The sequence below is a fragment of the Xenopus laevis genome, chromosome 9_10S (assembly GCF_017654675.1).
Source record: "Xenopus laevis strain J_2021 chromosome 9_10S, Xenopus_laevis_v10.1, whole genome shotgun sequence".
NCBI lineage: Eukaryota > Metazoa > Chordata > Amphibia > Anura > Pipidae > Xenopus > Xenopus laevis.
Genome location: NC_054388.1, coordinates 115,334,860 through 115,399,204, shown reverse-complemented (window position 1 = coordinate 115,399,204; position 64,345 = coordinate 115,334,860). Strand labels below are relative to the sequence as shown.

Genomic DNA, 64,345 nt, shown 5'->3' with positions numbered 1-64,345 from the left:
CACACTGACGACCAAGCTCCGCCCCATATCCCGCCCACATCGCAGTTAAAAGACCACACAGACATCAGCGCTAAAAAAGTAACCCCCCCCCACACAAGTTGTAAAAAGCTATTGATGGTCAGGGCCCCCTTATAAAAAAAATTGGGGCCCCAAAAAAAAAAAATTAAAATTTTTTTTTTTAAAAACATTGGTGGCAGGGGCCCCCTGTTAAAAAAAACTTGGGGCCCCAACAAAAAAAAATGTAAAAAAAACTAAAAAATAAACAAACATTGGTGGCAGGGGCCCCCTTCTAAGTTAAAAACAAATTGGGGCCCCAAAAAAAAATTTGAAAAAAAATTAATTTTTTTTGAAAAAAAAAAAAAACATTGGCGGCAGGGGCCCCCTTATAAGTTAAAAACAAATTGGGGCCCCAAAAAAAAATTTGAAAAAAAATTAATTTTTTTTTGAAAAAAAAAAAAACATTGGCGGCAGGGGCCCCCTTATAAGTTAAAAACAAATTGGGGCCCCAAAAAAAAAATTTGGAGAAAAAAAATTTTTTTTGAAAAAAAAAAAAAAATGGTGGCAGGGGCCCCCTTACAAGTTAAAAACAAATTGGGGCCCCAAAAAAAATTTAAAAAAAAAACAATTTTTTTTTGAAAAAAAAAAAAAACTGGTGGCAGGGGCCCCCTTACAAGTTAAAAAAATTTGGGGCCACCAAAAAGAAAATTAATTTTTTTTTTTAAAAAAAAAAAACCCAAAAAAAAACAATGGTGGCAAGGGGCCCCTTACGAGTTAAAAAAAAAATTGGGGCCCCAAAAACAAAAGTTTTAAAAAAAAGATTGGTGGCAGGGGCCTATAGAATATTAAAATAATACATTGGTGGCCAGGGGATTAAAAAAAAAAAAAAACACAAACTGGTGTTCAGTAGAATTGAACTCATGGCTTCAGGACTTCGGCTTCGGCTGTTTTCGTGACTTCGGGTCTTTGCGCTGCTTCAGGACTTCGGCTTCGGCTGTTTTCGTGACTTCGGGTCTTTTCGGCGCTTCGTGACTTCGGCTTTTTCCGTGACTTCGGGTCTTTTCGTCGCATCGGCTTCGGCTTTTCGGCACTTCCGCATTCGGCACTGAAGAGGCAAGACGTACGGCTCGGGCGCTCGTAAGGGGGGCCCGGATCTTCAAAAAAATGCAGCGCTGCCGGGCCCCCCTTCATGCCCGGGCCCGGTACGCTTGTCCCCCCTGTCCCCCCCTGATGGCGGCCCTGACCATACACACCAGTCAGTTGAACTGAAGAAGCTGCTCGGATGAGTAGTGAAAAGTCTTCATTGATTACTCAGCAAGTCCAGTTGTTTTAGATTTACCTATACTAGATATACCATATAAGTCATAAACTAGAAGTGCATAAAATGACACACTCTTTAGTTAATTAAAGCTGTTTCTATTCTCGTTAACACTATCACTTTAATAAGGGTTATGGGATATAGCCCTGAGCACAGGCGTGGCTATCAATCACTAATTATCTGCAATTAACCTGCACTGAGGGGTAGTTCTCCCTTAAATCTCTCATGTGTTTTCCACCTTATTCCAAGGATAATTTTCTAGAAATTACAACTCAGCTGCTTCCCAAAGAATTCTGTTGTATTGAGGTTTTCTAGGGTAGGTTGCAGGTATTCACCCAAACGGCATTTCATACATAATGCTGGAACTAATCTGTGAATTCTTAAAACAGACACACATCCAACAGGTTCAACCTATAACTCAAATAGCTCATCCTAACTTCTATCTGCCAACTAAGCTCCATAGTTTCAGGGAGCTTTATATTTAGTGGAGAGTAGTCAGGGGTGAACCTAGAAGTTCCTTGGCTCCAACCCCAGATAGCTGGATACCATTTATAGAGCAACAAGCATGTACTACCTTCTGTATTCTTCCGAAATGTCCAATTGAAATTAATCTTTAACCCAAAATGTTAATAAACTTTGTCTCTGTGACTCTATTCCCTTACAATAGTTTTTGGACAGCTCAGTGGTCTTCGGTGCCAGTTAGCCATTCATTTTTTCACACTGTAGTTAGGAGGGAGAGCCATAAAGTGAGGGAGTAAGAATGTGTTTGTACGAGGTCTCCCAACCAATTTGATTGCACTTGGAGAGGCATTTAGGATCTGTTTAGCAACTTCACTGGGTCGAATTTGGGTTTGGAGAATTTCACAATTTGAAATTGTTATAAAACCAGCAAATAAGGGAGGAGGTATCGTAATTATGGACAGAGAAAATTATGGGGGGGAAATAAACAGACAATTAAAAGATCTAAATACATATGATAAATTAAAAGTTAACCCTCCAACTAAGTACCAGAAAGAATTGAAAGGAATTTTACAAAAGTCTAAAGACAAAGAAATTTAAAAAAAAAAAGAATTTGAATAATTTAATATTAAACATCCAAAAATGCCAGTAATATATATTTTTACCTAAATACCTATATTTTACCCAATAATATCAGGTATAGGCTCTATAAGTAGTAACCTATCAGAATACATAGATATTTTCTTACAGACACATGTGACAAAATTACCATCAGATTTAAAAGATACCATTGAAACGATCAATTATTTGGATACCATACAGTGGAAAGAGACTTACGTCATAGGAACATGTGATGTAAATTCTCTCTACACTGTGATCACACATGATTTTGGCATAAAAGCCATTAAAAGTTAACTCGGGGAAGATAATAATATCCCAAAGAGCCAAGTAGATTTCTTGATTGAAAGCATCAATTTTATAGTATCCCTATTATTTCTGGTTTGAGGGGTCATTATTTACAGACAACAGGGAACGGAATGGGCACGCGGTTCGCACTGAGTTACGCTAATTTATTTATGGGGTACTGGGAATCAGAAGTAATCAAGCCGTTATTGATAAATGGTAAAAATCTGATATCATGGAGATATATCGACGATTTTATTTTTATCGGTAATGGATCAATAGAGGAACTAGACCAGTTCCTACTACCGATAAATACAAATAATTACAACTTAAAGTTTAGTAGCACATATAGCAAAACAGGAGTTAACTTTTTGGATCTTGCAATAACGATTGAAAATGGTAAATTGCAAACGAGTGTTTAGCACAAACCAACAGATTGTAATGGGTATATATTGAGGTCTAGTGGACTCTATCGAAAATGGTTAGATAATATCCCTGCAAGTCAATTTGGAAGGATAAAAGGAAATTGTAGTACGGTGGTTGACATTTAGTGCCAAGTTGCCTAATAAAGAAAAATTAGGAACAAAGAGATTGGTTAAATGAAAAAGTGTCTCCGGTTTCTCCGGTTGGAAGTGTTGTTTATCATGTAAAACATGTAGAAATGTAAACGGGAAAGTTTTTGCTTTTAAATCTGAAAAAAAATTTACTAAATGTCAATCGGACATAAAAGCCTAAAAGAGGCAGCACCGAGGCAGGAAATATATTTGCATACGTATTTCAATAAAACAATGGCATTTTAAGCATGTGACCCTTAAGTTTTACTCTGTAATTCAATAAAACAATGGCATTGTAACTATGTCAAACAATAAAACATTGGAAAATTCAGTGTGTAGTCCTTAAAACCATGAAAGATTTACTGTGGCACAGCAGCCTGTAACACTTTGTGGCCAAACACGGCTGAAGGGTGGTCTGGCATGTAGAACTCCTTGTAAAAAACTTTGTATGGTGGAGTCTTCCGCCCACCTAACGTTTGACAGTGCCAAGAGGGCCCGAGATCTGCGACTTTAGTGTGTTGAGTGCAAGGCCTCTAGTAAAACCATCTGTAAGGAATTCTGCAATTACCTGTGTCGCGCTGTCTGTCCATACCAATTGTCTGGCTGAACACCAGGTAAGAAAGGTACACCATACCTTGTGGTATGCTTTTGTTGTGGATGGAGTCCTAGCTTGTAATAGTATCTTTACTGTTGATGATGAGAAACCCCTTTGTAGCAGTAACTGGGTTTCAAGATCCAGGCCGTCAAACTAAGCATGGGTAAGTTGTGGTGTCGGGCTGGACCCTGGGTGAAGAGGTCGTCACCACGATTTGGACGCTGACATGTTGACTAAGTCCGTGTACCATAGTCTGTTCGGCCAATCAGGTGCGATGAGAATGGTAGTGTCTTGTTCCTGCTTTATCTTGGCAATTACTCTGGGGAGGATTGCTAGAGGTGGGAACGCATACACCATGTTGAAGGACCATGGAATTACCAGTGCATTTGTGAACACCGCTCCCAGATCCTTGGTCCTGAAGCAGTAGCAGGGAAGCTTGAAATTGTGTCTGGACACCAAGATATCTATGTCTGGTACACCCCGTGTTTGCACCAGTTGTGAGAATACCTCATTGTGCAGGGCCCATTCCCATTGGTCTATTGTCTGTCTGCTGAGTTCAGGACTCCGGGGATGAATACTGTTGAGATCACTGGGATAGTCTTTTCTGTCCATGTCATCACTTTTGTGACCTCCTGCATAGCTAGACTGCTCCATGTGCCTCCGTGCTTGTTGATGTTGGCTACCACCGTGGCATTATCCGATTGTACTCGGACAGGGCGGCCCTGGAGTCTGTCTGACCAGCCTTGCAGCACTAGGACTATCGCAGTTCCAGGATGTTTATTGGGAGTTGTAATTCCTGATGTTCCCAACGCCCTTGCAGAGTGAGTGATCGGTTTACCATGCACTATCCAAACTTGCTGGCGTTGGTTGTAATCATTTTCCAGAGCTGGTCGTGCCCAGCTTCTGACTGAGGACAAATGGGTCTTGGACTGTCCACCAGGACAAGCTGTCTCTGGTTGTAGGGCACATGGGAATGATCTGTTGAAGATCCTGGTCATTTTTGTTCCAATGTTGGAGAAAGTTGTGTTGCAGGGGTCACATGTGCATTGCTTCTAGTGCTGCTACCATGAAATCTAGTAGCCGGAGACAATCTGCTGCTGATGCCCTTTCCTTGTAGAGGAAGGACTGAGTGCTGGCGACCAATGTTTGTACCTTGTCATCTGTGAGCTGGACTGTGTCACATTTGGAGTAGAACATCAGGCCCAGGAATTGGATTCTCTGTGATGGAATTAAGGATCTCTTATGCCGGTTTATTAGCCAGCCGTGTTGTTGCAGGACTTGTATACAGATCACTGTGTCCACTGTCGTCTGCGTTACGCTTTGAGCTCTCAAGAGTAGATCGTCTAGGTAGGGTAGGATGTAATTCCTATGTGTCGCAGGTCTGCCGTGATGGGTGCTAGGACCTGTGATAACTCACCCTGGTGGTCTAGTGGGAGGAGGTCTGTAGGGACACCTGCAGCCTCCTCTGAGGGGACGCCCACCACACTGCCGCTCCTCTGGGCCACAAAAGAGTAATGAGTTAGGGCGTGCGTGGTGCGCCACTTCCTGGTTTGTTTGCGAATGCGCGCTGGCGTGTGCTTGGCATTTGTTCTGGTTTTGGGTGCCGACCGTGACAGGACCTTTGTGAAGACTCTTGTGAAGGAGTCGTGCAGAGGCCAAAGGGTAAGGTTGTAAACTGGAAGTGCTGGTCTCTGACCGCAAACCTGGAGAAATGGTTGTGATTTTGGATGGATTGGTATGTGCAAATAAGCGTCTTGCAGGTCGATTGATGTCATGAAATTGTTGGACTCCATGAAAGCTATGGTGGAGCGCACCGACTACTTTTTGAACTTGGTGGTTGGAATTGAATGTGTTCAACTTTTTTAGGTTGAGTACTTGGCTGAAGCAGCCAGTGTATTTATATTTTGTCACCAAAAATAGGGTGGAATAGAAGCTGCAGAATTTTTGAAGCTCTGGAACTGGTGCAATGACTTCTGCCTGTACTAAGTAGGAGATTACTTGATCTAAGGCCTTCCTTTTTGGTGGGGGGACTACTGATAGAAAAAATCTTGTTTGGGAGGGGGCTGAGAAAGGAATTTTGTATCCAAACTGGATGATTTTCAGGACCCATTGATCTGTGACATGTGTCCCAGCAGGGGTGGAAGTGACTTAACCGGCCTCCTTACTTGAGACTCTGGGTCTTGATGTGGGCAGTCATGAAGATATTGCCTTTTGGGAGGGAGGCTTCCTAGGCTGTCTAGCTGGGTACTGCCATTGTGGTCAGGTCTTCCGTGTCTCTTGGGCTGAATTAGTACTTCGGAAGGAGGCAGATCGCAGTCTTTTTTTGGAAAATCTATGTGGCTGTTCTAGCCGACCTTTCTTTGCCATTAGAAGAAGGTACTGTTTACACCTGTAACATCCGTAATTATCTGCTTCAACTCTGGTCCGAACAGAGAATCTCCTGAGTGTTTGAGATGGAGCGGTTTGCTTTTGGATGCTGTGTCATCTGACCAGTGACGTAGCCATAGTGCTCTTCTGGCAACCACTGTACTAGCTGTTGATTTTGCTGCTAGTTGCAAAGATGAATCCGCTATGAATGCTAGGGTAGTGTGTAGCTTATCCACCTCTGCATACCTGTCTATCAGTATACTCAGATGTGCTCCGCTTATCTATATGTCTATTGTACTCCATATACGTATTTCTATAACAAACAAGGGAAAGTTGTACTCTCCACTAATTTTTAAAACCATTAGGCGGGGTGCAATGAGGGTGTGACCACAAAATACATATAGACAAATACAAGAGTCCTCTGCACTCAACCCATTATCAATATATTTAAGACAGAGACGTTTTGTGCTACTGCTACTAAAAAATGCCTTACCCTTTAAACAAAACAGGGATTGTTTGTCCATATATTGCAATATATTTAAGCTGAACAACTACGTCACACTCATCCCATATCTGGCCAGTCCTACACTCAATTTTCATCTGATTCATTAAGAATTCTATTGCTTCATTATACATTTTACACAGGGACTAAGTTTTACCTGCAACTTACTTGCTGCTTTCAAAGTAAAACTCCCAAACTTGGCTGCCCTTTTATTAGACACCAGTGGGATCACCTGACTATAGCTGGGAAGGGTGGGAGCTACAACATGGAGCTGGTCACTGCTCCTGTATAACTATAACAAACAAGGGAAACTTGTGCTCAATTATCAGAACAGAATACAGACTCCAACCTACATACCTTATATGGTGGTACAACCAAGCTTTATTTGGTTCCACAACGAGTGATGTATTTATGCACCACCCTAGGGTTGCCACAGGCCAGTAATTCACTACCCTAGCTGGTAAATTTGTACTAACTTGTCCTCTGTCTCCAACTTCATTTTACGTTCTGGTCTGGAGACGAGTGATTTATTCGAAAAACCCAGGAGTGCGCTGCCTCTACACCACTAATTCTGTCTCCAACTTGCCTCCTATTCCCTCTCCCAACTCTCCCTCTAAGCTCTACTCACTGTTTCCCCATGTATTTGGTCCAGGACGTTGCGCCTCTGCCTCAGTAACATCACAGCCCCGCCCCCTGTCATGAATCCGCCCACTCATGGAGCCACCCCTACTCTGGCCAGTAAGAACATAGCCAAAAGGAGGCAACCCTACCCTAGGCCTAAGCATGTAAACAAGTTGCACAAGTGGAGTCACACAAATATCTGCACATGGCGTAAATTCTGTTTACGTGTGACATCACTTCCGCCGCGCTACAATACTGGGGTTGCCATTGCCACCGGCCCAGTTCTGACATGTACAGCCTGACCAAATTAGGAAAGCTGGGCAGGACTACCCTAGATCGATTCCTTGATTGTCACTTCATAGTCCCACCCCCACATAGGGTTGGCGCCTTTTCTGGAAAAAAATGTCGGCCTTCCTATATTCTTGCCATTTTTTCCTATTAATAACATTGGCATCAAGCGTCATTTCCAGGAGCCAGGTGGCAACCCTCCCCCACATCACCCATATAAAGGCAGCAAGGGTTAACTACACGTCTCCTACGCGGGCACTCGAGGGTCGCTCCCTAAAGCCGCTGCCCTGGGTACAAGCCCTCACCTGCCTCTATAGATCAATAGGGCCCAGTCTATAACCTCAAAGCAGCTCAAGCCTTCGGCGCCATCTTTAGAAAGATACAAACACTAAAAAATACTTTTTAAAATATCAATGTTCATTAAACGCTGTCTATTGATCTTGTTGGAGACGTTGTGAGGCGAATGAAGAGGAATATGCTTCACGCCACTTATAGAGGAGCAGAAAACTGAGTGACACAAACGCAGCCTTTGGCTTCTCTGAACTTCAATACTAAGTAGGCTATTTCCGCTCATTGTTTTTCGAACTGGTGCCGCGCAGGAAGCCGTTATGCCCTAACCAACATGGCGACTCAAAGCTTCCAAACGTATCCCTCAGCCACCCATGTCATCATTATGGTCTTGACACGTTGCACGTCGGGAAACGTCGCCTTGTTTTCATCGCGTTGCATGCTGGGGGCTGTAGTTCGCCAGGCTGAGCGCATCCGGTTGATCCCGAGGGAAATAAAAGCAATGCGAACTACAGTTCCCGGGCCCGGCGGCACAGAGGGGGATTGGCACTAAAGAGAAAAGAGCCGGCTCTGATCTGGCTGATAGAGGTGCAACATGTCTGCGAAAGTGAAGGTGCGAGCGGCGGCCAATGCCGAGTCCATGTCTGGGGCCGTGTCTGTCAATGAGCGGATCCTGCGGGACTGTCACTCCTTATACAGCGACCCCGAGACCGGTGAGAGGCAGGAACCCTCCCCCAGTGTTTGTATTGTGCCCCTCCCCCATGTGTATTTTATCATTAGAGACTGTAATACTGTATCATTATACACTAGAGACTGTAATACTGTATCATTATACACTAGAGACTGTAATACTGTATCATTATACACTAGAGACTGTAATACTGTATCATTATACAGCTAGAGACTTGATAATACTGTTATCATTATAGCACCATAGAACTGTAATACTGTATCATTAACACTAGAGACTGCTAATACTGTATCATTATACACCAGAGACTGTAATACTGTATCATTATACACTAGAGACTGTAATACTGTATCATTATACACTAGAGACTGTAATACTGTATCATTATACACTAGAGACTGTAATACTGTATCATTATACACCAGAGACTGTAATACTGTATCATTATACACTAGAGACTGTAATACTGTATCATTATACACTAGAGACTGTAATACTGTATCATTATACACTAGAGACTGTAATACTGTATCATTATACACTAGAGACTGTAATACTGTATCATTATACACTAGAGACTGTAATACTGTATCATTATACACTAGAGACTGTAATACTGTATCATTATACACCAGAGACTGTAATACTGTATCATTATACACTAGAGACTGTAATACTGTATCATTATACACCACAGACTGTAATACTGTATCATTATACACTAGAGACTGTAATACTGTATCATTATACACCAGACTGTAATACTGTATCATTATACACTAGAGACTGTAATACTGTATCATTATACACTAGAGACTGTAATACTGTATCATTATACACTAGAGACTGTAATACTGTATCATTATACACTAGGGACTGTAATACTGTATCATTATACACCAGAGACTGTAATACTGTATCATTATACACCAGAGACTGTAATACTGTATCATTATACACTAGGGACTGTAATACTGTATCATTATACACCAGAGACTGTAATACTGTATCATTATACACCAGACTGTAATACTGTATCATTATACACCAGAGACTGTAATACTGTATCATTATACACCAGAGACTGTAATACTGTATCATTATACACCAGAGACTGTAATACTGTATCATTATACACCAGAGACTGTAATACTGTATCATTATACACTAGAGACTGTAATACTGTATCATTATACACCAGACTGTAATACTGTATCATTATACACCAGAGACTGTAATACTTATCCATTATTACACCAGAGACTGTAATACTGTATCATTATACACTAGAGACTGTAATACTGTATCATTATACACTAGGGACTGTAATACTGTATCATTATACACTAGGGACTGTAATACTGTATCATTATACACCAGAGACTGTAATACTGTATCATTATACACCAGAGACTGTAATACTGTATCATTATACACTAGAGACTGTAATACTGTATCATTATACACTAGGGACTGTAATACTGTATCATTATACACTAGGGACTGTAATACTGTATCATTATACACCAGGGACTGTAATACTGTATCATTATACACCAGAGACTGTAATACTGTATCATTATACACCAGAGACTGTAATACTGTATCATTATACACCAGGGACTGTAATACTGTATCATTATACACCAGAGACTGTAATACTGTATCATTATACACTAGAGACTGTAATACTGTATCATTATACACCAGAGACTGTAATACTGTATCATTATACACTAGAGACTGTAATACTGTATCATTATACACTAGAGACTGTAATACTGTATCATTATACACCACAGACTGTAATACTGTATCATTATACACTAGAGACTGTAATACTGTTATTATACACCAGACTGTAATACTGTATCATTATACACTAGAGACTGTAATACTGTATCATTATACACCAGACTGTAATACTGTATCATTATACACAGAGACTGTAATACTGTATCATTATACACCAGGACTGTAATACTGTATCATTATACACCAGAGACTGTAATACTGTATCATTATACACCAGAGACTGTAATACTGTATCATTATACACTAGGACTGATAATACGTATCATTATACACCAGGACTGTAATACTGTATCATTATACACCAGACTGTAATACTGTATCATTATACACCAGAGACTGTAATACTGTATCATTATACACCAGGACTGTAATACTGTATCATTATACACAGAGACTGTAATACTGTATCATTATACACCAGGACTGTAATACTGTATCATTATACACTAGAGACTGTAATACTGTATCATTATACACCAGGACTGTAATACTGTATCATTATACACAGAGACTGTAATACTGTATCATTATACACCAGAGACTGTAATACTGTATCATTATACACTAGAGACTGTAATACTGTATCATATACACAGGACTGTAATACTGTATCATTATACACAGGACTGTAATACTGTATCATTATACACCAGACTGTAATACTGTATCATTATACACCAGAGACTGTATACTGTATCATTATACACTAGAGACTGTAATACTGTATCATTATACACAGGACGTAATACTGTATCATTATACACAAGACTGTAATACTGTATCATTATACACAGGACTGTAATACTGTATCATTATACACAGGACTGTAATACTGTATCATTATACACAGAGACTGTAATACTGTATCATTATACACCAGGACTGTAATACTGTATCATTAACCCAGAGACTGTAATACTGTATCATATACACTAGGACTGTAATACTGTATCATTATACACCAGAGACTGTAATACTGTATCATTAACACAAGACTGTAATACTGTATCATTATACACCAGAGACTGTAATACTGTATCATTATACACCAAGACTGTATACTGTATCATTATACACAGAGACTGTAATACTGTATCATTATACACAGACTGTAATACTGTATCATTATACACTAGGACTGTAATACTGTATCATTATACACAGACTGTAATACTGTATCATTATACACCAGGACTGTAATACTGTATCATTATACACCAGAGACTGTAATACTGTATCATTATACACCAGAGACTGTAATACTGTATCATTATACACAGAGACTGTAATACTGTATCATTATACACTAGGACTGTAATACTGTTCATTATACACAGAGACTGTAATACTGTATCATTATACACAGACTGTAATACTGTATCATTATACACAGAGACTGTAATACTGTTCATTATACACAGGACTGTAATACGTACATTATACACAGGACTGTATACTGTATCATTATACACAGGACTGTAATACTGTATCATTATACACAGAGACTGTAATACTGTATCATTAACACAGGACTGTAATACTGTATCATTATACAAGGACTGTAATACTGTATCATTATACACAGAGACTGTAATACTGTATCATTATACACTAGAGACTGTAATACTGTATCATTATACACAGAGACTGTAATACTGTATCATTATACACTAGAGACTGTAATACTGTATCATTATACACAGAGACTGTAATACTGTACATTATACACAAGACTGTAATACTGTATCATTATACACAGAGACTGTAATACTGTATCATTATACACAAGACTGTATACTGTATCATTATACACAGAGACTGTATACTGTATCATTATACACAGATGTATACTGTTCTTTCCAAGATGAATACTGTATCATTATACACCAGACTGTAATACTGTATCATTATACACCAGAGATGTAATACTGTATCATTAACACAGAGACTGTAATACTGTATCATTTAACTAGGCTGTAATACTGTATCATTATACACTAGGGACTGTAATACTGTATATTATACACCAGGACTGTATACTGTATCATTAACACCAGAGACTGTAATACTGTATCATATACACTAGAGACTGTATACTGTATCATTATACACAGAGACTGTAATACTGTATCATTATACACCAGACTGTAATACTGTATCATTATACACAGGACTAAACTGTATATTATACACCAAGACTGTATACTGTATCATTATAACCAGAGACTGTAATACTGTATCATATACACCAAGACTTAATACTGTATTTACACAGAGACTTATACTTATATTATACACAGACTGTATATGTATCATTATACACCAGAGACTGTATACTGTATCATTAACACCAGAGACTGTATACTGTATCATTATACACTAGAGACTGTAATACTGTATCATTATACACAGGACTGTAATACTGTATCATTATACACTAGGACTGTAATACTGATCATTATACACCAGAGACTGTAATACTGTATCATTATACACCAGAGACTGTAATACTGTATCATTATACACCAGAGACTGTAATACTGTATCATTATACACAGGACTGTAATACTGTATCATTATACACTAGGACTGTAATACTGTATCATTATACACCAGGACTGTAATACTGTATCATTATACACCAGAGACTGTAATACTGTATCATTATACACCAGAACTGTAATACTGTATCATTATACACCAGAGACTGTAATACTGTATCATTATACACCAGAGACTGTAATACTGTATCATTATACACTAGAACTGTAATACTGTATCATTATACACCAGGGACTGTAATACTGTATCATTATACACTAGACTGTAATACTGTATCATTATACACTAGAGACTGTAATACTGTATCATTATACACCAGAGACTGTAATACTGTATCATTATACACTAGAGACTGTAATACTGTATCATTATACACAGAGACTGTAATACTGTATCATTATACAACTAAGACTGTAATACTGTTCATTATACACCAGAGACTGTAATACTGTATCATATACACAGAGACTGTAATACTGTATCATTATACACCAGGACTGTAATACTGTATCATTATACACAGAGACTGTAATACTGTATCATTATACACTAGAGACTGTAATACTGTATCATTATACACTAGGACGTAATACTGTATCATTATACACTAGGACTGTAATACTGTATCATTATACACAGAGACGTAATACTGTATCATTAACACCAGAGACTGTAATACTGTATCATTATACACTAGGACTGTAATACTGTATCATTATACACAGAGACTGTAATACTGTATCATTATACACAGGACTGTAATACTGTATCATTATACACAGAGACTGTAATACTGTATCATTATACACCAGAGACTGTAATACTGTATCATTATACACCAGAGACTGTAATACTGTATCATTATACACAGAGACTGTAATACTGTATCATTATACACTAGAGACTGTAATACTGTATCATTATACACCAGACTGTAATACTGTATCATTATACACCAGAGACTGTAATACTGTATCATTATACACCAGAGACTGTAATACTGTATCATTATACACTAGAGACGTATACTGTATCATTAACACTAGGACTGTAATACTGTATCATATACCTAGGACTGTAATACTGTATCATTACCCAGAGACTGTAATTGTATCATATACACCAGAGACTGTATACTGTATCATTATACACAAGACTGTAATACTGTATCATATACACTAGGACTGTAATACTGTATCATTATACACTAGGACTGTAATACTGTATCATTATACACCAGGGACTGTAATACTGTATCATATACACCAGACTGTAATACTGTATCATTATACCAGAGACTGTAATACTGTATCTTTACACCAGACTGTATACTGTATCATTATACACAGAGACTGTAATACTGTATCATTATACACTAGAGACTGTAATACTGTATCATTATACACCAGAGACTGTAATACTGTATCATTATACACTAGAGACTGTAATACTGTATCATTATACACAGAGACTGTAATACTGTATCATTATACACCAGGACTGTAATACTGTATCATTATACACTAGAGACTGTAATACTGTATCATTATACACCAGAGACTGTAATACTGTATCATTATACACTAGAGACTGTAATACTGTATCATTATACACCAGACTGTAATACTGTATCATTATACACCAGAGACTGTAATACTGTATCATTATACACCAGAGACTGTAATACTGTATCATTATACACCAGAGACTGTAATACTGTATCATTATACACTAGGGACTGTAATACTGTATCATTATACACTAGAGACTGTAATACTGTATCATTATACACTAGGGAACTGTAATACTGTATCATTATACACTAGGACTGTAATACTGTATCATTATACACAGAGACTGTAATACTGTATCATTATACACCAGAGACTGTAATACTGTATCATTATACACTAGAGACTGTAATACTGTATCATTATACACAGAGACTGTAATACTGTATCATTATACACCAGAGACTGTAATACTGTATCATTATACACCAGGACTGTAATACTGTATCATTATACACCAGAGACTGTAATACTGTATCATTATACACCAGAGACTGTAATACTGTATCATTATACACCCAGAGACTGTAATACTGTATCATTATACACTAGAGACTGTAATACTGTATCATTATACACTAGAGACTGTAATACTGTATCATTATACACAGGACTGTAATACTGTATCATTATACACTAGAGACTGTAATACTGTTATCATTTATACACTAGAGACTGTAATACTGTATCATTATACACTAGAGACTGTAATACTGTATCATTATACACTAGAGACTGTAATACTGTATCATTATACACCAGAGACTGTAATACTGTATCATTATACACCAGAGACTGTAATACTGTATCATTATACACCAGAGACTGTAATACTGTATCATTATACACTAGAGACTGTAATACTGTATCATTATACACCAGAGACTGTAATACTGTATCATTATACACTTGAGTCATGACTATCCCACACCTTGTGTCTTTTTCCCTTTAGATTGAAAGCTCTTTTTCACAGGACCCTCCTCTCCTTTTGTACCGGTATTGGCTGTGATGTAACTCCATGTGTTCCATGTATGTAATTCATATAACACAACAAAGTGTTTGTATAATCCTAATGTCTCAATTGTACCCTAACCTTTAGTTTGTAAACTCTAATCTCTAGGTCCTTCTAACCCTATTGTACTCTGTAATCCTTGTTTGTTATCCACCATTTATTCCCTGTTTGCTATAACTGCAGTAAAGCACTGCGTATCTTGACAGCGCTATATAAATAAACGATGATTTACTTTACATCACTGCACAGTATGTTGGCGCTATAGAAATACATGTTAATAACAATCCTGTAAATTATTTAGTGAATAAAGTACCCCCTCTAGTAAAATATAAGGATATTAAAAATTACCAAGGAGTTTCATGACCATATATAAGTAAGAGACCGAAGGCCGAGTGTTTTTATACAGGTCATGGAACTCCAATGTAACTTCTAATATCCTCATATTTTGCAACGGGGGGTACTTTATATATTATAATACACAAGTTTTAGTAAATCATGTGACCGAAATGACAACATAACACCGTTTATAACCGATGACATCAGAACTCACCGTTTATAAGGATATCATTTCCAAGATATTTAAGGCTTTTGTGTATTATATCTTTATATTTTACAATACTATTCACTATATATTGTGGCCTACAGTAGAGTCTGACTGTTTTGGGGCCCCTAGTTGTGTCTCATCACTGTATTGGGGTCCCTTGTAGTATTTAGTTAATTTGGGACCCCTATACTTATAATTGAGTGTGACCATTTCCCGTAGGTCTCATCTCTCTCGCCTCCCACCTGGGAATCTCTTTCCTGCCCCCCCGCAAGAAGATATTTGTGATGCTGATGGGGAATCACTCGGCCGGGAAGAGCAGCTTCATTAACTGGTAAGTGACTGGCCTCTGTTATTATTATTGTATTATTGTGTTACACTGAGTGCAAGGCATGATGGGACGCCATCTCCCACAATCCCACAGGTATATCGAGGAACACATACAGAGGACGGGAGTTGCCATTGAGACCCAGGGATTTGCCTTTATAACCAGCGGCCGCAAGAGGGAATCCCTGACGGTGAGTGTGCAACTGCCAGTCTGTGGCCTAGTGAGTGTCTCCTGATATCTGGGCTTTAATGGACCTTGGCAGTGTCTCTAACATACTGAGTGAGTGCTCTATGAGTGTGAGTGCTCTATGAGTGTGAGTGATGACTTTCTCTTTGCTCATGTTTCAGGGTGATGCCACACTACACTTGTACCCGCACTTCAAGCCTTTACAGTCGTTTGAGGGTGAGTAATGCTGATACTGTGTGAGGCCTATGGAGATATATATGTTGGGCACAATAACGTGAGTGCTCACTCAGCTCCTGCCCCTACAGGTGTGTCCGAATACCTCTCTACGGAAATCTCCACCTCCCGCCAGAAGAAGTTCAGTTTGGTGACATTCGTGGATACCCCGGGCCTGGTGGACGGGGACATGAAATATCCCTTTGATGTCAACAAAGCCCTTCTGTGGCTCGGTGAGTGGGACTTTAGCTGATTGGCCTGTTTTGTTGGGCATTCCTGTGCCAGCCAATCACAGCAGCCCTAGTGCAATGCTCTCTATTGTGTGTGTGTGACAGGGGAGCTGTGTGACCTGGTTCTGGTCTTCTTTGACCCAATGGGCCAGGCCCTCTGCAAACGAACACTGGATATAGTGGAGAAGATTAACGAGCATCACGGGGAGAAGCTCCGATTCTATCTGAGTAAAGCAGACGAGGCCGGGGGAGAGAGTGACCGACAGGTAAAGAGGGCGGGGCTGAGATGTGATTTAAGGCAACAATAACCTTAGCCTTGGATGGGGCTGCCGTATACTGTAGCGCAGGGGGCATACATCTCATATCTGCATTCTTTATTACAGAGAGTCCTCATGCAGATCGTTCAGGAGTTGTGCAAACGGCCCGGACTGAACAAGTGCGGCTTTGATATGCCAACTATCTATATACCCAACCCCAACAAGGTAAGGACTGCTATAGACTAATATAGTTTTAGTGCCCCCCAGATACAGACCTGCAGTAATACTCTGTACCCCCAGCCCAGCCGCTGTGTCAATCAGATAGAAGAGGTGTGCCAGGCCATAGAGAAGACCATCACCCAGACAGTCCAGAGCACCCTCAACACCCTGGGGAGAGACTGCCAGAGACTGACTGACAGCATCCAGGCCAAGCTACAGGAAGATGAGTGAGTGTCTCTGGGTGTCTGATCTCTGGGGGGTCTGATCTCGGGGGGGTCTGATCTTGGGGTAGTGACGCCTCCGAGTCTCTCATTCTCTTTTTGTCTCGTATCAGTGAAACCATCAGCAGGAACCGGCGTGCCCGACTTCGAGGCTGTATGTTTGGCCTGATGGGATTGATGATTCCGCTTTTCCTCTTGGCCTCGGCCCTATTTGGCACCATCCCTGAGGAGATCTGGCACTCCATGCTGGGGAGGGATGGAGCCGAGGCTCTGGCACTCTATCTGGTAAGGACCAATTCCCTGCCCTGAGACTTGGATGCAAATAAGTATTGACTAATAATAAGTATTAACTGGTAATAGGTACAAGTGTGGTGTCTTTTTCCTTTCAGTCCCCTCTGCAGTCCGTGTGGTCGGTGCTCCCTGAGGGTTACGTGGCCCATGTGTTTGTGACATTGGCCATCTTGTCTGTGGTGTTTGTGCTAGTGGCCCAGAGGTGTTTCAGGTAATTTGGGGGTGGGGGGTACCTCAGTGGAGGACAATACACAAGGGCCTAGTGTTCACATGTTCTTATGCCCCACAGGACCCGTGAGACTCTGAGTAAGAAGCAGCGCCGGTACCTGCTGGATCGCCAGGCCTACGTCACTGATGTGGTGTCACATAAAAAGGTGAGGCAATTGCATGCGGCAATGCTCAACTATAACTCACCGCTTGTTGTAGCATCAGGTGCAAGCTGCCCACGTATAACTCCAAGAAACACATACTGCAAGCCCAGCTTGAGAAAGGACGTTGCCCTGAAACGTTGCCTAGTTTGTTGGCACAATAAACCACTTCATAGGATTCCGAGTCCTGCAGCGAGTGTTTCTTGGAATAAAAAGAAGAGGCAGTGATTGAGGAGGGCTACTGGCCACAACTGTATAGTCCTTGTACCCAGTTTGTCATTTCATCCCTCTTACCCCCAACATCCAATCACTGTACTGCTGACTCCCTGTGCCCCATACTCAACTCTTTTATTTACTTTCTGGTTTTGCAGAAGCAACTCTATGAGGATTACCTGAAGCAGAGTGTGGGGGAGCACGACATGAGCTGATCAGCACTGGAGCCACCCGCAGAAACAAAACCAACTCTTTTTCTCATACCTCAACCTGAGAGCCAGCGTGGCATCTATGCTCTGATTTACTCATCAAAGTAACATGTTACAAATGCCCCTACTCTCTATGTTCCCACTGCAACCAGTGCTACTGGGCCTGCATCTGACATTTTTTAAACTGGACTTCAGTTGGGTAACCCATGTCTACTCTATCCCCTCGACCTACAGACTGACCTTCAGTTGGGTAACCCACGTCTATTGTATCCCCTCGACCTACAAACTGGACTTCAGTTGGGTAACCCACGTCTACTCAATTCCCTCGACCTACAAACTAGACTTCAGTTGGATAATCCACGTCTACTCTATCCCCTCGTCCTACAGACTGGACTTCAGTTGGGTAACCCACGTCTACTCTATCCCCTCGTCCTACAGACTGGACTTCAGTTGGGTAACCCACGTCTACTCTATCCCCTCGTCCTACAGACTGGACTTCAGTTGGGTAACCCACGTCTACTCTATTCCCTTGACCTACAAACTGGACTTCAGTTGGGTAACCCACGTCTACTCTATTCCCTTGACCTACAAACTGGACTTCAGTTGGGTAACCCACGTCTACTCAATTCCCTCGACCTACAAACTAGACTTCAGTTGGATAATCCACGTCTACTCTATCCCCTCGTCCTACAGACTGGACTTCAGTTGGGTAACCCACGTCTACTCTATCCCCTCGTCCTACAGACTGGACTTCAGTTGGGTAACCCACGTCTACTCTATTCCCTTGACCTACAAACTGGACTTCAGTTGGGTAACCCACGTCTACTCAATTCCCTCGACCTACAAACTAGACTTCAGTTGGATAATCCACGTCTACTCTATCCCCTCGTCCTACAGACTGGACTTCAGTTGGGTAACCCACGTCTACTCTATCCCCTCGTCCTACAGACTGGACTTCAGTTGGGTAACCCACGTCTACTCTATCCCCTCGTCCTACAGACTGGACTTCAGTTGGGTAACCCACGTCTACTCTATTCCCTTGACCTACAAACTGGACTTCAGTTGGGTAACCCACGTCTACTCTATTCCCTTGACCTACAAACTGGACTTCAGTTGGATAATCCACGTCTACTCTATCCCCTCGTCCTACAGACTGGACTTCAGTTGGATAACCCACGTCTACTTTATTCCCTTGACCTACAGACTGGACTTCAGTTGGATAACCCACGTCTACTTTATTCCCTTGACCTACAGACTGGACTTCAGTTGGGTAACCCACATCTACTCTATCCCCTCGTCCTACAGACTGGACTTGAGTTGGGTAACCCACGTCTACTCTCTCCCCTCGTCCTACACCGTGACCCACTCTACTGAACTACAGCCAGGGGGAGGCAACCATTGCCAGTAAAGTTGTTATTGTAGTACACTGTGTAGTGGTTCAGCTCAGACCTACTGACTATTTGTTACAATGAGTCCCACGTGATCCCCGAGACACCGTGAACCCCGACATTGATCTGAACACTCCTTCCCATAAGCACTACTACATTGAAATAAAATGGCGGCTGAGTATAGTGGTACTGAGCACAGTGCATATATTCTGAGTAGCGGCTCCTCAGATTTCCTAGTGCCTTTTTGTTTTTTTACGTTTATAAAAACTGTGAAAGTGCAAGTCTTCTGCCAGTATTGGGGGGCTGGGGTGATGTTGCCATGTTACAGTCAAATACCATGTTTTTGTTTTTGTACAACAAATAAATTATTTTCTGACTCTGGCCGTGTGTAATGACATTGATGAAACAATACTGTGCCTGGGGTGGGTTGTCATGGAAACCACACACTGTACAATAAAAGACATAAGTCATTTAGCAGAATATTCAGTTTATTTCATAAACAAATGATTCTCACATGCAGCTCTCCCCAACATTGAAAGAGTTAACAGTTGCCCCACTGCTTCCCAGCCTTTCTAGCTACAGCCATGAAGAGGTTAAAGGAGTCTCTGCTGCTCCCAGACTAGAGGAGTCATACTCTGCACTCATCTGTCCTGCTGTCCTCCTTGCTCTGGTGTCTGTGAGGGGCGGAGCTTGTGTCTCACCACATCAGTCTGTACCAGTTCTCTTGGTCCGTCTCGTTGCCATTGGTCTGTGTGTGTCTTGTGCCATCCGGAGGTTTGTCCTGAGTGAGGGAACAATTATTATGTAGGATCACTAGCTCCTCCCCTCTACTCACCTACCTGTAAGCTCCACCTCCCTCTGTTACCTGCCTCCCTAGCTCCGCCCACATGCAGATACAGCCAATTGGAATGCACAGTGTCGATATGGCTGGTTAATTATAGTCTGCTGTCATGTGATCCATTCCCTTTACTGTTTGCTATCCAATCACATCCTTGGGGAGTGGTGGAAATGTAGTCAGTCATGTGATAATGACACATGCCTATGTTTGTTCTGCCTGTCTGGGGGGGGGGTTGTTTATGCAGTGGAGGGAGGGAGAATTTTCTTTGTAAATAAAGGCAGTTTGGGGCAGTGTATGGAAGTTAAAGCAACAGGAGGCAGAATAAGAGCAGCACTCACCTGTGCCTCACACCTTGGCCACTTTCAGCTTCTTCTTACACTCGCTGCGCTGCAGTTTGCTACTGATCTTCCTCTCGTGGCCACATGGGCTCTCTCTGTTGGTGTTGGCTTCAGCCTCCTTCTTGGTGCGGCCCTTCCTGGCAGCTGTGGGCACTGGCACAATAATCACATGGTTACACAATGGGTTAATGTGTGCTCAGCTTTGTGTGTGTGGCTTGTGGGACATGTAGTTACAGAGGGTCAGTAGGAATGAAGAGCTGAGGATTGTGGGAGATGTAGTTCCAGAGGGTCAGTAGGAATGAAGAGCTGAGGATTGTGGGAGATGTAGTTCCAGAGGGTCAGTAGGAATGAAGAGCTGAGGATTGTGGGAGATGTAGTTCCAGAGGGTCAGTAGGAATGAAGAGCTGAGGATTGTGGGAGATGTAGTTACAGAGGGTCAGTAGGAATGAAGAGCTGAGGATTGTGGGAGATGTAGTTACAGAGGGTCAGTAGGAATGAAGAGCTGAGGATTGTGGGAGATGTAGTTACAGAGGGTCAGTAGGAATGAAGAGCTGAGGATTGTGGGAGATGTAGTTACAGAGGGTCAGTAAGAATGAAGAGCTGAGGATTGTGGGAGATGTAGTTACAGAGGGTCAGTAGGAATGAAGAGCTGAGGATTGTGGGAGATGTAGTTACAGAGGGTCAGTAAGAATGAAGAGCTGAGGATTGTGGGAGATGTAGTTACAGAGGGTCAGTAGGAATGAAGAGCTGAGGATTGTGGGAGATGTAGTTACAGAGGGTCAGTAGGAATGAAGAGCTGAGGATTGTGGGAGATGTAGTTCCAGAGGGTCAGTAGGAATGAAGAGCTGAGGATTGTGGGACATGTAGTTCCAGAGGGTCAGTAGGAATGAAGAGCTGAGGATTGTGGGACATGTAGTTCCAGAGGGTCAGTAGGAATGAAGAGCTGAGGATTGTGGGAGATGTAGTTACAGAGGGTCAGTAGGAATGAAGAGCTGAGGATTGTGGGAGATGTAGTTACAGAGGGTCAGTAGGAATGAAGAGCTGAGGATTGTGGGACATGTAGTTACAGAGGGTCAGTAGGAATGAAGAGCTGAGGATTGTGGGAGATGTAGTTACAGAGGGTCAGTAGGAATGAAGAGCTGAGGATTGTGGGAGATGTAGTTACAGAGGGTCAGTAGGAATGAAGAGCTGAGGATTGTGGGACATGTAGTTCCAGAGGGTCAGAAGGAATGAAGAGCTGAGGATTGTGGGAGATGTAGTTCCAGAGGGTCAGTAGGAATGAAGAGCTGAGGATTGTGGGAGATGTAGTTCCAGAGGGTCAGTAAGAATGAAGAGCTGAGGATTGTGGGAGATGTAGTTACAGAGGGTCAGTAGGAATGAAGAGCTGAGGATTGTGGGAGATGTAGTTCCAGAGGGTCAGTAGGAATGAAGAGCTGAGAATTGTGGGAGATGTAGTTCCAGAGGGTCAGTAGGAATGAAGAGCTGAGGATTGTGGGAGATGTAGTTCCAGAGGGTCAGTAGGAATGAAGAGCTGAGGATTGTGGGAGATGTAGTTACAGAGGGTCAGTAGGAATGAAGAGCTGAGGATTGTGGGAGATGTAGTTACAGAGGGTCAGTAGGAATGAAGAGCTGAGGATTGTGGGAGATGTAGTTACAGAGGGTCAGTAGGAATGAAGAGCTGAGGATTGTGGGAGATGTAGTTCCAGAGGGTCAGTAGGAATGAAGAGCTGAGGATTGTGGGAGATGTAGTTACAGAGGGTCAGTAGGAATGAAGAGCTGAGGATTGTGGGAGATGTAGTTACAGAGGGTCAGTAAGAATGAAGAGCTGAGGATTGTGGGAGATGTAGTTACAGAGGGTCAGTAGGAATGAAGAGCTGAGGATTGTGGGAGATGTAGTTACAGAGGGTCAGTAAGAATGAAGAGCTGAGGATTGTGGGAGATGTAGTTCAGAGGGTCAGTAGGAATGAAGAGCTGAGGATTGTGGGAATGTAGTTACAGAGGGTCAGTAGAATGAAGAGCTGAGGATTGTGGGAGATTAGTTCAGAGGTCATAGGAATGAAGAGCTGAGGATTGTGGGAGATGTAGTTACAGAGGTCAGTAGAATGAAAGCTGAGGATTGTGGGAATGTAGTTACAGAGGTCAGTAGAATGAAGAGCTGAGGATTGTGGAATGTAGTTCAGAGGGTCATAGAATGAAGAGCTGAGATGTGGGACATGTAGTTCCAGAGGGTCAGTAGGAATGAAGAGCTGAGATGTGGAATGTAGTTCAGAGGGTCAGTAGAATGAAGAGCTGAGGATTGTGGGAGATGTAGTTCAGAGGGTCAGTAAGAATGAAGAGCTGAGGATTGTGGGACATGTAGTTCCAGAGGTCAGTAGAATGAAGAGCTAGATTGTAGATGTAGTCCAGAGGGTCATAGAATGAAGAGCTGAGGATTGTGGGAGATGTAGTTCCAGAGGGTCAGTAGGAATGAAGAGCTGAGGATTGTGGGAGATGTAGTTCCAGAGGGTCAGTAGAATGAAGAGCTGAGGATTGTGGGAGATGTAGTTACAGAGGTCAGTAGGAATGAAGAGCTGAGGATTGTGGGAGATGTAGTTCAGAGGTCAGTAGAATGAGAGCTGAGGATTGTGGAGATGTAGTTCAGAGGGTCAGTAAGAATGAGAGCTGAGGATTGTGGGAGATGTAGTTCAGAGGGTCAGTAAGAATGAAGAGCTGAGGATTGTGGGAGATGTAGTTCCAGAGGGTCAGTAGGAATGAAGAGCTGAGGATTGTGGGAGATGTAGTTCCAGAGGGTCAGTAGGAATGAAGAGCTGAGGATTGTGGGAGATGTAGTTCCAGAGGGTCAGTAGGAATGAAGAGCTGAGGATTGTGGGAGATGTAGTTCCAGAGGGTCAGTAGGAATGAAGGTGGTACTTACGTGAGTATCTGTCGGTCAGGTTGTAATATTCGTACTCATCAAAGTATTGCACCTCGAAGTCTGTGGGCTGCACTTTGTTGGCCTCAATGTACGACGTTTTCATGTTGCTCAGTGAGTGCGGCTTCTCTGGCTGCTGGGAGTTGTCTGGCTGCTGGGAGTTGTATACAAGCTCAGGAGTCTATCTGTCTGTCTCACTGTCTGTCACTGCTTGTTTTCATCTCTTGCTTTTGTGCTTCCCCTTTATATATCAGCTCCTTGCCCCGCCTCCCCTCCCTCTGCCCCTCCCTCCTGTGTGACATTGCATCAGACTGCGGGGACTTTGTTTATTTCATGACATCATCTCCCCCTCCCTCCTTGTATCCAATGTGACTCATCTCCCATCATGCACTGCTGCACTCACTGCCTTCTACTCTATTACATGACACATCTGCACAGCATCACACCCCCAACTCCCAGTGACCTGCAGAGCATTATACTCTCAACTCCCAGTGACCTGCAGAGCATTACACCCCCAACGCCCAGTGACCTGCAGAGCATTACACCCCCAACTCCCAGTGACCTGCAGAGCATTATACTCTCAACTCCCAGTGACCTGCAGAGCATTATACTCTCAACTCCCAGTGACCTGCAGAGCATTATACTCTCAACTCCCAGTGACCTGCAGAGCATTATACTCTCAACTCCCTGAGGCCTGCAGAGCATTACACTCTCAACTCCCAGTGACCTGAAGAGCATCATACTCTCAACTCCCATTGACCTGCAGAGCATTACACTCTCAACTCCCTGAGATCTGCAGAGCATTATACTGTCAACTCCCTGAGACCTGCAGAGCATTACTCTCAACTCCCTGAGACCTGCAGAGCATTACTCTCAACTCCCTGAGACCTGCAGAGCATTATACTGTCAACTCCCTGAGATCTGCAGAGCATTACTCTCAACTCCCTGAGATCTGCAGAGCATTATACTGTCAACTCCCTGAGACCTGCAGAGCATTACTCTCAACTCCCATTGACCTGCAGAGCATTACTCTCAACTCCCTGAGACCTGCAGAGCATTATACTGTCAACTCCCATTGACCTGCAGAGCATTACTCTCAACTCCCTGAGACCTGCAGAGCATTATACTGTCAACTCCCAGTGACCTGCAGAGCATCTCTGTGACTCCCCTTTCCCTCCTTTATCAGACCCACAAACACAGTTACAGACAAACCCATTATTATGATTATTATTATGATGATGATGATGACAAATAAGAATGACATCATACCTCCCAACTGTCCCTTTTTCGGAGGGACAGTCCCTCTTTTGACAGCTCAACCCGCAGTCCCTCATTTGTCCTCATGTCTCTGCACTGAACAGCCAGAAAAAGAAACAAAGTTTCCCACTTAATTGGCTTTTAGATTGGCTTTGAGAGCCCAGAACCGCTAACAGGTGCAAATAAGATACTTTGTAACAATTTTGAGACACAAAAACACAGTTTAGATAAGGAGAAATATTTTCAAACTTTCATAACCTGCCAAATTTTGTAAAACGAACATGGTAATTAGGGGGTGTGGCCACAGAAAGGGGTGTGGTCAAAAAATTTGCTGCGAGGTTGGGAGGTATGTGACATTAGTATTGGGGATCATTAGCAGCGGAGGGGGGCAGGTCTGATTGATTTAATGGTGGCACAAGAGTCACATGGGGGGGGAGTTATTAACCCCCAGAGTGTGTCCCTCAGTGTCTGATTGGCCAGGGAATTCCCTCGTGTGAGGGACAGGGGGGGGTGCAGGAGGCAGATTTGCTGGGGGAGAATAGGGAAAAGCAAATGGAAAGGGAATAGAAAAACATCAGCAGATCAGAGTGGGAGGAGCGTGGTGGGGAGGGGCGTGGCTGGAGGGAGGAGCAAGGCAGAGTGAGTGTTATTTGCAGTGTGGGTACAGTGAGTCATTATGTATTTGTATATGAGCTGCTGAGCTTCTAATCTATTCCCTGTTTTACACTCCCCTTTAACCCCTCACTGTCACAATTCCTCTTCTTTTCCAATATCTGCTCAATCCTGATGATGAATAATAATGAGAGCCAGTCAGTGTGTCCTGTACATGACGTGTTACACGTGTGAGTGTTACATGTGTGTGTGTTACGTGTGTGTGTGTGAGTGTTACACGTGTGTGTGTTACACGTATGTCTGACCCTCACACTGACACTCCGGCCCAATCTCTTTGTGTAACACAAGGGACACTGCCTCACGAGGAAACTTCGGGCGACTTCGGAGAACAAATCCCCGCGTGTGATTAGCGCCGGCGACTTTTCACTGTAGCAGCGCAGAGCGAGGGAGGCGTTCGGGGAGATTGGTCGCCACAAAGACGAGTGGAATAGTCACCAGGGAACTAAATCTCCCCGACACGCCCAGTGTGACCCTTCAGCTGTGACTCCTCATATTGTGACACTGATTGGCTCTTCTACACAATGTTACACAAGTATCTTATCTGCGGTTGTGGCTGTTCTGAACTCTCTATTTCTGGCTGTACACTGAAGAGAAAATCGGGACTTCCCAGTATAACGAGGGACTGCGGGTCGAGCTATCCCTCTAAAAACGGGAGAGTTTTGAGGCCACAGATTTAGGCTTTTAGTGGATCGCGGGGGTTGTAGTTCCAGGAATAGTGGGCGGGGTGACGTAAAGCGCAGGTCTGGAGTCTTACAGGGAATGCTGGGAGTTGTTACTAAAGCTGACTCCGCCCACAGGAGAGGGATAGGCCACACCCACTCACGGCCGCTACATACACACAATCGTGTCACTGATGAGCCTCATTCTCACATTTATAGCAAGCGCATGCGCACTGATAAAGTCCCCGCCAGAAGTCTGTTTTCCCGGCAGGCTGAGCGCTCCCAAGAAGCCCGTCTCCATGGTGACGGTTGCGTCATCTAATCGCGCCCGGCCCTCAGGTGGGGAATCCAGGGAAAGAGGCCTCAGAGTTGTTTTGGGTGCGACCCCGGCGGTACAGCAGGTGAGTGTGGGCGCTCCCGAACCCCCGGTACAGCCCCGCCCAGTGAAGGGGGAGGAGCTGCGATACTGGGCGGGGCTCTATATCGCGATATGACAAGGGTGGGGGAGGTGTATGGTGTGTGCGCGCGAGTAACAGGATGTCTCTGTAAGTAGTGGGCTCCTCGGCCCAACTCCCGGCACCCTGTGTCTCCAGCTAGTGCTCAACTACCGCTCCCACACACCCTGTCCCTCAGATGCAATAGTCATTCCTACAACTCCCTGCAGCCTTCTACCCAACACCCTCTCTGCCCTTAACTACAACTCCCTGCAGCCCTGTACCCAACACCCTCTCAACCCTTAACTACAACTCCCAGCAGCCCTGTACCCAACACCCTCTCTGCCCTTAACTACAACTCCCTGCAGCCCTGTACCCAACACCCTCTCAACCCTTAACTACAACTCCCAGCAGCCCTGTACCCAACACCCTCTCTGCCCTTAACTACAACTCCCTGCAGCCCTGTACCCAACACCCTCTCTGCCCTTAACTACAACTCCCTGCAGCCTTCTACCCAACACCCTCTCTGCCCTTAACTACAACTCCCAGCAGCCCTGTACCCAACACCCTCAGCTCTTAACTACAACTCCCAGCAGCCCTGCCTTGTACCCAATGCCCTCTCAACCCTTAACTACAACTCCCAGCAGCCCTGCCTTGTACCCAACACCCTCAGCTCTTAACTACAACTCCCAGCAGCCCTGTTCCCAACACCCTCTCAGCCCTTAACTACAACCCCCATTTCACCCTTTATCTGATACTGGAGGGGAGGGGTTAGCTTCCCACCTAAGCACCTGCCCAGCCTGTAGTGAGTTGGGGAAACCACTGCCCCATTTGAAGCCTCTGAGCATTTTCTTAATTACAATTCCCAACACCCACTGTCAGTGGTAGGCTGGATATATTTGCTGTACTGAAGTGGTGAGTAAGTGGTGAGTAAGTGGTGAGTAAGTGGTGAGTAAGTGGTGAGTAAGTGGTGAGTCATTGGAGCCCCCCTGTGCCAGCCGCATGGCTACAGATATACCTTCCTTCTTTGGGCAGAGATTGAGGAGCAGCACAGAGCAGAGCCCAGGTAGCCACATTCCCAGAGACTACAGGGAGTTCAGCTTGTACTACAGACACCTTTATAGCAGGGCATGACTGGCCATTACTTCATGATGTGACTAGGGAATTACTACATGGTGTGACTGGCTATTACTGTCTGCCATTACATTTCATGACTGGCCATTATTATCATTATTATTATCACTTATTATTATTATTTCTGTGCTTCTCAAGGACAAACAAAGAGGCAGAAATGGCGCTGGTGTCGGCGGATACGAGAATCTCGGAGCTACTTAGTGAGTTGCACCAACTCATCAAACAGACGCAGGTGAGAGATGTGCCCCGGGGTCATTTACTCTTCCCCCCCCCCAGTGTAAGTCTGTTAGTAAGGGGGCCCTTGTGTTTGTGCAGGAGGAACGGTCGAGGAGTGAGCACAACCTGGTGAATATACAGAAGACTCACGAGCGCATGCAGACTGAGAACAAGAGTGAGTATGGTCAGTACTTGCTGTGCCCGTGCCACCGACCACTAGCCCGAGCCACTAACAATAACTCCGCCTCTCTCCCCCCCAGTCTCCCCCTATTACCGCACCAAACTGCGAGGTCTCTACACCACAGCGAAGGCTGATGCTGAGGCAGAGTGCAAGTGAGTGCGGCTCCTAATGCCCCCGTGTGCCCCCACTCTACTTGTGTTGCCACAGCCTCTAATACCCCCATTCTTCTCATTCTTGTGCCCCCCAGCATCCTGCGCAGGTCCCTGGATAAAATCGCTGAGATCAAGTCTCTGCTGGAGGAACGGCGCATCGGTGAGTTGGCTGAGCTCATTGTGCTTATTCCCTGGGTTCTGCCCCTTTAAATACCCGAATATTCTACCCCATGCTCTATGTGCCCCTGTCTTTCCAGCTGCCAAGATAGCCGGCCTCTATCACGACTCTGAACCCCCTCGCAAAACCATGAGACGCGGCGTGTTAATGACTCTGCTGCAGCAATCCGCCATGACTCTGCCTCTCTGGATCGGGAAACCGGGGGACAAGTGAGTGACCCCTAATCTTACCCACCTGCCCTTACCCCCTAGTCTCGCTGCCCATACCCCTAGTCTCACCCTCCTGCCCATGTAGCAGAGTCTTCTCCTTTCCCAGGGCCGGGGGACCTACACTGAGGAAATGTCTGTTCCCTAAACAGAGACAACAAGTGGGTATTTATATAAAATAGAGGCAGAAGTTGCTGGAGCTCATGTATCTCCTCTATTTACTGCTAAACTGGCTCTGATTGTTCCTCTCAGTGACTCTGAGTCTGTAACAAGGACATGTTGTTGGTTATTTGGCTGATAGAAACAACTTATTGTTCAGATAAAACACAAGTGTCTCTTCCCCTCCCAGGCCTCCCCCTCTCTGTGGCGCCATCCCAGCGGCCAGCGATTATGTGGCCAAACCAGGTGACAAGGTGGCAGCGAGGGTTAAGGCGGTGGATGGAGATGAGCAGTGGATCCTAGCGGAAGTGGTCAGTTACAGCCATGCGGCTAACAAGTAAGTCCCTGCTGATACCCCAAGCCCTGTGTATCCCCCCATCTCTGCTGATACCCCAAACCCTGTGTATCCCCCCATCTCTGCTGATACCCTAAGCCCTGTGTATCCCCCCCATCTCTGCTGATACCCCAAGCCCTGTGTATCCCCCCCATCTCTGCTGATACCCTAAGCCCTGTGTTCCCTCCATCTCTGCTGATGCCCCAAGTCCTGTGTTCCCTCCATCTCTGCTGATACCCCACGCCCTGTGTATCCCCCCACCCCTGCTGATACCCTAAGCCCTGTGTATCACCCCCATCTCTGCTGATGCCCCAAGCCCTGTGTTCCCTCCATCTCTGCTGATACCCCAAGTCCTGTGTATCCCCCCATCTCTGCTGATACCCCAAGTACAGTGTCCCCCTATCTCTGCTGATACCCCAAGCCCTGTGTTCACCCATCTCTGCTGATACCCCAAGCCCTGTGTTCCCTCCATCTCTGCTGATACCCCAAGCCCTGTGTATCCCCCCACCCCTGCTGATAACCCAAGTCCTGTGTATCCCCCCATCTCTGCTGATACCCCAAGTACACTGTCCCCCTATCTCTGCTGATACCCCAAGCCCTGTGTTCACCCATCTCTGCTGATACCCCAAGCCTTGTGTATCCCCCCCATCTCTCCATTATTCATACTGGTGTCTCGTCTCTTTTCCAGGTATGAAGTGGATGATATTGACGAGGAGGGTAAAGAGTAAGTGAGAATAAATCTGGGCAGGGTTTAGTGCCATGTTGGCATATTGGGGAAAGCTTGGCACTTGCATGTGACTGACAGTAATGCTGCTGAATATATTGCATAGTATAATTATTGTCTGTATCTCACAGACGTCACACGCTGAGCCGCCGGAGAATCATCCCTCTGCCCCAGTGGAAAGCCAACCCTGAGACTGACCCAGAGGCTCTGTTCCAGAAAGATCAGCTGGTGCTGGCTCTGTACCCCCAGACCACCTGCTTCTACCGGGCACTGATCCACACTCATCCACAGCGGGTGAGCGATTCCCATCATGCCTGGCACATTGTGCCCACTTTTTACATTTGCTCATCTTTGTAGACTTATTGTTCCCTCCTAATGTTACATGAAGGGTACGAGTCTGGTGCACCAAAGAATTGCAGATCTGTCATTTATATTCTACTGGGGATCAGTGACTGGGACATGGGCTATTTCCCACTATGAACCAGGTTAGAATTAGGGAAGCTCAGTAGTGAACTGAAAGCCTGGAGCACTAATGGAACTGGACTATGGTTGGGTTTAGCTCTTGTCTGTACAGCTCTAAGTCGGGCACTAGTCCCAGCAGCCCCTGGGGCACTAAGGTGAGTGAGTAGCTGTCACTGACCATGTTGTTTCTCAGCCGCAGGACGACTACTCGGTGCTGTTTGAGGACACCTCCTATGCTGATGGATATTCTCCCCCTCTGAATGTCGCCCAGAGGTACGTGGTGGCCTGTAAAGAGCCAAAGAAAAAGTGACGTTTCCAGCGGCCGGATCAACCATGGAACACTAGCCCAACAGCGGATCACTTACTAGCCACACACAACCAGGTGCAACTTATTCCTATCAGTGTTGTTACTGTGCTTCTGACTTCACCTGGACTTTATATGTCATTCCATTCCAATTATGGACTTGCACTGCCCATTCCCAACACTTGCCAAACTTCACTTTTCTTTACCTCCTCCTATTTTTTTAAATACAGCAATATTTATAGTTCAGATATTAAAGAACCTCAACCAGGAACCAATGTCCCTCTTATGATCCACAAATTGAGAGGGAGGCAGTTCAATTCATGCGAGTATTGCTCCTCCCCCCAGGGAATTCCTCTGCAAATGCATTATGGGAACTGAGTTTAGGCAAATACGATTGTTTTTGTTTTGTTTTTTTTTTAAGTTTTCTACAAACAATGAATTACACAAGATAAATACATTTATATGTTTAAAAACAGGAAAATAAATATGTATTTGGTTGGCAGAATAAAATGGGCTTCGTTGCTCAAGGATAATAATGTCACACACCAGCTCCATCACTAACTGTCCCACGTATCCAATGAGATTGCAACCCTAGAGGCAGCATTAGGCCTTGTGTCCTTATTACACTGTGGGTGGAGTCCCGGACTATCCAATGAGATTGCACCCCTAGAGGCAGCATTAGGCCTTGTGTCCTTATTACACTGTGGGTGGAGTCCCGGACTATCCAATGAGATTGCACCCCTAGAGGCAGCATTAGGCCTTGTGTCCTTATTACACTGTGGGTGGAGTCCCGGACTATCCAATGAGATTGCACCCCTAGAGGCAGCATTAGGCCTTGTATCCTTATTACACTGTGGGTGGAGTCCCGGACTATCCAATGAGATTGCACCCCTAGAGGCAGCCGTGTTACCCCATTAGCTCTTCTACTGGGGAACATTGTTTTGTCATTTAGCAGAGTCGGCCATCTTTATTCCTACTGCTTTTAGTACAGACCATGGGGCAGGGGAATTACCTGGGGCACAAGCACTCCACAGGAATGACATTTTGGGGTTCATTAATAGGAAGAGCTTGGCCAGACTCAGGAATTTAATTTTGGGGTTCATGTTGTGAGGGTGAAAGCAGTGCAGAGTGGTCCTGCCCAGAGCAGAATGAAGGGGTTCATCATGATGGGATGTCCCCTTGGGCCGATACTGTAGCAGGGGCAATAGAAGTCTTATAAGGAGATTGTGTTGTTACCCACAGACATTTAATTTGTATCATATTAGTTGTGTATAACCAGGGAATCCCTCTGTAAAGGCATTTGTGCCCTCCTAGAGATGGGCCATGCCCAGACTTGCCCAATAGCCAGAGGCATGTGCAGCGGGGGCTGGAGGGGCAATTCCCTGTGATACTCCTGGTGCAGCCAACTTGGGGTTAAGGGCAGCATGTGACTAACCACCAACAGGTCCGAACAGCACCTCCTGGTCTAGTGGGGCACGTGGGTGAGGAGGCGGGACATGTGGGGGGCTGACACATCCACTCAAATAAACAGTGAACTTAGTGGGGAGAGAACAAGCAGCAGAAAATAGGGGGGGAATCAGGTGCCAAATACAGATGGAAAGGGAGAGAAGTAGGCAGAGGAGCATGCGGGGAGTTGTAGTCGCACAACTATTGGAAAATGATGTCACTGAGCACAACATTTGGAAGCGGCATTTTCCTACCCTTACAGGTTGATTTGCAACTTTCCATTAGAGACTCTTTGTTTATATTCTGTTTCCCTGGCACAGAGGTCTTGGTATTTTAGAGAGAAGGGGTGTGGGGGTTAAACAGGTTAGTGCTCCTGGCTCCTTGCTGCTGAGAGTTGGCTACTGGTCCCTGTGACTCTCTAGCCCAGCATCACACAACACTCATGACACACGTTTTTTGGCAAAATAAGTTTAACACCTGGGTTGCTGAAAAACAAACAATTGCCCCAACCCTCCCCCCCCCACAAGCTTTACATCAGACCCGTATTGACATTATTAATCCACGCTAGTCATGGGCAATTATGGGGCCCCAGCTGTTGGCAAGCAGATGTCCAGACAGGGATGCTGGGAGTTGTAGTCCTGCAATAGCAAAAATGGCCGATCCATCTCCCTGAAAGCCTCACTTTATGGTACAACATGGCATTATACTTGTACAGATGCAGAAGGTACAGGGTGCACAGAGGATTATGGGAGTTTTACTCTAGAGATATGGGGAATGTTACAAAACATTATGAGCTGGGTCTCTCCCACCCACTCCCTGCACATAGTCTAGCTGTTCTACAGGCAGGTACCCTGGGGCAGTTGGGCAGAAGGCAGGGATTGGAGAGAGTTGAAAGCAAGACTCCATTCAGTGTGTATTGTACCATTCACTGCAATGTGTTACAATCCGTGTGTACTGTACCATTCACTGCAATGTGTTACAATTTGGAATGAGATGAGTGAATGGGAGGGTGACGGCTGCATTTAATTGGCCGTTTTCTCCTCCAGCTTCGCTATGCGCTTCTCCAGTCCCTGTATTGTGACTCTCAGCTGCTTTATCTGCTCCAGGATCTGCTCCAGCGCCGGCTCCTGCAAGTAGAGAAAAATCATCCAATCATATGGGACGGGATAGTCACCCCCCACCAAACGCCTCCCCTTTCATTTTACTAAGATCTATGAGGAAGGGAAGATTTCCCCACTTCCTGGACAGAAGGAGCCAGACATTCTTTCTTTCCTGTGGCTTCTAAGCCCCACCCACCTACTTTGCATATAACCCACTGACCCAATCTGTGTCCCATTTGGAGCAAGTGAAGCAGCAAAGTGATTGTGCAAAATTAACCACACCCCCTTTACTTCTCTGATCTGAGCCCTGAGCTCTTCTGCAAACTGGCTCCTCCCACATAACCTGTCAGCTCCACTTCCCCTTCATGTCTGACCACAAGGAGCCTTTATGTACATCTCTCTGCTTCTATTATCAGATCTGTATGTAATAATAATAACCCTGGAACCCTACTCTGTGTTATACAGCAGACTCCTCCCACAACTCCCTGAGAACTCAGAAATATTAGAGCAAAAGGGTGATGGGGGTGTGTCCTTTGTGCAAGTGCCATGTAGAGCGCTGCAGGAGGCGGGAGCTCAGGGAACAGGCAGTTAGTCCCCCAGTTCTCTTACCCCTCTGCTTCCGCTCTCATTGGACGACCCGATGTGTTTGGGGAGCCGGGTGTTCAGGACGTTCTTGGTGATTTTGAGTTCTCGGCTCTTGCTCGGGGCATAACCTTCCCGCAAAGAGATGAGCAAGGGGCCGGCGTCCTTTCCCCCCAGCCACTCCTCTGCTGTCAGGGCAGGGTCGGGCCCCACAGTGTCGGGGTACAAGTCCTCCTGGAACAGGTCTGACTGCAGGAAGGGGAAGAAAATCAGGGGGGTGGGGTGCTTGTCTTGAACCCCCAACCTTGACCTCTGCCCCTGGGGTTAATCACATACCCACCCTGCCCCAGAGGTAAATTCCCTGTATGAGTTGAGTGTAGCCCCAATAACTGTGGGGGTCACTTACCTTGCGTGGGACAGTCATGATTATGGGCTCACATTTCCTTTCATGCAGTTTGTAGAACCTGAAACAAAACCAGGGGGCACCAGTGAGCAGATCTGTAATGCTCTGCAGGGGGTGGGGTGAGATGTTCTGCAGGGGTGGGGTGAGATGTTCTGCAGGGGGCAGGGTGAGATGTTCTGCAGGGGGCAGGGTGAGATGTTCTGCAGGGGCGGGTTGTATGTTCTGCAGGGGCAGGGTGAGATGTTCTGCAGGGGCGGGGTGTAATGTTCTGCAGGGGCGGGTGAGATGCTATATATTCAGTATAAGGGCGGTACTTACCGGGCAATCTCACATTTATTGACCTCGAGGCCCCGTTTGGGCATGTAGCCCATCCCCCTCTGGGAATCCTTACTGGTGTACAGGGACAGGTAGTGCACGTAGGGGGCTTCGTCGGTCACCTCGAAGTAGCGGATACTGCTGTCCCCCTGTCACATAGAGACCCCCCATCAGTCTCATACATGTTGCCCCTCGGCCCCATGGGAAAAGAGCCACTTACCTTCCCGCACAGATACACAATGTTGGTGTCGGGGTCGAAGAAGGGAATGAGGACTCCACTGCTCGTGTCCAACTCCTGCAGGGTCAGGGGCTCATTCAGGGATTTCTGTGGGGGGAAAGGACAGTGGGTCCCCCTATATTCTAGTGTCCCTCACATGCCCCCCACCCACTCCTCCCCCACAGCCCCCACTCACCAGGTCCCACAGGGCCACTTGTCTCTCGCTCATGCGGCTGAACCCCGTGGTCAGTATTTGCTCATCAGAAACAAATATGGCGCGGACCGGCCGGCTGCCCTCGTGGGGCTTTTCCTTCTCCTGTGAAATCAGAGGGTGTGATATACTGGGGTACAGTGTTATGGTATATATTGGGGTATATGAGTGTCAGTATTATGGGGTATATATTGGGGTACATGAGTGTCAGTATAATGGGGTATATACTGGGGTACATGAGTGTCAGTATAATGGGGTATATATTGGGGTACATGAGTGTCAGTATTATGGGGTATATATTGGGGAACATGAGTGTCAATATTATGGGGTATATATTGGGGTACACAAGTATCAGTATTACATCACATGGGTTGGTACAAAGGGGTGGGTCTGTATGGGAGGCAATGGGCATGACATTTGGGGTGATATGGGCACTGCTAGTTTCCCAGGGGATTGATATGTACAAAGGGAAGTGCTGAACCCCAAATAAATAAAGCCCTGGTGCATGTAGGTGGCACCAGCAGACTTACCACTTGTATGTTGCCGCTCCTGGGCTCAATAATTCGGATTTTCTTGTCCTTACAGGAGGTACAGAGGAGGCTGCCACTTGGGTTCCAGGCAACACTGTATATGAGGTCTGTGTGTGTCTCATCTATAGAGATAACGCCCTGCCCCGCGCCCACGTCCCAGATCATGATCACATTGTCACAGCCTGGCACAGAGAGGAGACATTAGGCCAATGTTTGTCCCTCACACTAACTGCCTGCACGTCCCTCACTAACTGCCTGCTCAGCCCTCACACTAACTGCCTGCACGTCCCTCACACTAACTGCCTGCACGTCCCTCACACTAACTGCCTGCACGTCCCTCACACTATCTGTGTAGATTTCACAGTAACTGCACAGCGACCCAAACCAACAGCCCAGGCCTCACACCGATAACCTACTAGGACCCTCCAAACATATAATTGCCCCACACTCGTGTGCCAGTCACTACCTACCTGCACTCAGCAGTATATTCAGAGCTGTGGGGTGCCACAGGACAATTCCCACTCGCTTTGTGTGTCCCTCCAGTGTAACTAGTGGTTCTGTGAGTGAGCGAGTCAGCCCTCCATCCGGAATCTCCCACACCTGCAAGAGACACATGTATATGCCAGCCCATACCCACAATGCACTGGGAGCCCATACCACCCCCTCTCTATACCCACAATGCACTGGGAGCCCATAGCATCCCCTCTCTATACCCACAATGCACTGGGAGCCCATTGCATCCCCTCTCTATACCCACAATGCACTAGGAGCCCATGGCATCCCCTCTCCATACCCACAATGCACTGGGAACCCATACTATCCCTTCTCTATACCCACAATGCACTGGGAGCCCATAGCATTACCCACAATGCACTGCTTACCATGACACTGCAGTCCTCTGATCCGCTGGCAATGACATTGTCATTATGGGGGCACCAGTCAATATCCAGTACTGGCCCAGTGTGACCACAAACCACAGGCTGAGACTTGTCCAGACGCCCCGTCTGCAGAGAGAACAGAGAATATTGTCTCTCACCTGTGGCCTCACATTGCTCATCTGCTGATTAAAGGGCAAATAAACCCTCCTTATAACTATTGTTATTACACCCTCCTGATTAGACTGAATCTCATCCTGGGTTTACCCACCAGGGGGCGGCACATTTTCAATTTCTCCCCCTATACAATGAAGTTCACCCAGAGATCTGGATTTTGGGGCTCATGGAGTTTCTGTTCTGCAGATTCTGGGGTTGCACAATTGTCCCCCTTCCCTATTAATAGCACAGGTGGGTGATTTCAGTCTATAGGGCCCCCCATAACATTATGCAGCCCCCCATTCCTGTAAGAGTTTCATGTAAATAAGAAGACAATGGGGTGACGTGCAAATCAGTGAACCCCCAGATTTCATGGCAAATAGTAAAGAAGAAACAGAGAAATTCTATTGTTTTCTGAAAAATATTTGCTCATTTCATGCAGAAAACATGTTTCCAAAAAGTGGGGGGGTCTCAGGAGAGACATCAGTACAGCAAAGTGGGGGGTCTCTGGGTAATTGTTGGGGAAATAAATAGCCCCCCCCCACCGGGCTGGTGTTAATGGGTGACACATGAGAGAGAGGCGCAGAGAAAGACCAAATAAGGAGAAGAATGAACTGCGGTCTGACACTTCCTCTGCTGCACCGACACTCTAACCCACTGAGCTGCAATGCATCCTGGGACACTCACTGAGCTGCAATGCATCCTGGGACACTCACTGAGCTGCAATGCATCCTGGGACACTCACTGAGCTGCAATGCATCCTGGGACACTCACTGAGCTGCAATGCATCATGGGACACTCACTGAGCTGCAATGCATCCCGGGACACTCGCACTGAGCTGCAATGCATCCCGGGACACTCACTGAGCTGCAATGCATTATGGGACACTCACTGAGCTGCAATGCATCCCAGGACACTCACTGAGCTGCAATGCATCATGGGACACTCACTGAGCTGCAATGCATCCCGGGACACTCGCACTGAGCTGCAATGCATCCCGGGACACTCACACTGAGCTGCAATGCATCCCGGGATACTCACTGAGCTGCAATGCATCCCGGGACACTCACTGAGCTGCAATGCATCCCGGGACACTCACTGAGCTGCAATGCATCATGGGACACTCACTGAGCTGCAATGCATCCCGGGACACTCACACTGAGCTGCAATGCATCCCGGGACACTCACTGAGCTGCAATGCATCATGGGACACTCACTGAGCTGCAATGCATCCCGGGACACTCACTGAGCTGCAATGCATCCCGGGACACTCACTGAGCTGCAATGCATCCCGGGACACTCACTGAGCTGCAATGCATCATGGGACACTCACTGAGCTGCAATGCATCCCGGGACACTCACACTGAGCTGCAATGCATCCCGGGACACTCACACTGAGCTGCAATGCATCCCGGGACACTCACTGAGCTGCAATGCATCCCGGGACACTCACTGAGCTGCAATGCATCCCGGGACACTCACTGAGCTGCAATGCATCATGGGACACTCACTGAGCTGCAATGCATCCCGGGACACTCACACTGAGCTGCAATGCATCCCGGGACACTCACTGAGCTGCAATGCATCCCGGGACACTCACACTGAGCTGCAATGCATCCCGGGACACTCACACTGAGCTGCAATGCATCCCGGGACACTCACACTGAGCTGCAATGCATCCCGGGACACTCACTGAGCTGCAATGCATCCCGGGACACTCACTGAGCTGCAATGCATCCCGGGACACTCACTGAGCTGCAATGCATCCCGGGACACTCACTGAGCTGCAATGCATCCCGGGACACTCACTGAGCTGCAATGCATTCCGGGACACTCACTGAGCTGCAATGCATCCCGGGACACTCACTGAGCTGCAATGCATCATGGGACACTCACTGAGCTGCAATGCATCCCGGGACACTCACTGAGCTGCAATGCATCCCGGGACACTCACACTGAGCTGCAATGCATCCCGGGACACTCACTGAGCTGCAATGCATCCCGGGACACTCACTGAGCTGCAATGCATCCCGGGACACTCACTGAGCTGCAATGCATCCCGGGACACTCACTGAGCTGCAATGCATCATGGGACACTCACACTGAGCTGCAATGCATCCCGGGACACTCACACTGAGCTGCAATGCATCCCGGGACACTCACACTGAGCTGCAATGCATCCCGGGACACTCACACTGAGCTGCAATGCATCCGGGACACTCACACTGAGCTGCAATGCATCCCGGGACACTCACTGAGCTGCAATGCATCCCGGGACACTCACACTGAGCTGCAATGCATCCCGGGACACTCACACTGAGCTGCAATGCATCCCGGGACACTCACTGAGCTGCAATGCATCCCGGGACACTCACTGAGCTGCAATGCATCCCGGGACACTCACTGAGCTGCAATGCATCCCGGGACACTCACACTGAGCTGCAATGCATCCCGGGACACTCACACTGAGCTGCAATGCATCCCGGACACTCACACTGAGCTGCAATGCATCCCGGGACACTCACTGAGCTGCAATGCATCCCGGGACACTCACTGAGCTGCAATGCATCCCGGGACACTCACACTGAGCTGCAATGCATCCCGGGACACTCACACTGAGCTGCAATGCATCCCGGGACACTCACTGAGCTGCAATGCATTCCGGGACACTCACTGAGCTGCAATGCATCATGGGACACTCACTGAGCTGCAATGCATCCCGGGACACTCACTGAGCTGCAATGCATCATGGGACACTCACTGAGCTGCAATGCATCCCGGGACACTCTCTGAGCTGCAATGCATCCCGGGACACTCACTGAGCTCCAATGCATCCCGGGACACTCACACTGAGCTGCAATGCATCCCGGGACACTCACTGAGCTGCAATGCATCCCGGGACACTCACTGAGCTGCAATGCATCCCGGGACACTCACTGAGCTGCAATGCATCCCGGGACACTCACTGAGCTGCAATGCATCCCGGGACACTGACATCCCCACTGGCAGCAACTTACCTGCTCACCTGCTGGTCACATGGGACATAAATACAGAATGGTGGGAGGAGGGGTAAGCAAAGTGGCAGATACACCTGGGCACAGGTAATGACCCCCCCAGCAGCACCATTATCTGCCCAGACTGACCCCTCTCCACTGGCAGCACCAGCAGAACTGCAGTCACAGGGGGGGGGATCATGTGACCTCTCTGTATATTCAGTCTCTCGCCCTCCAATGTAATGTAATACCATCACAGGCACTGAATGGGTTAATCCCTCCTGATCATAAGACTCCCCCCTGAGGAGCTCACCCCCCCCCCAAACTCACTCACAGTCATGGGGACACACTGGGGCCTTTGTCTCACCTCTCCCCCCCCCCCCTCCTATATCCTCTGGGCCTGAACTTTCACTCCTCTATATTAACTACCCACCCCCCATAGTAACTACCCACCCCCATAGTAACTAACTACCCCCCCATAGTAACTACACCCCCCCCCATATTAACTACCCACCCATAGTAACTAACTACACCCCCCCCATATAAACTACCCCCCCATAGTAACTAACTACCTTATGCTTCTGTACCAGCCCAAGGCAACCACAGCCCTTTAGCAGTAAAGATCTGTGTCTCCAAAGATGCCCAGTAGCTCCCCATCTTCTTTTCTGCTGATTCACTGATTCACATGCTCTGTGCTGCTGTCACTTACTGAGCTTAGGGAGCCACTCACAATATACAGTACACATAGAATAGAAATGTCACAATATAAGGCTGATTAGTAATTAATACACATAATTACTACATGGCAGCACAGAAACCAGTGCAATTAGCATCAGAATTTAATAATCTGCAAACCTGTAGCATCAGCTTATATTACAGCCAGGGAAGCTCATTTTCTGCTGGATAATTAGTGACGAGCCCTAAGCTTAGCTTCTCAACAGCCAATCAGAGCCCACTGAGCATGTGAGTGTCACAGACACTTTCCAAGATGGTGACCCCCTGTGACAAGTTTGAAGTCCTGGATCATTGCTGCTATTGACAAGCTCAAACTTTAGCCTCGTGCAATAAATTCACTATAGAAAATAGGACATTTTTAGCTACATTCATCTTTAGGCTTTAGTTCTCCTTTAAAGGAGCCATACAGCAGGGCAATACTATTATTCTCTTCTGCAGACTGCACTGCTTTCTATAGTGCCACCCCCTGAGGTGTCAGTTAATTACATATTAGCCCCACAGCATGTGGATAAAGGGGGTGGGGTAAAAAGTTTTTCTCTTTCCAGATTTGGACAAAACCATATTGAGACCCACTGTCATCTATAAACCCAGTAATGCTGGATTGTCAGCTCTGCAGTGTCAGTGCCGGGATATTTAGTGCTGAGCCTCTCTGAGTGTGAGTGTGAGTGTGACGCTTGTCTGTCACTCAGTGAGTATGAGTGTGAGGCCTGTCTGTCACTCAGTGAGTGTGAGTATGAGTGTGAGGCCTGTCTGTCACTCAGTGAGTGTGAGTATGAGTGTGAGGCCTGTCTGTCACTCAGTGAGTGTGAGTATGAGTGTGAGGCCTGTCTGTCACTCAGTGAGTGTGAGCTCCTCAGTGACTGTCAGCTGTGCACCTGCACCTCCCGCCCTCAGCTTCCTGTATGAGCCACATCCTGTCTCTCTGCTGCACTCACACATGTGCACTGCTGTGTTCTGACTCACTAACAAATGTACAGTCCCCACACTCACTTACTACCCCTCACACCCAACTTACCTACCAACTGCCTATCTAATATGACAAGCCCACCTGACACACAGCCCCTCAGTCTCCTCCCAATACAGGTGTGTGACTCACCTTAGAGAGGGGCAGTACCATGAAGGCCCCGCCTCCGCTGGCCTCTACCACTATGGCCAGGAATTTGGGGTTGACGCAGCAGAAGTTGGAGTCCCAGGTGTTCTGAGAGACCCGGATATCGTCGTAACATTGGTCGGCTTTAACCGCTTGGCCAAAAACATGGCGGAACTTACTGGTGCGAACAACCTTCCTACTCATGCTGCTGCCTGCTGGGAGAATGGCACGGCTCAGAGAGGATCATGGGAAATGCAGGAGGGAAGGCTCAGAGAGGATCATGGGAAATGCAGGAGGGAAGGCTCAGAGAGGATCATGGGAAATGCAGGCGGGAAGGAAGGACAAGTGTCATATGAAAGGGACAAGAGAAAGGCTGAGTGTGAGGATGAGGGTGAGTGGGACAAGTAAATAGAAGCAGTGAGTGAAGGATAATGGAGTAAATGAGAGGTGAGTGAGGCAGGAGAGTGAGTGCAGCAGTGAGTGAGGGGATACCAGGGAATTCAGTCAGATGTGAGTGAGTGAGTGAGGTATAAAAGAGTGAGCAGGTGAGGGAGAGACAAAGAGTGAGGGAGGGAGAGGGAGAGAGAACAAAGTGAGTAAGAAGGAAGGGGAGTGTGAGTGTGAGAGTGAGTGTGAGTAAGGGCTTAGAGTGAGTGAGAAAAGATAAGGGGGAGAAAAATAAGAGACCAATGTCTCCCCCAGTTCCAAAATCTGCCCCAAGCAGTGCCTGTAACTCAGTAACCCCAACATGTCCTCTGCCCCCCCCACTTTTCCCCCATTTATGGTGTAAATTACCTGCCCCCCAACATGTGACCTGATGAGCTCCCTATTGGTCTTGTCCCGATTAACCCTCTCCTGCCCTCATTATCTGCCCCTGTGTCCTGATTGACCATTTCCCTGCCGAAAATGATGCCCTGATTAACCCTCTCCTGTCTCAGCCTGCGCTCCTGTTAACCCCTTTCTTACTTCAGCCCATGCTCTAATTAACCCTCTCTTGTTCCATTATGTGGGGTGATCAACCCTATCCTGTATAGTCTGTGCCCTGATAAACCCCCTCCTACCCCAGTTTGTGCCCTAATTAACCTTTCACTTCCCAGTTCCATGTGCTTTTCATTTAATTAACCCTTACATGCCTCATTCTATGGCCTGATGGCACCCATTACCCATTCCCTACCCCAATCTATGATTTCTGTTCTCCTGTCCTCATTAACCCTCTCCTGTCCCAGTCTACATCTTGATTAACTCTCTCTCTCCTCCCCTAATCTGTGTCCCAAATAACCGTTCCTGATTAACCCTCTCCTATTGCCTCTCTGGGTGGCCTAATTAACCGTCTCCTGCCCTGGTCTGTACCTGTGGGTTGTGAGTGTAGGTCCCAGTGCTGTGGGGAAGATGCTCAGAGTCGCTTCCTTCTCTCTCTCTCTTTTTGTCTCTCTCTCAAGTTCTTCTTTTCTGCAAGAGGGGGGGGGGCAGGAAACTTGGGCTGCACCCTTCGCTCCTATCCAGCAGAGGAGGGGTTAATAGAGAAATGATGTGCAACTTCCTTGCAGCTCGAAGAGTTCCCCCCAGGCCACGTCTGGTGAACCCCCAACAGTGGAGCGATATTTGATACATGAAGGGGTTAATAGGAACATGCCCTTGGCATTAAGGGGTTAAAGGGGTAATGCTCTGCACCAAAATGAAAGTATTGATAAACTAATAGTCTGTAGATCAGAGACATGATATTGGGAGTGGCTATCAGTACTGGACAGGGGAGGGTTAATGTAAGATCTGCGGCAGATCCTGTGCTGTGTGTGTGTCGAACATGAAGGGGTTAAAGGGAAAAAAGGTCCATTGTGGTCTTACCCACCTCTGTATCTCTCTGACCATATCTGCCCCTGTCAACTCCATTTGCCCCTGTTTATTTCTATATCTCTCTTCCCAACCCTCTATCTGCCCCAATCTCTCCCCTCCATTTGCCCCTACTCACCTCTAACTGCCCCTACTCACCTCTATCCCTCTGCACTTACCCATCTCTCTATCCCCCCACCCAACCATATCTGCCCCTACTTATCTATTCCTCTCCCACTAATCATCATCATCTGCCCCTAATCACCTCTAACTGCCCCTACTCACCTTTAACTGCCCCTACTTACCTCTAACTGCCCCTACTCACCTCTAACGGCCCCTACTCACCTCTAACTGTCCCTACTCACTTCTAATGACCCCTACTCACCTGTTACTGCCCCTACTCACCTCTAATGGCCCCTACTCACCTCTAACTGCCCCATCTCACCTCTAACTGCCCCTACTCACCTCTAACTGTCCCTACTCACCTCTAACTGCCCCTACTCACCTCTAACTGTCCCTACTCACCTCTAACTGCCCCAACTCACCTCTAACTGTCCCTACCCACCTCTAACTGCCCTTACTCACCTTTAACTGCCCCTACTCATCTCTAACAGCCCCTACTCACCTTTAACTGCCCCTACTCACCTCTAACTGTCCCTACTCACTTTTAACGACCCCTACTCACCTCTAACTGCCCCTACTCATCTCTAACTGCCCCTACTCACCTCTAATGGCCCCTACTCACCTCTAACTGCCCCTACTCACCTTTAACTGCCCCTACTCACCTCTAACGGCCCCTACTCACCTCTAACTGCCCCAACTCACCTCTAACTGTCCCTACTCACCTCTAACTGCCCTTACTCACCTTTAACTGCCCCTACCCACCTTTAACTGCCCCTACTCACCTCTAACTGTCCCTACTCACTTCTAACGACCCCTACTCACCTCTAACTGCCCCTACTCATCTCTAACTGCCCATTCTCACCTCTAATGGCCCCTACTCACCTCTAACTGCCCCTAGTCACCTTTAACTGCCCCTACTCACCTCTAACAGCCCCTACTCACCTCTAACTGCCCATACTCACCTCTAACTGTCCCTGCTCACCTCTAACTGCCCCAACTCACCTCTAACTGTCCCTACTCACCTCTAACTGCCCTTACTCACCTTTAACTGCCCCTACTCATCTCTTACGGCCACTACTCACCTCTCACTGCCCCCACTTACCTCTAACTGCCCCTACTTACCTCTAACTGCCCCTACTCACCTCTAACTGCACCATCTCACCTCTAACTGCCCTACTCACCTCTAACTGCACCATCTCACCTCTAATTGCCCGTACTCACCTTTAACCACCCCTACTCACCTCTAACTACCCTTACTCACCTCTAACTGCCCCATCTCACCTCTAACTGCCCCTACTCACTTCTAACAACCCCTACTAACTTCTAACTCGCCCTACTCATCTTTAACTGCCCATACTCACCTCTAAAGGCCCCTACTCACCTCTAACTGTCCCTACTCACCTTTAACTGCCCCTACTCACCACTAACGGTCCCTACTCACCTCTAACTGCCCATACTCACCTCTAACTGCCCCTACTCATCTTTAACTGCCCCTACTCACCTCTAACTGTCCCTACTCACTTCTAACATCCCCTACTCACCTCTAACTGCTCTTACTCACCTTTAACGGCCCCTACTCACCTCTAACGGCCCCTACTCACCTCTAACGGCCCCTACTCACCTTTAACCGCCCCTTCTCACCTCTAACTGCCCCTACTCACCTCTAACTGTCCCTACTCATCTCTAACGGCCCCTACTCATTTCTAACGGCATCTACTTACCTCTAACTGCCCCATCTCACCTCTAACTGCCCCTACTGACCTCTTACTGCCCCTACTCACCTCTAACGGCCCCTACTCATCTCTAACGGCCCCTACTCACCTCTAACTGCCCCATCTCACCTCTAACTGCCCCTACTCAACTCTTACTGCCCCATCTCAACTCTTACTGCCCCTACTCACCTCAGCATTTCATTTTTTCCATGTTTTCCCATCCCCCCCACACTGACTAGTTAGGAAACCAGGTCTTCTCCCCCCCCCCTGGTGGTGCAACATTTGTCACTTCATTCATTTCCCTTTTCAATAAACACAAAGCACTTCCCCATTGCCCAACTGCAACACTTACCTCCCCTCCCCCAGCTGCACATTCAGTACTTGCCCCACCCCCAATTGACTACAACTCCCAGCATCCCCTGAAATGCTCCAGTTCTTTCTTTGTATCTCCTGATTGTTGCTATTGCCATGACTCCCCAGTGATGCCCAGTTCCCCCAACAACAGACTCCTTGTTAATGACCCCATCCAGTTTTTATACCCCCGGCCCACCCTGTTATACCCCCGGCCCACCCTGTTATACCCCCAAACCAACCCAGTGCCCCTCACTGGCAGTTCCCCAATCACTTGGCCAAGTCCTAATTCCCTGAACCCTTGGCCCCTTCACCCCCAGTATAGAGAAGGGACAAGGCAACAAGGTGGGACACATGGGGGATGAACTTGATGCTGGGGGGTCTTTTATCATCCCGTGCTGCTACACAGAGGCCTAACTACATGTTACTGTCCCCACAGCAAATTCATTTAAGGGCCCCCAACATATCCACGGGTTCTCCTGTTTTTACCAATATCTGTTGATACTGCCCCCCCCCACAGGGTCTGTATTTACCCCCCTGCTGTTATGTTGCAACTGGGATCAGCAGCCAAACAAACAAACACCCCTAAGTATAACCCCCTGATCTCAAATCCACTCCCTCTATAATACTCCCTAGTACTACCCCCCCATGGTCTCCCTTTGATCCATTTCCAGTACAAATGTGTGTTCCCAGTGGCTGTGTGGCCCCCTCTTGTGGTCAGTGCTGCTAACTGCAAACTCAACTAAATGGAAATTCCACAGTGTCACATAATACTGGCAGGGGCCCCACCTCTTACACTCAGGGGCCACTAAATCATTTACTAAACTCTCTTTATCTGTTCTCTTCTCTGTTATAAATGTAACTTCATTTTATAAATCAGAGTCGGAGTTGCCAGGCTCACCTCATAACTGCACTGATGGCTCAGCTCAATCTTGTCAAACAAGGGATCACATTCAAAATGTTCTCCTATTGAATGACATTATGTGCAGCAATCAGCTTGGCTTTATGAAGGATAGGTCATGTCAGACTAATCTGATTGATTGAATGGGACATTCTCTACTTGGAGTAAGGTTCTTAGTGGGGTCCCCCAGGGCTCAGTATTGGGGCCACTTTTATTTAACTTGTTCATTAATGACTTAGGGGAGGGGATTGTAAGTAATGTATCAGTGTTTGCAGATGAGACAAAACTATCAGCCCAATTAATTCCATCCAGGATGTGGCACTTGCAACAGGATCTTGACTAACTGGCAATCTGGGCAGCTAAGTGGCAAATGAGATTCAATGTTGATAAATGTAAAGTCCTGCACCTGGGATGTAACAACATCCACTTATACCCTTAATGGGACTGCACTAGGCAAATCCATAATGGAGACGGAGCTTGGAGTCCTTGTAGATAATAAACTTGTCTGTAGCAAGTAATGCCAGTCAGCAGCATCAAGGGCAAATAAGGTCTTGACTTGTATTAAATGGGGCAGAGAGTCACGGGAGGAGGGGGTCCCACTGTATAGAGCACTGGTAAGGCCCCATCTAGAATATGCCCTACAGTTTTGGTCTCCATCACTCAAACAGGACATTATTGTATTAGAGAGGGGACAGAGAAGGGCAACTAAGCTGGTAAAGGGAAAATCTTAGCTATGAGGAAAGACTGGCCAAATTGGGGATGTTCACTCTGGAGAAGAGGCGCTTAAGGGGAGATATGATAACTATGTATAAATATATAAGGGGATCATATAATAATCTCTCTAATGATTTATTTACCAGTAGCTCTTTTCAGCTGACACAAGGTCACCCATAGATAGGTACAAGGAAGGGTTCGGATGCTTTATTCACCAGTAGCTCCTCCCAGCAGACAGGAGGGAGCCAATGAGATTAGAGGAGGGAAAGGGGTGTTACAGGGAGAGCTGGGAAGTGAATCAGTGGTACAGGCTGATACATTAGATAGGTACAAGGAAGGGTCGGATGCTTTATTCACCAGTAGCTCCTCCCAGCAGACAGGAGGGAGCCAATGAGATTAGAGGAGGGAAAGGGGTGTTACAGGGAGAGCTGGGAAGTGAATCAGGGGTACAGGCTGATACATTAGATAGGTACAAGGAAGGGTCGGATGCTTTATTCACCAGTAGCTCCTCCCAGCAGACAGGAGGGAGCCAATGGGATTAGAGGAGGGAAAGGGGTGTTACAGGGAGAGCTGGGAAGTGAATCAGTGGTACAGGCTGATACATTAGATAGGTACAAGGAAGGGTCGGATGCTTTATTCACCAGTAGCTCCTCCCAGCAGACAGGAGGGAGCCAATGAGATTAGAGGAGGGAAAGGGGTGTTACAGGGAGAGCTGGGAAGTGAATCAGGGGTACAGGCTGATACATTAGATAGGTATAAGAAGGGGTTGGATGGTGTTTAGCAAGTGAGGGAATACAGGGATATGGGAGAGAGCTCATAGTACAAGTTGATCCAGGGACTGGTCCCATTGCCATTTTGGAGTCAGGAAGGAATTTTTCCCCCTCTGAGGCAAATTGGAGAGACTTCAGATGGGTTTTTCACTTTCCTCTGGATGAACTGGCAGTTAGGCAGGTTATATATAGACTTAAAATGTTGAACTTGATGGACGTGTGTCTTATTTCAACCTAAATTACTGTTATTATGTAGGAGCTGTTGGGTTGTAAGAGAATTGCACCTAAACCCACTTCTGATGTATGTGTTTGAGTCATGAAATGTTTTGAAACCTCTGGTGCAAATACTATTGGCTCAGCAAACAAATCAACCTCCAATGAGTTAAATAACTGCTCTGCCTCAGTGGTCCCTTTATTATTACAGATTCTTTGCCTTTTGTGAGATCTATTTAGGGGCAACAGGGGCGACAAGGTTTGATATAAATCTCCAATATTACCTGTAATCCCTGAGAAATCACCGACTTGTTTCTTATTCATGGGACGTCACTACTCTGGATTTGTATCTGTTTTGTTTACGTAGGGTTAATAACGTCACCCAGGTCCCAATTATAGACTTTTTTGGATTCTCTGTAAAACTTGCTGAACTCTCATCACATGTGAATTCCAGTCGTTGCTGAGGGACATCATCACATTATTGTCTGGGAGCTTCAATATGTTCTCCGTTGCCCTTGGAAGAGTTACAGGAACATTTTGTAAACCAAAAGGCTTTATCTTAGACTGAAATGTGGACTTACATTAGGTCTGTGATAGTCATTGCAAAATCTCCAGCTACCACCTGGCTTAGGAAGAAGCACTATCATCATCATCATCGTTTATTTCTATAGCGCTGTCAAGATACGCAGTGCTTTACTATTGGGCTGGACCAATCACTAGCGGCTTCTTCAATCACCCCTAAATCTAGTGTCATTTTTACTTCATCTGCTATCGCTTTCCTGCTTTCCTTCTGGCCTCCTGTGCAATTCTGTTTAAAGCAAACCCAGGTTCAGTGACAATAACCTGCTAAATCAGAGAAAACAACCCCGTTCTTCATTTTTTACCTCCTGTTTCTGCACAGCCGACAAGTCTTCACCTATTTTGATTCTAAGGATTAAAGGCTCCTTCATGGATGTTGTTGTGGGAAATGGAGCAACTTCAGTAGATAAAGAGACCCTTGTCCTTCCAGTGTTTTAACAGATTTACATGGACTAAGATTGAGAACTGGCCCCCATTGCTATTCTCAATACAGACCAAAAATTCAGGAAAAAGTCATGTTTAACCTTGTCATGAGACAGGCCTGATAGAGTTAATAAAACAGGCCACGGTATCATGAAAACCAATTTCTTCACCTAAATCAGACACATGACAGGCCCCTGTTCACTAAGGTCTGGAATCAGCCATTTATAACAGGGTCACAACCTATAATGAGCTTCTCCAAGCCCGGGCTGATCAGAGCCATTCCATGTGGAGGGGGGAAAGCCCAAGGAGGGAGAATTTAAAGGGATACTGTCATGGGGAATACATTTTTTTCAAAATGAATCAGTTAATAGTGCTACTCCAGCAGAATTCTGCACTGAAATCCATTTCTCAAAAGAGCAAACAGATTTTTTTATATTCAATTTTGAAATTTGACATGGGGCTAGACATATTGTCAGTTTCCCAGCTGCCCCCGGTCATGTGACTTGTGCCTGCACTTTAGGAGAGAAATGCTTTCTGGCAGGCTGCTGTTTTTCCTTCTCAATGTAACTGAATGTGTCTCAGTGGGACCTGGATTTTACTATTGAGTGTTGTTCTTAGATCTACCAGGCAGCTGTTATCTTGTGTTAGGGAGCTGCTATCTGGTTACCTTCCCATTGTTCTTTTGTTTGGCTGCTGGGGGGGAAAGGGAGGGGGTGATATCACTCCAACTTGCAGTACAGCAGTAAAGAGTAACTGAAAGAGCACAAGTCACATGACTGGGGGCAGCTGGGAAATTGACAATATGTCTAGCCCCATGTCAGATTTCCAAAATTGAATATAAAAAAATCCGTTTGCTCTTTTGAGAAATGGATTTCAGTGCAGAATTCTGCTGGAGCAGCACTATTGATTCATTTTGAAAAAAAAAATTTTTCCCATGACAGTTTCCCTTTAAAGTTCTCAGCAAGACCACTCACAGGTGAAGTGAAGGTCACACATAACATATCCTCAAATATATTTATCCTCACAGAACCCAGACCTGTTGTACCAACAGTATAAACAACTGCTGATGTTTCCAAGGTATTTTCAGGTTTCAGATGAGTCCAAACATGACTGGGTTAGTTACTCTGTGTATCAGATGTGAATATCTGGGCAGGGGCAGGTCACACAGTATTGATGTTTAGTATCTATGGAATCCCTGAGAGAATTAATAACCAATGAATATAATATCATCTCTCTCCTATGTTCCTATAAGGAGTTATGGTCATTATATTCTTGGTCCAGTTCCTACTCACAGGAGCTCATAAACAACTCAGTGTCTGGCTAGGCCACGCCCCTTGCATTCCTGAGGGAGGGGGAGTGTCCAATTATCTGATGCTCCTGAAATCACTGATAAATAGTCAGCTCTTCTGACTAAGAATTGGATTTACTTAGAAGGACCAATTGCTGTTGGAAGTTCATCCCTTTGTTCCCCCTTGCCTCCAGGACCAATAATTCTATATATTTGAAGCTAAGTATAAGTCTTCCATGTTTTCCCTTTTATTTTATAAACTGTTTGTATTATTGAATATATGTCTCTTTTTATAACATCATTTTATTAATTCCACTGTTATACCTTTTATAATACACAAAAGCCATGAATATCTTGTAAATTATATCCTTATAAACGGTGAGTTCTGATGTCATCAGTTATAAACGGTGAGTTCTGATGTCATTTCTGTCACATGACTCACTGAAACGTGTGTATTATAATAAATAAAGTACCCCCAGTTGTAAAATATGAGGATATTAGAAGTTACCTCAGAGTTCCATGACCTGTATAACTCGGCCTTCGGCCTCGTACTTTTATATGGTCATGAAACTCCTCGGTAACTTATAATATCCTTATATTTTACAAGAGGGGCTACTTTATTCACTATATAATATTAAATCTCTATAACTAAATAAGTCTGTCTTTGGTGCTCTAAATGAACTGTGTGAGCCTTAACCCTCTGCATGCTGAATGGAAGCGCTAGTCTGTCTGGATGCAAGTTAACTCTTTGAGTGCTGGTAGGAAGTGTGTGTGTTTCAATTACATTAACTCCTTCACTACTAGAGTACCTGGTTTCTCTCAAGACCAGTGTGAAGAGTGGTGGCAGCCAGTTTGTGTATTGGTTGGTATTTGGGGGGCTGTTATGTTAGTCTAACCTGTGTGCAAGATGAGTGATCGACTGAATGACCCCTAATAGTCACACCTAAAGTCACGTGCAGTGATGGGCCAAAAAATGTGTGAATTTCCCATGAAATTCGCAATATAGCGAAAAATTTGCGAAATGGCATCAGCGTCTAGTTTTTGACGCCGGCGTCCATTTTTTGGATGCCAGCATCTGTTTTTTGGCACATTTGCCGGCGGATTTTTTGCGTCAGCATCCATTTCTTTTGACACTGGCAAATTTTCGCAAATTTATTCACCGGCGGCGAATCATGGGAATTCACACTGGCGATTAAATTTGCCCATCACTAGTCACGTGCAGAAGTCCCGTAACTGTGACAAACCTCCTTTTTCCTTTTGCAGAATTGATCCATGAAGGACGGCAGCACCTTCTTGTTTTCGGCACCTGGGAGGTCTTATAATGGTGCAGAATCTGGAGCGGAGGTAGAACCTGATGACTTGGATAATAAAGGACTGATACAAAGACTTAATACTTCACTGGGAAACCTTGAGTATCTCTAGCTGCTCCTTGACAAGTGTTCTGGGTAAATTTGTTAGTTGTTTTAATGATAATGGTCGGTCTGGGAAGAACTTTGGGAGGTTTCTTCTGGGGTCAGAGACAGCAGTGCTTTATGTATTTCTCATTGATCCCTCATATGGTGGATAGAGGCTTGGAGAAGAGCGTGTGCTCCTTGTTAATAGGGTTACTCTGAGACAGACCAGTTATAGTTCCACAGAAGGGACGGAATGGATTTTGGTTGGTATAGAAAGGGTTAATAAGGTCTGGTCATCAGCAGAGTGATGACATGACAGTGAGATGGGGGACGGTCTCTAGAAATTCAGACAAAGGAAATATGGCAGTTTCCAAGGGAAGTCTAAACCTCTCCCCAGCTGCAATATGAGAGCAACCTCATAACAGATATGACGTCAAGTGAATGGGGAGGAGGAAAGAACTACATGGGGCTGGGAAATTGGGAACATCTTTCTTTTTGTGTCCTGACCTCGTACAACACGGGACACTGTAACAATACTAGTAATTGTAACCACAGGTGAAGTTAGTGCTGGCCCTCAAGACTATTTAATAAGTTGTGTCTGATGTGTATTTATTGATGTTGTGTCTCATGCCTTGATGAATAAAGTAGTGGCTGTAAAACACAAGAAGTTGGAACTTTACTCTTATTTTTGGGTTAATAATAATATTTCCTACTCCTCGTGGTGCTCCTTATGGTGTAATGAGTCTGAAGGTGATGAGGTGGAGGTGTTGGGGAGATAAAGGCTTCACTTAGAAGAGAGATTGATGGGAGAGACTTGGGTTCCTACTTGGATCATGGATGGCTCCTCATGGATCACTGGCCCTGAACGACTGTCCAGACAAAGTGTTTAGATCAGGGCTCTGTTGAGTCAACTCCAAACGGTCCCCCCAAAGTTTAAGGACATTGTTTATGTTAATGGGGATCTGAAGAACAGACGCACTGATGATCACAACCCCCCATGAGAGGAACGTTCTGGGGAAACAATGGACCACTTCTTACTTTAACATTGATGTCTACAAACAAGTCTCTGCTGCCTTGGCCATTCCTTGTCTCTCTGGTTGTAGTTACCAGGAGTGGGCCTATGGGGGTTATGATTTGGGAACTCTTTTCTTAGTCAGCTCTGTTGTCCGCTTTTACAGCTGGAGTGCACGGTGCAAGGTTTCTCTGAGGCGTGAGGTCCTCTCCTGTCCAGTGGTGGTGGAGATGATACTGGGGGAGCTCGGGAAGATATAAAAGGTGAGACAGAGGATGGAGAGACAAAGGATGGATGAAGCAAGGTGGAAGGGTCTATGGAGGGACATTCAGTTTGATCCACCGTGAGTCGTTTGCTAATCCTGATGTCTCTTTGGTGTTGGGCTAATTCTTTTCACCCCCGTAGATTTTTGCTGTTTTATATTTTTCTGAAAGGAATCATATGGTTTTAGGTGAGTAGCCCAATGGTTTACCTTCCTGGAGTCAGAGTTTTGTTTTGTTTTGTTATGATCAGAGTCAGTCAGCCTGTGCCACTTGTTTTGAACACGAAAAGAACTGCAATATTTATATAGAGAATACAACTGTATAGTGTAAATAGCTTTATTCTGTAAGTTATGCAAATAAGTTTAGGTATATATTGCAAATGTATATGAATGTTTATTTGGTATGCTATTTATTTAGCTTTGTTTGTATCAGGACTTAATAAAGAAAAATTTCCACTGTACTAAGCACAATTCAGCAGGAACAGTCCCTAAGTTTGCTCATAGTCTGTACAGAGAGATCCCATAAAACTATGGCAGCATAGGTATTCCCTGTACTAAGCACAATTCAGCAGGAACAGTCCCTAAGTTTGCTCATAGTCTGTACAGAGAGATCCCATAAAACTATGGCAGTATAGGTATTCCCTGTACTAAGCACAATTCAGCAGGAACAGTCCCTAAGTTTGCTCATAGTCTGTACAGAGAGATCCCATAAAACTATGGTACATAGGTATTCCCTGTACTAAGCACAATTCAGCAGGAACAGTCCCTAAGTTTGCTCATAGTCTGTACAGAGAGATCCCATAAAACTATGGTACATAGGTATTCCTCTGTACTAAGCACAATTCAGCAGGAACAGTCCCTAAGTTTGCTCATAGTCTGTACAGAGAGATCCCATAAAACTATGGCAGCATAGGTATTCCCTGTACTAAGCACAATTCAGCAGGAACAGCCCCTAAGTTTGCTCATAGTCTGTACAGAGAGATCCCATAAAACTATGGCAGTATAGGTATTCCTCTGTACTAAGCACAATTCAGCAGGAACCGTCCCTAAGTTTGCTCATAGTCTGTACAGAGAGATCCCATAAAACTATGGCAGCATAGGTATTCCCTGTACTAAGCACAATTCAGCAGGAACAGTCCCTAAGTTTGCTCATAGTCTGTACAGAGAGATCCCATAAAACTATGGTACATAGGTATTCCCTGTACTAAGCACAATTCAGCAGGAACAGTCCCTAAGTTTGCTCATAGTCTGTACAGAGAGATCCCATAAAACTATGGCACATAGGTATTCCCTGTACTAAGCACAATTCAGCAGGAACAGTCCCTAAGTTTGCTCATAGTCTGTACAGAGAGATCCCATAAAACTATGGTACATAGGTATTCCCTGTACTAAGCACAATTCAGCAGGAACAGTCCCTAAGTTTGCTCATAGTCTGTACAGAGAGATCCCATAAAACTATGGTACATAGGTATTCCTCTGTACTAAGCACAATTCAGCAGGAACAGTCCCTAAGTTTGCTCATAGTCTGTACAGAGAGATCCCATAAAACTATGGCAGCATAGGTATTCCCTGTACTAAGCACAATTCAGCAGGAACAGCCCCTAAGTTTGCTCATAGTCTGTACAGAGAGATCCCATAAAACTATGGCAGTATAGGTATTCCTCTGTACTAAGCACAATTCAGCAGGAACCGTCCCTAAGTTTGCTCATAGTCTGTACAGAGAGATCCCATAAAACTATGGCAGTATAGGTATTCCCTGTACTAAGCACAATTCAGCAGGAACAGCCCCCTAAGTTTGCTCATAGTCTGTACAGAGAGATCCCATAAAACTATGGTACATAGGTATTCCCTGTACTAAGCACAATTCAGCAGGAACAGTCCCTAAGTTTGCTTATAGTCTGTACAGAGAGATCCCATAAAACTATGGCACATAGGTATTCCCTGTACTAAGCATAATTCAGCAGGAACAGTCCCTAAGTTTGCTCATAGTCTGTACAGAGAGATCCCATAAAACTATGGTACATAGGTATTCCCTGTACTAAGCACAATTCAGCAGGAACAGTCCCTAAGTTTGCTTATAGTCTGTACAGAGAGATCCCATAAAACTATGGCAGCACAATTCAGCAGGAACAGAACAGAACTCATAGTCTGGACAGAGAGATCCCATAAAACTACAATTCTGCACAATTTAGGGGACATTTATATGACAGGAGGGGGACACCTAGAAGCCCTCACTCACCCAACTGAATTCAGAGCAGCCAAACCAAAGCAGCACTGAACTCATGGGACACAGATCTCTGCACTTTGTTATTAAGCCCAAAGGCCGGCACTGCTGTGGGTGAAGTAAATGAGCCGTGTGAGTGGGAAAATTAAAATGTAAGGGAAATAAAGGCAAGGGCCACATCAGGTTGTACCTTCCAGCAAGGTGAGGGCAGTGAGGAGCTGACAGTTGCACAAGGCTGAATGATCAAACTGTTGGTTAAAGTGTGGGAGGAGCCCGTTCTGGTATTAAACTCCGGACGCAGCACTGCCCTCCCCTCTGCAAACTCCACATCTTTCCACCAGACTGGGGTTTAGGCTCCACCCACTACTCTGTCCCACACTCTTTATTCACCAGCGCTCAGCAATCTCCCCCCAGTCTGTGAGTCTCCCCATTGCGTCAGACAGGTAAGAAAACTGGCTCAGCAGCCTTAGAATATGTTCTTCCTTGTAGAGCTTGCAATCTATGTGTGTAGAGCCCATTTACTTTATATGCCTGATGGAGTACACACCCAAGAGCTTGCAATCTAACTATTAGTCTTTACACTGAAGTTTGAAACTCTTCACCCCCTCACTCACTTCAACATCAACTCCCTGCGCCCTCTGCGGGATGCTGATGCCAGAAATTTTTTGGAGAATTCAGCAGATTCCTCCATTGGATCCAGAGGGAGAAGCAGCCGGAATTCAGTTTTCCCGAGCAGTGAACCTTGTAGATTGGGTGGGGCGCTGAGTCTGATGAGACTTGCCAAGGAACACGATGATTTAATTACAAGACAAATAATACGTGATTGTGCCAGGAGGAAACGCTTCGGAACAAAGATGTGGGCAATAAAGAGGGCAAATGTATTTCTCCAGGTAAGTGGGCAACTGTGTAGGTGGCGGGCTCTCATCTCGGCTCCCTCTGAAGTGGAGGAGGGGAGACTGGGGCAGAAAGACTGAGCTACACTATTTGGGGCCACCATCCCCCGGGCACACACCCCAATGTCCCCCAGGATTACTTCTGTTCTCAGACCCCTTGACTACTTACCCATCTCATTAAAAATAAGAAAAAGCTCTGGCCAAAATTCTCTCCAAACGCCTTAACAAAGTTATAACCTCAATCGTCCTCCCAGACCAAACAGGTTTCATGCCCAATAAAAGTACGGCTATAAACTTACGCAGATTACATACCCATGTGCAAGCCACTCATATGAACGGAGGTACCAGACTTATAGCGGCATTAGACGCCACTAAAGCCTTTGACTCGGTTGAATAGCCCTACCTATGGAAAACCCTAGCGATGTTTGGTATAGGCCCTACCTTCATAGCTTGGCTTAAACTCCTCTACCTAAACCCAGTTGCGCAGGTCAGAGTCAATAACACTCTCTCCAGAGCCTTCCCTCTTACCCGAGACACCAGATAGGGCTGCCCCTTCTCTCCCCTCCTTTTTTGCCTTAGCAATAGAGCCCTATGCCATTATGGTCCGACAAACCCCTGAAATGAATGGACTCAAATATGGGAAATTGGAGGAAAAAATTGCACTATATGCAGATGATCTTCTACTACTCTTAGCTGACCCACATGACTCACACTGGCGCTCTGCCTAGCTGACAAGTTTGGCACATACAGTCTGGTTATAAATAAAGGGAAATCAAGTTTATTTACTCTAGAAACTGGCAGAGAGTAGGTGCAATTCAGGGGCTGCGGTGGGTATCCAGCTTTAAATATCTTGGTGTGATTATCTCACCAAGCACACAAAACTATGTAACAGAAAACATTGATCCTGTGATACAAGGTTTCAAAAACACTGTTAGCCAGTGGCCAGTGGGCCGGCTTACCTCTAATGGTATGGGGCAGGGTCAACCTATTCAAAATGGTATACCTACCCAAATTCTTAGACTTTCTGCAGAATACCCCAATATGGATACCCCCGCAGGTCTTTAAACGCATTGACGCTATCTCTTTCCCTTTATCTGGGCAAACAAACCCCCTAGAGTCAACAAGCTAACACTCCAGGCTCCATTGAATAAGGGGGAATTAGCCCTTCCGCATCTGCAAATGTATTACTATGCAAGTCAACTAGTGCTCATACATAACTGGTTTAATCCCGACCTCGAAAACCCACACACAGCTTTACACGCCACGCTGGCGGGCTCTTTTGAAGCAATTAGAAATATGCCTTACAGGAAAGCCAAAGACACCCCTGAACTGCCCCACACACTAAGCTGCCCACAAAGAGCCTGGATGCTTGCCACTAAAGTTCAAAAGCTGCAAGCCCCCCATCCCCCTATACTAGAAACTCCAACCTGCAGCACCTACTTCATCTACCGGACTTTAAGTACTGGCCAAAATTAGGGGTCAGACACCTATCAGATCTCTTAGTTAACAGCACCTTCCGACTCTTACCCAACTAGCGACTAAACTAAACCATCCAAACATAGCTTGGCACCAATATTTCCAACTCAGACACTTCTGCGGCCCAATTTGGTAGCCTGGCAATCTGTACAAAAACCCAACCACATGAAGACAGGCTATGGGACCCAAATCCACAAAAGCTGGTCTCTGGGCTGTACAAAACACTGATATCCACCATCAATAGTCCATTGAACAAAGCAAAAACCAAGTGGAATGACCTTATTCCTGCTCTAGATGATGATATGTGGGAAGATGCAATAGGGGAACTATACAGCTTTCTAATCTCTACAAAGGATGGTACAATTCCGTATCATACATTGTACATATATTACTCCAATCAGGCTCAAAGCCATGGGCAAAAGTCCCAATGGAGACTGTCCCAAATACCAGCACCCGGACGCTGATTTCTTTCATTTGCTTTGGTCATGCCCCTTGATACAAAGATTCTGGGCCAAGATAATAGCCTACCTGACTAATGAAATTCTGCTCCCTGGAGCACTAACACCAGAGGTGTGCCTACTGGGACTGGTGGCACCTCTAAATAAAACGAGCTATTTACTAAAAATCCTTCTATTTTACGCCAAAAAGCAGATTGCAATGACATGGATGAGCCCACAACCCCCCACAGTAAAAAAAAAAAAATAAGAAAAAGCAGTAAAAACCCCACACTTCCTTATTAAAACTGATTGGGGTCTAATTGTCATAACTTATTTATGTTTTTGGTGCAATTGTAATCACCTGCTCAGTTCCCAATCAATTTGGCGCCAACATACAGTTAATTATTGTGCTATTTATAATAAATTCATTGATGAAAGTGCTTGTGCTATAAATCAAGTGCTGCGACTTCCAATCATTTTATTCCTACGCACAATTAATGAATAAGCTAAACGTTTCATTATTCCCATATCAAATAATTAAAGTGCCGGTGCTATAATTATCATTTTCAAAGTGAGTTCATAATATTAACAAGTTTTAAATAAAGCGTCAGCAATTCATGAATAAAAGATGAGAAATGGAAAATAGTTCAGAGGTGGAGTTGTCCCAAAGAAACTAGCGGCAATTTTCTGAGCCCGGGGACATCACACGGAGGAGAAAGACAGAACATTGAGGACTGGGGTCTCGTATACGACATTTAACTAACTTGTTACAGAAAACGAACTTTACTATAAAACCAACAAATCCTCAGTGCCTTAGAATAAAATGAGAATCAAGAGATTGAATGCTGCGCTTGTAGCGCTACAACTCCATTAAAATTCTATAGATCTGTAGTAAAATTCTATAATAATGGATAAACCGCGCTTCCCCAAAAATGTAATGGTTTCATCCAATTCTCCCATACAGCAGGAAGTAGTGGAGTTAATTCGGTTTATCCTTCACTATAATTACTTTACCTTTAACAGGAAGTTCTATCTACAAAGTCAGGGAATGGGAACTTCCTGTGCCCCATCATATTCTAACTTGTTCCTGGGATTCTGGGTCCCCAATAGAATGATAAATTATAATTGGTTTACACACCTCAGCCAAAGCTGATGGGTATTTGAAAGTGAATAAGTTAAAAATTATTAATATTAATTGTCCAATTCGAGACCAGCATTGAAGAAAAGCCTCTGTTGGGGGCCTTTTTTATTAACATTAATCAACTGGCAGCATTTTGGTGGTAATGAATTTAGTCAACCTTTCTTAATTAATTTGTGGTATTCCTGTTTTTACTTAATTTATTACCTTTACTTGTGCAGGCAAGTACCTTTACTTGGTTATTAAAGTCATGAATTTGGAATAAAATCGGCACTAGCACTTTAATTAATCATTCAACTTAGTATTTTAGAATTTAAGTAATTTATGTTTTTATTCCCTCACACAGGAAGAACGTGTAATCCTGCCCTGCGAGACAGAATGATTCACCCTCCTGCAAAACTGGTGAGGGGGATGCCCATACTGGGACCCTTTGCAGAAAACTGGGAGAACGTCGAGAAGTTCCAGGCCAGACCAGACGATCTGCTGATCTGCACGTACCCCAAGTCTGGTGAGTGGCTGCCTATCCGTAGAAACAGATAGGTGCATTAGATTCCCCTTATATCCCAGTAGAGAAGAACCATGATGCAACAATATGGCGGCAGTGCGCCAATAATGGCCAATTACAAGTTCCCTCAATCTGCTATTGAACCACCAGAAGGAACAGCCGGTATTATTGTTACTGTGGGACATGTTATTTCTGCAGATGCAGATATATATTATATAAAGAGGCAGAAATACCAGCCAGGGTATTTGGTGTCACTAGAAGGAATCCTCAGAGGTTGGACTACACTTCTTACTGTGGGAGGAGAACACTAAATGTCTCTGCCTCTCAGGTACCACCTGGATATGTGAGATTGTGGATCAAATTCTTGCTGTAAACAACGCTGAAGGGTGCAAGAATGCGGCCATATTTGAACGGGTGCCCTTCCTGGAGTATGCAGTGCCCAACATGATTTCAGGTGATTGGTGCAAGACTCATATACAAGTTATACAAGTGGAAGCCACACTGTGTCTCCCTGCTTCTTCCACATTAATATCCATTTCATTTCTCTCTTCTTTTGGACATCCCAGGCACAGCCGCCCTGGACCAACGGGCATCCCCTCGTATCATCAAGACCCATCTTCCAGTGGAACTTCTACCCAAGAGCTTCTGGGACAATAAAGTTAAGGTACAGTATGAAACTTGTCTCTCATCAGGAGCTGTACAATGGTTAAACCGTGCGGGTGAAACAGTCAACTCAAACGTTCTCCACTGTTAAAAACCCTCTTTCTTGGTCTGAGTGGACTGAGTTGCAGATACACATGGAGTCTAATAAATGCAAGTAGTGACCTCTGACCTCTCTATTCTCAGATCATATATGTAGCTCGTAATGCCAAGGATGTGGCGGTGTCTTATTATCATTTCTACCAGATGGCAATTGTGCACCCAGAACCAGGAACATGGGATGAGTTCTTGGACTCTTACATTGAAGGGAAAGGTAAATCTCACCTTGAGGTGGACCTGTTGAATTCCAACATCAGTAGGCTCACGTGTGAGGGGTTGTCCCCCCTTAATGGTGGCACATTCCATGCAACATATTCATACAACCGGCATCCCTCTTTCCTACCGTATTTATTTACATATAGTATGTGGTAGAGGAGATATATGTTGAGGACATTGGCCAACTTTTCCAAACTGCAAAGAACCATGGGAGAAAGAGTATTTTAATGTATTAAATGGAGGAAACAATCTCAATAACTCCTCCTCCTCGCTGTGTGTTGCAGTGTGTTTTGGGCCGTGGAGCACTCATGTAAAAGGCTGGTGGCAGATGGCAAAGAAGTGGGATGTCCTATATCTGTTCTATGAAGACATGCTAGAGGTGGGAGTCTGCTATATCACATTTCTAAACATCTTGGTAGGGAGATATCATCAGGATCTAACCCCCCGTGGTACAGTCCTGTCTCATTCACTCACTTCCTTGAATTAGTGATGTGCTCCTTAACCACACTAGTGTATTCTTTGAGCAGGACCTAACACGTGAGATCAGGAAAGTGGTCAAGTTCATGGGGAAGGACCTCTCTAAGGAGCTTGTGGAGAAGATTGCAAGTCTCACCTCCTTCAAAGCCATGAAGGAGAACAAAAATTCCAACTACACAACGGTTCCAAGCTCTGTGATGGACCATTCCATCTCCCCCTTCATGAGGAAAGGTGAGGCTCCTAAACCTACTCTAACTAGTGAATTGTTATTGGCGAATAAATTTGGCGAACTTCCGTGCTTCACCACCAGTGAATAAATTCACAAAACTGCCGTGAAAATTCACAAGTGTCAAAAATTTTGTATGCACGTCCGAAAAGTCGCTTGCGTCAAAACCATCGCGCGCCAACATTACTCTGACGTCCATTGACGTCCAATTCATGCTTTTCAAATTTTTCACAGTTTTGCAAATTTCCTAGGAAATTTGTGAATTTTCTGGGGAAGCAAAATGGGACAAATTCACCCATCCATACTACTGAACATGTTCTCCTAGATCTTTGCTCACAGAGTAGTGGGGTTTGGAAGGGTTGTACTGCTATATTATTATAGTTGCACCCCACTTCATATTCGTCTCTCCTGTGCCTCTAGGTGTGTGCGGCGATTGGAAGAACCAGTTCTCAGTGGCTCAAAATGAGAAGTTTGATAAATATTACCAGAGAGAGATGGCGGATTGTGATTTATCCTTCCGTTCCTAAGCTGCCCATCAACTACAGTCTCCCTAAGGTCAGTGAATGGTGAAGGAAACCGGAGAGCCTTCCAGTGTAAATAAATGTAGTTTTTATTAAAGCACTACATGATTTGGACCTCAAAGGTCCTCAACTTGCACCAGAGGAAGGAACCGAAACACGAAACATGTAGCGCTTTAATAAAAACTACATTTATTCACACTGGAAGGTTCTCCGGTTTCCTTCATCATTCATGGTACTGCTGTGGAGATCGGTTGGAGGATCGGTTGGGAAATAATTGATTATATTGTACTTCCTAAGTTCAGCTCTAGCTTTCCCTTTAACTACTCATGTCTCGGCATGGAGCAAACATTTCTCTTCCATTGTATTCTTTGCATTGAACATTTGGGATGATGGGAAAGGACTTCTGGTTTCTGCTGAAAGTCTAAAGTGATGTGTTGAGTTCCAATTTCAATGTATTGCTTCAGGAATAAAGACTATGAAACTCATCGTTGCAGGACTATTCTTTATGAGTGAGCTATCGACTTGCAGGACTTTATAGAAATTCATTTTATCCGTTGAAGAACCGTAGGCAGAATTTGGTCACATCCATTCACAGTGGTGCCGTTGTCACAGAGATTCTCCATTCTTTGGGCATTAGCAGAACAAAGCAAATAACATTCAATCCTTGGATAAATACTTCGCTGTATCTGCATTTTTGTTGGAGAAGCTTAAAGGATTTGTGTTGGTTCCACCCCTGTTTTACTTGTTCATTTCTTTCCATCTTGAACTACTGTAACCCTATGTGACCTGAGCCAGGATTAACCCAATATTCCCACCAGGCAGAAAGAGAACATGACCGGTGTTTTCTGGAGGGTTTTACAGTCATAAGCTCCTTATCTCTGATTGGTTGAGAGAGTAGTACAGAAAGTTTATATGAAAAATCAGATGTCACACACTCCAGCAATTGGGCTAAATCATTCTTGTGGTTTATTTGAGATCTTCACACAAAGTTTCGGAGGTACAACCTCCTTTCTCAAGTGCTCTCACTTGAGCACAAGACATGGAGTGCAGGGTCCAAGGAAATAACCACATATGAAAACGATACAAGTACTGATAAATGTGACTTCACCTTTCCATCAATTAAATTTGAGAACTCATATATGAAGGATAAAACTTAACTTTTAATAAATAATTAAGAAAAAGTGTCCAATGAAAATCATTTAAAACAGGAGCAGGGGTCGGAACAACTGGAGGCAATGGGCTCGCAGCATAAATGTAAAGCAAATGAAAAAGAGGATTTGTAGGCTGCCTAACGGGTGTGCTATATTGAAACCTAAGGCAGGACCTGGTAGTTAGTTGCGCAATCGGTTAGTTCTACCCCTTCGATCCACTTGGAACACCAACCCTTTCACCCACATAGAGTTCCCTCCCGACTATGGATAGATTGATGCCTCTTATTTTAAGTCTGGTTCTGACATCCTGACTAACCCTTACTAACCTTGACTAACCCTTATAACCCTTACTAACCCTGACTAACCCTTACTAACCCTGACTAACCCTTACTAGCTCTGAATAACCCTTACTAACCTTGACTAACCCTTATAGCCCTGATTAACCTTTACTAACCCTGACTAACCCTTACTAGCCCTGACTAACTCTTACTAACCCTGACTAACCTTTACTAACCCTGACTAACCTTTACTAACCCTTACTAACCCTTACTAACCCTGACTAACCTTTACTAGCCTTTACTAACCCTGACTAACCTTTACTAAAATTGTGCCTGACGCACCTTTCACCAGCGTTTCCATATGAACTCCTACTTCATGAGGTCCCTCCCACCTATTGGCAGTCACAGACCCAACTGTAATGACCCCTCCCACTCAGACATTTCCAGTCCCACAAA

General features: G+C 45.2%; 6 protein-coding genes across 16 annotated transcripts; 4 read left to right on the top strand and 2 right to left on the bottom strand.

The window, feature by feature from the left end:
• Positions 1–8,213: 8,213 nt before the first annotated feature.
• On the top strand, positions 8,214–20,588 carry LOC108704236. Of its 3 annotated transcripts, XM_018240699.2 has the most exons (13): positions 8,231–8,605; positions 15,484–15,560; positions 16,307–16,418; positions 16,509–16,602; positions 16,760–16,814; positions 16,904–17,044; positions 17,147–17,307; positions 17,425–17,523; positions 17,599–17,744; positions 17,852–18,023; positions 18,128–18,240; positions 18,319–18,403; positions 18,769–20,588. In XM_018240699.2, the coding sequence occupies exons 3-13, from the start codon at positions 16,372–16,374 to the stop codon at positions 18,823–18,825; spliced, it is 1,170 nt and encodes a 389-aa protein (XP_018096188.1). In that variant the 5' UTR covers positions 8,231–8,605; positions 15,484–15,560; positions 16,307–16,371; the 3' UTR covers positions 18,826–20,588. The 3 variants fall into 3 exon arrangements, 2 of the variants coding, with proteins under 2 accessions (XP_018096187.1, XP_018096188.1); XM_018240698.2 differs by lacking the exon at positions 15,484–15,560 and having other exon boundaries at positions 8,225–8,605; XR_001933551.2 differs by lacking the exons at positions 15,484–15,560; positions 18,769–20,588 and having other exon boundaries at positions 8,214–8,605; positions 18,099–18,240.
• Positions 18,929–20,588, top strand: LOC121398922. Of its 2 annotated transcripts, none has more exons than XM_041578485.1 (2): positions 18,929–20,108; positions 20,160–20,588. In XM_041578485.1, exons 1-2 carry the CDS (start codon positions 18,929–18,931, stop codon positions 20,225–20,227), a joined length of 1,248 nt encoding a protein of 415 aa, XP_041434419.1. In that variant the 3' UTR covers positions 20,228–20,588. The 2 variants fall into 2 exon arrangements, with proteins under 2 accessions (XP_041434419.1, XP_041434418.1); XM_041578484.1 differs by having other exon boundaries at positions 18,929–20,120; positions 20,172–20,588.
• An 89-nt stretch (positions 20,589–20,677) lies between these two features.
• On the bottom strand, positions 20,678–24,518 carry LOC108706415 (nuclear protein 1). Of its 2 annotated transcripts, XM_041578486.1 has the most exons (3): positions 24,298–24,512; positions 21,384–21,536; positions 20,678–20,988 (listed from the first exon to the last, which is right to left on the bottom strand). In XM_041578486.1, exons 1-2 carry the CDS (start codon positions 24,398–24,400, stop codon positions 21,391–21,393), a joined length of 249 nt encoding a protein of 82 aa, XP_041434420.1. In that variant the 5' UTR covers positions 24,401–24,512; the 3' UTR covers positions 20,678–20,988; positions 21,384–21,390. The 2 variants fall into 2 exon arrangements, with proteins under 2 accessions (XP_041434420.1, XP_041434421.1); XM_041578487.1 differs by lacking the exon at positions 20,678–20,988 and having other exon boundaries at positions 21,383–21,536; positions 24,298–24,518.
• A 2,609-nt stretch (positions 24,519–27,127) lies between these two features.
• On the top strand, positions 27,128–31,907 carry sgf29.S (SAGA complex associated factor 29 S homeolog). Of its 6 annotated transcripts, none has more exons than XM_018240706.2 (10): positions 27,128–27,283; positions 28,589–28,682; positions 28,766–28,841; positions 28,927–28,999; positions 29,095–29,159; positions 29,257–29,386; positions 29,733–29,879; positions 30,565–30,600; positions 30,732–30,894; positions 31,256–31,907. In XM_018240706.2, the coding sequence occupies exons 2-10, from the start codon at positions 28,608–28,610 to the stop codon at positions 31,370–31,372; spliced, it is 882 nt and encodes a 293-aa protein (XP_018096195.1). In that variant the 5' UTR covers positions 27,128–27,283; positions 28,589–28,607; the 3' UTR covers positions 31,373–31,907. The 6 variants fall into 6 exon arrangements, with proteins under 6 accessions (XP_018096195.1, XP_018096191.1, XP_018096190.1 ...); XM_018240702.2 differs by having other exon boundaries at positions 28,766–28,850; XM_018240701.2 differs by lacking the exon at positions 27,128–27,283 and adding an exon at positions 27,292–27,427.
• A 1,357-nt stretch (positions 31,908–33,264) lies between these two features.
• coro1a.S (coronin, actin binding protein, 1A S homeolog) lies at positions 33,265–43,425 on the bottom strand (the record flags this gene model as incomplete). The annotated part of the gene is given in 11 exon segments (NM_001090073.1): positions 33,265–33,939; positions 34,522–34,743; positions 34,901–34,958; positions 35,216–35,361; positions 35,433–35,537; positions 35,626–35,745; positions 36,171–36,352; positions 36,641–36,770; positions 37,052–37,174; positions 42,026–42,231; positions 43,370–43,425. Coding segments are annotated over 10 exon segments (1,389 nt in total). The 3' UTR covers positions 33,265–33,834.
• A 12,767-nt stretch (positions 43,426–56,192) lies between these two features.
• sult1a1.S (sulfotransferase family 1A member 1 S homeolog) lies at positions 56,193–62,945 on the top strand. 2 transcript variants are annotated; one of them, NM_001094083.1, is given in 8 exon segments: positions 56,193–56,255; positions 60,103–60,264; positions 60,590–60,715; positions 60,828–60,925; positions 61,108–61,234; positions 61,521–61,615; positions 61,764–61,944; positions 62,360–62,945. In NM_001094083.1, coding segments are annotated over 7 exon segments (831 nt in total). In that variant the 5' UTR covers positions 56,193–56,255; positions 60,103–60,167; the 3' UTR covers positions 62,467–62,945.
• Positions 62,946–64,345: the final 1,400 nt, after the last annotated feature.

Coding starts and splice junctions, on each gene's coding strand:
- LOC108704236 (XM_018240698.2), top strand. CDS start 8,488: ATGTCTGCGAAAGTGAAGGTGCGAGCGGCGGCCAATGCCGAGTCCATG. Junction 16,815..16,903: donor GCCTTTACAGTCGTTTGAGG/GTGAGTAATGCT, acceptor CTGCCCCTACAG/GTGTGTCCGAATACCTCTCT. Junction 18,404..18,768: donor ATGTGGTGTCACATAAAAAG/GTGAGGCAATTG, acceptor CTGGTTTTGCAG/AAGCAACTCTATGAGGATTA.
- LOC121398922 (XM_041578485.1), top strand. CDS start 18,929: ATGTTACAAATGCCCCTACTCTCTATGTTCCCACTGCAACCAGTGCTA. Junction 20,109..20,159: donor GGTAACCCACATCTACTCTA/TCCCCTCGTCCT, acceptor ACGTCTACTCTC/TCCCCTCGTCCTACACCGTG.
- LOC108706415 (XM_041578487.1), bottom strand. CDS start 24,400: ATGAAAACGTCGTACATTGAGGCCAACAAAGTGCAGCCCACAGACTTC. Junction 21,537..24,297: donor CCTGACCGACAGATACTCAC/GTAAGTACCACC, acceptor TTATTGTGCCAG/TGCCCACAGCTGCCAGGAAG.
- sgf29.S (XM_018240700.2), top strand. Junction 29,880..30,564: donor TACAGCCATGCGGCTAACAA/GTAAGTCCCTGC, acceptor TCTCTTTTCCAG/GTATGAAGTGGATGATATTG. Junction 30,601..30,731: donor ATTGACGAGGAGGGTAAAGA/GTAAGTGAGAAT, acceptor TGTATCTCACAG/ACGTCACACGCTGAGCCGCC.
- sult1a1.S (XM_041577808.1), top strand. CDS start 60,135: ATGATTCACCCTCCTGCAAAACTGGTGAGGGGGATGCCCATACTGGGA. Junction 60,265..60,589: donor CTGCACGTACCCCAAGTCTG/GTGAGTGGCTGC, acceptor TCTGCCTCTCAG/GTACCACCTGGATATGTGAG. Junction 61,616..61,763: donor TCTATGAAGACATGCTAGAG/GTGGGAGTCTGC, acceptor TTCTTTGAGCAG/GACCTAACACGTGAGATCAG.